This window comes from Triticum dicoccoides, chromosome 7B, assembly GCF_002162155.2.
Source record: "Triticum dicoccoides isolate Atlit2015 ecotype Zavitan chromosome 7B, WEW_v2.0, whole genome shotgun sequence".
NCBI lineage: Eukaryota > Viridiplantae > Streptophyta > Magnoliopsida > Poales > Poaceae > Triticum > Triticum dicoccoides.
Genome location: NC_041393.1, coordinates 81,744,620 through 81,816,708, shown reverse-complemented (window position 1 = coordinate 81,816,708; position 72,089 = coordinate 81,744,620). Strand labels below are relative to the sequence as shown.

The window sequence follows — 72,089 nt, the reverse complement described above, 5'->3', positions numbered from 1 at the left end:
GCTAAACCCTACAAGCTAGCCTATGGTTATGATTGTTGTCGTCCTACGGACTAAACCCTCCGGTTTATGTAGACACTGGAGGGGGTTAGGGTTACACATAGTCGGTTGCAGAGAAGGAAATCTACATATCCGAATTGCCAAGCTTGCCTTCCACGCAAAGGAGAGTCTCACCCGGACACGGGACGAAGTCTCCAATCTTGCATCTTCATAGTCCAACAGTCCGACACAAGTACATAGTCCGGCTGTCCGAGTACCCCCTAATCTGGGACTCCCTTAGGCACACCGAAAGATCTAGTAGTAAAAAGGTTCATGTGATAGAAGAGATTAATGTTTTGAGTGGAAAGATGGATGAACTTATGAAATTGTTTGCTAATAAGAGTGTTTCCTCTGATCCTAATGATATGCCTTTATCCACTTTGATTGAGAATCATAATGAATCTATGGATGTGAATTTTATTTGTAGGAACAATTTTGGTAACAACGTTTATAGAGGAAACTTTAATCCCAGACAGTTCCCTAGTAATTCCTCTAATAATTATGGTAATTCCTATAGCAACTCTTATGGAAATTTTAATAAGTTGCCCTCTGATTTTGAGATTAGTGTTAAAGAGTTTATGGCTTCTCAAAAGAATTTCAATGCTTTGCTTGAAGAAAAATTTCCTAAGATTGATGAGTTGGCTAGGAACATGGATATAATTTCTCTTGATGTTGATTCTTTGAAACTTAGATCTATTCCACCTAAGCATGATATCAATGAGTCCCTCAAAGCCATGAGAATTTCCATTGATGAGTGCAAAGAAAGAACCGCTAGAATGCGTGGAAAAAAATATTGCTTTGTAAAAGCAAGTTCTTCTAGTTTTCATGATAATAGGGATGAAGATCTAAAACTGATTGATGTGTCTCCTATTAAATCTTTGTTTTGAAATATGAATCTTGATAATGATAGGACTGGAGATGAGTCAACTTTAGTTAAGAGGCGTCCCAATGATTCAGAGTTTTTAGATCCTGATGCAAAAATTGGTAAAAGTGGGATTGAAGAGGTCAAAACTTTACATAGCAATGAACCCACCATTTTGGATTTCAAGGAATTTAATTATGATAATTGTTCTTTAATAGATTGTATTTCCTTGTTGCAATCCGTGTTAAATTCTCCTCATGCTTATAGTCAAAATAAAGCTTTTACTAAACATATCATTGATACTTTAATGCAATCTTATGAAGAAAAACTTGAATTAGAAGTTTATATCCCTAGAAAACTTTATGATGAGTGGGAACCTACTATTAAAATTAAAATTAAAGATCAGGAAATTATATCCACGATTCACATAGAGCTAGTGTTTCCACGATTCCAAAAACTTTGTGTGATGTGTTAGGTTTCTGTGAATTTGATGATTGCTCTTTAAACTTGCACCTTGCAGATTCCACCATTAAAAAACCTATGGGAAGGATTAATGATGTTATTATTGTTGCAAATAGTAATTATGTGCCCGTATATTTTATTGTTCTTGATATAGAATGCAATCCTTCATGTCCTATTTTTCTTGGTAGACCTTTCCTTAGAACGATTGGTGCAATTATTGATATGAAAGAAGGAAATATTAGATTCCAATTTCCATTAAGGAAAGTCGTGGAACACTTTCCTAGGAAGAAAATCAAATTACCTTATGAATCTATTATGATATCCACCTATGAGTTGAATACCACAGATGGCAATGCTTAGATCTATTCTCGCTTTTATGCCTAGCTAGGGGCGTTAAACGATAGCGCTTGTTGGGAGGCAACCCAATTTTATTTTTATTCTTTGATTTTTGTTCCTGTTTAGTAATAAATAATTCATCTAGCCTCTGGGTTAGATGTGGTTTTATGTTTTAGTTAGTGTTTGTTCCAAGTAAAACCTATAGGATCTTCTTGGGTGATAGTTAACTTGATCTTCCTGAAAAACAAAAACTTTTGCACGCACGAGAATAATTTTCATAAATCACAGAAATGTGATTTTCAGTAGATTATTTTTGCATAATATTAATAAACAAATTATCTAGGACTTCCTATTTTGGTAGAATTGTTGGGGGTTCCAGAAGTATTCGAAAGTTACAGATTGCTACAGACTGTTCTGTTTTTGAAAGATTCTGTTTTTCATGTGTTGTTTGCTTATTTTGATGAACCTATGGCTAGTATTGGGGGGTATGAACCATAGAGAAGTTGGAATACAGTAGGTTTAACACCAATATAAATGAATAATGAGTTCATTACAGTACCTTAAAGTGGTGGTTTGTTTTATTTCGCTAACGGAGCTCATGAGATTTTCTGTTGAGTTTGTGTTGTGAAGTTTTCAAGTTTTTGGGTAAAGATTTGATGGATTATGGAATAAGGAGTGGCAAGAGCCTAAGATTGGGGATGCCCAAGGCACCCCAAGGTAAAATTCAAGGACAACCAAAAGCCTAAGCTTGGGGATGCCCCGGAAGGCATCCCCTCTTTCGTCTTCGTCCATCGGTAAATACTTGATGCTATATTTTTATTCACCACATGATATGTGTTTTGCTTGAAGTGTCATGTATGATTTGAGTCTTTGCTTTTTAGTTTACCACAATCATACTTTCTGTACACACATTTTGGGAGAGACACACATGAATCAGAATTTATTAGAATACTCTATGTGCTTCACTTATATCTTTTGAGCTAGATAATTTTGCTCTAGTACTTCACTTATATCTTTTTTAGAGCATGACTGTGGTTTTATTTTATAAAAATTATTGATCTCTCATGCTTCAGTTATATTATTTTGAGAGTCCTTTAGAACAGCATGGTAATTGCTTTGATTAAAAATTCAGTCCTAATATGATGAACATCCAAGATAGGTATAACAAAAACTATCATATAAAGTGCATTGAATACTATGAGAAGTTTGATAGTTGATGATTGTTTTGAGATATGAGGATGGTAATATTAGGGTCATGCTAGTTGAGTAGTTGTGAATTTGAGGAATACTTGTGTTAAAAGTTTGTGATTCCCGTAGCATGCACGTATGGTGAACCATTATGTGATGAAGTTGGAGCATGATTTATTGATTGATTGTCTTCCTTATGTGTGGAGGTCAGGATCGCGCGATGGTTAACTCCTACCAACCCTTCCCCTAGGAGCATGCATGTATTACTTTGTTTTGATAACTTGTAGATTTTTGCAATAAGTATGTGAGTTCTTCATGACTAATGTTGAGTCCATGGATTATACGCACTCTCAGCTTCCACCATTTCTAGCCTCTCTTGTGCCGCGCAACTTTCGCCGGTATCATACACCCACCATATACCTTCCTCAAAAAAGCCACCATACCTACCTATTATGGCATTTCCATAGCCATTCCGAGATATATTGTCATGCAACTTTCCACCGTTATGTTTATTATGACACGCTCCACCATTGTCATATTGCTTTGCATGATCATGTAGTTGACATCGTATTTGTGGCAAAGCCACCATTCATAATTATTTCATACATGTCACTCTTGATTCATTATCCCGGTACATCGCCAGAGGCATCCACATAGAGTCATATTTTGTTCTAAGATTCTTGAGTTGTAAGTAGATAAAAGTGTGATGATCTTCATTATTAGAGCATTACCCCATGTGAGGAAAGTATGATGGAAGCAATGATTCCCTCACAAGTTGGGATGAGTCTCCAGACTTTATGAAAAAAAGAGAGGCCAAAGAAGTCCAAATAAAAAAAGAGGCCAAAGAAGCCCACCAAAAAATGAGAGAAAAAGATAAAAGGGACAATGTTACTATCCTTTTACCACACTTGTGCTTCAAAGTAGCACCATGATCTTCATGATAGAGAGTCTCCTATGTTGTCACCTTCATATGCTAGTGGGAATTTTTCATTATAGAACTTGGCTTGTATATTCCAATGATGGGCTTCCTCAAATTGCCCTAGGTCTTTGTGAGCAAGCAAGTTGGATGCACACCCACTTAGTTTGTTTTGATGAGCTTTCATACACTTATAGCTCTAGTGCATATGTTGCATGACAATCCCTACTCACTCACATTGATATATATTAATGGGCATCTCCATAGCCCGTTGATACGCCTAGTTGATGTGAGACTATCTTCTCCTTTTTTGTCTTCTCCACAACCACCATCCTATTCCACCTATAGTGCTATGTCCATGGCTCATGCTCATGTATTGCGTGAAGATTGAAAAAGTTTGAGGATACTAAAGTATGAAACAATTGCTTGGCTAAAACCGGGGTTGTGCATGATTTAAATATTTTTTGTGATGAAGATAGAGCATAGCCAGACTATATGATTTTGTAGGGATAGCTTTCTTTGGCCATGTTATTTTGAGAAGACATGATTACTTTGTTAGTATGCTTGAAGTATTATTACTTTTATGTCAATATTAAACTTTTGTCTTGAATCTTTCAGATCTGAACATTCACGCCACAATAAAGAAAATTACATTGAGAATTATGCTAGGTAGCATTCCACATCAAAAATTATGTTCTTATCATTTACCTACTCGAGGACGAGCAGGAATTAGAGAGAGGTAAGGAGGGGGGCGCCACCCCCTCCCCTTGTCCAATTAGGACTACGGCAAGGGGGGGCGCGCCACCTCCTGGTCGGCCCTCTCTCTTCTCCACTAAGGCCCATGAGGCCCAATAGTTTCCTGGGGGAGGGGGTTCCAGTAACCCCCAGTACTCCGGTTTTATCCTAAACTTCTCCGGAACACTTCAGGTGTCCGAACATAACCGTCCAATATATCAACCTTTATGTCTCGACCATTTAGAGACTCCTCGTCATGTCCGTGATCACATCCGGGACTCCGAACAACCTTCGGTACATCAAATAACATAAACTCATAATACCAATCGTCATCGAACGTTAAGTGTGCGAACCCTACGGGTTCGAGAACTATGTAGACATGACCGAGACTCATCTTCGGTCAATAACCAATAGTGGAACCTGGATGCTCATATTGGTTTCTACATATTCTACGAAGATCTTTATCGGTCAAACGGCATAACAACATATGTTGTTCCTTTTGTCATCGATATGTTACTTGCCCAAGATTCGATCGTTGGTATCATCATACCTAGTTCAATATTGTTATCGGCAAGTCTCTTTACTCGTTCTGTAATACTTCATCCTGCAACTAAGTTATTAGTCACAATGCTTCCAAGGCTTATAGTGATGAGTATTACCGAGAGGGCCCAGAGATACCTCTCTGAAACACGGAGTGACAAATCCTAACCTCGATCTATTCCAACCCAACAAACACCTTCAGAGACACTTGTAGAGCACCTTTATAATAACCCATTTACGTTGTGACGTTTGGTAGCACACAAAGTGTTCCTCCGGTATTCGGGAGTTGCATAATCTCATAGTCTGAGGAACTTGTATAAGTCATGAAGAAAGCAGTAGCAATGAAACTCTGACGGTCATAATGCTAAGCTAACGGATGGGTCATGTACATCATAGCATTCTCCTAATGATGTGATCCCATTCATCAAATGACAACACATGTCTATGGTTAGGAAACATAACCATCTTTGATTAACAAGCTAGTCAAGTAGAGACATACTAGGGACAATATGTTCTGTCTATGTATTCACACATGTACTAAGTTTCCGGTTTACAATTCTAGCATGAATAATAAACATTTATCATGAAATAAGGAAATAAATAATAACTTTATTATTGCCTCTAGGGCATATTTCCTTCAGTCTCCCACTTGTACTAGAGTCAATAATCTAGATTACATAGTAATGATTCTACACCCATGGAGCTTTGGTGATCATGTTTTGCTCGTGGAAGAGGCTTAGTCAACGGGTCTGCCACATTCAGATCCATATGTATCTTGCATATCTTTATGTCCCCTTCCAACACTTTATGACGTATGGAATTGAAGCGTCTCTTGATGTTCTTGGTTTTCTTGTGAAATCTGGATTCCTTTTCCAAGGCAATCGTACCAGTATCAAAAGATTTTCATTGGACCCGATGCACTAGGTATGACACCTAGATCGGATATGAACTCCTTCATCCAAACTCCTTCATTTGCAGCAATGTACTCCGCTTCACACGTAGATCCCGCCACGACGCTTTGCTTGGAACTGCACCAACTGACAACTCCTCCATTCAATAAAAATACGTATCCGGTTTGCGACTTAGAGTCATCCGCATCAGTGTCAAAGCTTTCATCGACGTAACCGTTTACGACGAGCTCTTTTTCACCTCCATAAACGAGAAACATATCCTTAGTACTTTTCAGGTATTTCAAGATGTTCTTGACCGCTGTTCAGTGCTCCACTCCGGGATTACTTTGGTACCTCCCTGATACGTCCATATTGCATCATGCTTTTATATCAATATTTATTGCATTATGGGCTTTTATTACACATTATGTCTCAATACTTATGGCTATTCTCTCTTATTTTACAAGGTTTACCATGAAGAGGGGAATGCCGGTAGCTGGAATTCTGGCTGGAAAAGGAGCAAATATTGGAAACCTATTCTACACAGCTCCAAAAATCTTGAAACTCCACAGAAGTCATTTTTGGAATTAATAAGAATTATTGAGCGAAGAAAACACCAGAGGGGGCCCACACCCTGGCCAGGAGGGTGGGGGCGCGCCCACCCCTACGGGCGCGCCCCCTGTCTCCTGGGCCCCCTGGTGGCCCTCCGGTGCCCATCTTCTGCTATATGAAGGCTTTTACCCTGGAAAAAATCATAAGCAAGCTTACGGGACCAAACTCCGCCACCACGAGGTGGAACCAATCTAGGGCTCCGGCGGAGCTATTCTGCCGGGGAAACTTCCCTCCGGGAGGGGGAAATCATCACCATCATCATCACCAACGATCCTCTCATCTGGAGGGGGTCAATCTCCATCAACATCTTCACCAACACCATCTCCTCTCAAAACCCTAGTTCATCTCTTGTATCCAATCTTGTATCAAAACCACAAAATGGTACCTGTGGGTTGCTAGTAGTGTTGATTACTCCTTGTAGTTGATGCTAATTGGTTTACTTAGTGGAAGATCATATGTTCAGATCCTTAATGCATATTAATACTATTCTGATTATGAACATGAATATGCTTTATGAGTAGTTATGTTTGTTCCTGAGGACATGGGTGAAGTCTTGCTATTAGTAGTCATGTGAATTTGGTGTTCGTTCGATATTTTGATGAGATGTATGTTGTCTATCCTCTAGTGGTGTTATGTGAACGTCGACTACATGACACTTCACCATTATTTGAGCCTAGAGGAAGGCATTGGGAAGTAATAAGTAGATGATGGGTTGCTAGAGTGACAGAAGCTTAAACCCTAGTTTATGCGTTGCTTCGTAAGGGGTTGATTTGGATCCATATGTCTAATGTTGTGGTTAGGTATACCTTAATACTTCTTTTGTAGTTGCGGATGCTTGCAATAGGGGTTAATCATAAGTGGGATGCTTGTCCAAGTAAGGGCAGTACCCAAGCACCGGTCCACCAACATATCAAATTATCAAAGTACCGAACGCGAATCATATGAGCGTGATGAAAACTAGCTTGACGATAATTGCCATGTGTCCTCGGGAGCGCTTTTCTCATTATAAGAAATTGTCCAGGCTTGTCCTTTGCTACAAAAAGGATTGGGCCACCTAGCTGCACTTTATTTACTTTCATTGCTTGTTACCCGTTACAAATTATCTTATCACAAAACTATCTGTTACCTACAATTTCAGTGCTTGCAGAGAAACCCTTACTGAAAACCGCTTGTCATTTCCTTCTGCTCCTTGTTGGGTTTGACACTCTTACTTATGAAAGGACTACGATAGAACCCCTATACTTGTGGGTCATCAAGACTCTTTTCTGGCGCCGTTGCCGAGGAGTGAAGCGCCTTTGGTGAGTGGAACTTGGTAAGGAAACATTTATATAGTGTGCTGAAATTTTCTGTCACTTGTTACTGTGGAAACTAATCCTTTGAGGGGCTTGTTTGGGGTATCTTCACCCTGACCAGTAGAGCAAAGAGTTGCTCCTCAACCTACTGAACCTACTAAAAATATTTACTTTGAGATTCCTTCGGGTATGATAGAGAACCTGCTAGCTAATCCCTTTGCAGGAGATGGAACATTGCATCCCGATTTACACCTTATCTTTGTGGATGAAGTTTGTGGATTATTTAAGCTTGCAGGTATTCCCGATGATGTTATCAAAAGGAAGGTCTTCCCTTTATCTTTGAAGGGAGATGCATTGACATGGTATAGGCTATGTGATGATACGGGATCTTGGAATTATAAACGATTGAAGTTGGAATTTCACCAGAAATTCTATCCTATGCATCTTGTTCATCGTGATCATAATTACATATATAATTTCTGGCCTCGCGAAGGAGAAAGCATCGCTCAAGCTTGGGGGAGGCTTGAGTCAATGTTATATTCATGCCCCAATCATGAGCTCTCAAGAGAAATGATTATTCAAAACTTTTATGCTCGGCTTTCTCTCAATGATCGCACCATGCTTGATACTTCATGTGTTGGTTCTTATATGCTGAAGACTACTAAATTCAAGTGGGACTTATTGGAAAGAATTAAACGCAACTCTGAAGATTGGGGTTCCGACGATGGTAAGGAGTCAGGTATAACACCTAAGTTTGATTGTGTTAAATATTTTATGGAAACCGATGCTTTTCGTGGATTTAGCGATAAGTATGGACTTGACTCTGAGATAGTAGCTACTTTTTGTGAATCTTTTGCTACTCACGTTGATCTCCCTAAGGAGAAGTGGTTCAAATATAATCCGCCCATTGAAGTAAAAGTAGTTGCACCTATTACAGTTGAAGAAAAGACTGTCACTTATAATGATCCAATTGTTCCTACTACTTATGTTGGGAAACCTCCTTTTCTTGTTAGGATAAAGTATCATGCTAAAACTTCAACTGTTGTTTGTAAGAGTAATACTAGAACTTATACACCTCCTGAGCAAATCAGAGTTGAACCTAGTATTGCTATGGTTAAAGATCTCTTGGATGATAATTTAGATGGGCATGTTATTTACTTCCGTGAATAGGCTGCTAATATTGCTAGACCAGATGCTAAGATACATAGACCTGTTGTAGGCATGCCTGTTATTTCTGTTAAAATAGGAGATCATTGTTATCATGGCTTATGTGATATGGGTGCTAGTGCTAGTGCAATACCCTATGACTTATATAAAGAAATTATGCATGATATTGCACCCGCTGAAATAGAAGATATTGATGTTACTATTAAGCCTGCCAATAGGGACAACAATAAGCCGGTAGGGATAGTTAGAGATGTTGAAGTCTTGTGTGGGAAAGTTAAATATCCTGCTGATTTTCTTGTTCTTAGTTCCCCACAAGATGACTTTTGTCTCATTATATTTGGTAGTCCCTTCTTGAATACTATTAATGCTAGGATTGATTGTGAAAAGGATACTGTTACAATTGGCTTAGGGGATATGTCTCATGAGTTTAATTTTGCTAAGTTTCGTAGACAACCCGTGATAAAGAATCACCTAGTAAGGATGAGATTATTGGTCTTGCTTCTATTGCCGTGCCTCCTACTGATCCATTAGAACAATATTTTCTAGATCATGAAAATGATATGTTTATGAATGAAAGAAGGGAAATAGATGAAGTGTTCCTTCAACAGGGTCCTATTCTGAAACACAACTTACCTGTTGAAATCCTAGGGGATCCCCCTCGACCCAAGGGTGATCCCGTGTTTGAGCCATTACCTGATAATCTTAAGTATGCTTATCTTGATGAAAAGAAAATATATCATGTTATTATTAGTGCTAACCTTTCAGAGCAAGAAGAAGAAAGATTATTGAAAACTCTGAAAAAGCACTGTTCTACTATTGGATATACTCTGGATAATCTTAAGGGCATTAGTCCCACTCTATGCCAACACAAAATTAAAGTGGAGAAAGATGCCAAACCAGTTAGAGATCCTCAACAACGGTTAAATCCTAAGATGAAAGAAGTGGTAAGAAAGGAGATACTAAAGCTCCTTGAGGTAGGTATAATTTATCCCGTTGCTGATAGTGATTGGGTAAGTCTTGTCCATTGCGTTCCTAAGAAGGGAGGTATTATTGTCGTTCCTAATGATAAAGATGAATTGATCCCGCAAAGAATTATTACAGGTTATAGGATGGTAATTGATTTCCGTAAATTAAATAAAGCTACTAAGATCATTACCCTTTACCTTTTATTGATCAAATGCTAGAAAGACTATCCAAACATACACATTTCTACTTTCTAGATGGTTATTTTGGTTTCTCTCAAATACCTGTGTCAGTGGAGGATCAATCAAAAACTACTTTTACTTTCCCTTTCGGTACTTTTGCTTATAGACATATGCCTTTTGGTTTATGTAATGCACCTTCTACCTTTCAAAGATGCATGATGGCTATATTCTCTGACTTTTGTGAAAAAATTTGTGAGGCATTCATGGATGACTTCTCCGTTTATGGATCCTCTTTTGATGATTGCTTGAGCAACCTTGATCGGGTTTTGCAAAGATGTGAAGACACTAGTCTTGTATTGAATTGGGAAAAGTGCCACTTTATTGTTAATGAAGGCATTGTCTTGGGGCATAAGATTTCCGAGAGAGGTATTGAAGTTGATAAAGCTAAAATTGATGCTATCGAAAAGATGCCATGTCCCAAGGACATAAAAGGTATCATAAGTTTCCTTGGTCATGCCGGTTTTTATAGGAGGTTCATTAAGGACTTTTCTAAAATCTCTAGGCCTCTGACTAATTTATTGCAAAAAGATATTCCTTTTGTATTTGATGATGATTGTGTAGAAGCATTTGAAATACTTAAGAAAGCTTTGATCACTGCACCTATTGTTCAGCCACCTGATTGGAAAGTACCCTTTCAAATTATGTGTGATGCTAGTGATTATGTTGTAGGTGCTATTCTAGGGCAAAGAGTTGATAAGAAATTGAATGTTATCCAGTATGCTAGAAAAACTCTTGATACTGCCCAGAGAAATTATGCTACTACTGAAAAAGAATTCTTAGCAGTTGTATTTGCGTGTGGTAAGTTCAGACCTTATATTGTTGATTCCAAAGTTACTATTCACATTGATCATGCTGCTATTAAATATCTTATGGAAAAGAAAGATGCTAAGCCTAGACTTATTAGATGGGTTCTCCTGCTTCAAGAATTTGATTTGCATATTATTGATAGAAAGGGAGCTGAGAACCCCGTTGCAGACAACTTGTCTAGGTTAGAGAATGTTCTTGATGACCCACTACCTATTGATGATAGCTTTCCTGATGAACAATTAGCGGTCGTTAGTGCTTCTCGTACTGCTCCTTGGTATGATGATTATGCTAATTACATTGTTGCTAAATTTATACCACCTAGTTTCACATACCAGCAAAATAAAAAAGTTCTTTTATGATTTAAGACATTACTTCTCGGATGACCCACATCTTTATAAAGAAGGAGTAGATGGTATTATAGACGTTGTGTACCCGAGCATGAACAGGAACAGATCCTACGCAAGTGTCACTCTGAATCATATGGAGGACACCACATTGGAGATAGAACTGCACATAAGGTATTGCAATTCGGTTTTTATTGGCCTACCCTCTTCAAAGATGCTCGTAAGTTTGTCTTGTCTTGTGATGAATGCCAAAGAATTGGTAATATTAGTAGACGTCAAGAAATGCCTATGAATTATTCTCTTGTTATTGAACCATTTGATGTTTGGGGCTTTGATTATATGGGACCTTTTCCTGCCTCTAATGGATATACACATATTTTAGTTGTTGTTGATTACGTTACTAAGTGGGTAGAAGCTATTCCAACTAGTAGTGCTGATCATAACACTTCTATTAAAATACTTAAAGAAGTTACTTTTCCGAGGTTTGGAGTCCCTAGATATCTTATGACTGATGGTGGTTCACATTTTATTCATGGTGCTTTCCGTAAGATGCTAGCTAAGTATGATGTTAATCATAGAATCGCATCTCCTTATAACCCGCAGTCTAGTGGTCAAGTAGAGTTGAGCAATAGAGAGCTCAAATTAATTTTGCAAAAGACTGTGAATAGATCTATAAATAATTGGTCCAAGAAACTTGATGATGCATTATGGGCCTATAGAACTGCATATATAAATCCTATGGGTATGTCTCCGTATAAGATGGTTTATGGAAAAGCATGTCACTTACCTCTAGAACTTGAACATAAAGCATATTGGGCTATCAAAGAGCTCAACTGTGACTTCAAACTTGCCGGCGAGAAGAGGTTATTTGACATTAGCTCACTTGATGAATGGAGAACTCAAGCCTATGAGAATGCCAAGCTATTCAAAGAAAAAGTTAAACGATGGCATGACAAAAGGATACAAAAGCGTGAGTTTAACGTAGGTGATTATGTGTTATTATTCAACTCTTGTTTAAGATTTTTTGCAGGAAAACTTCTCTCTAAATGGGAAGGTCCTTACGTTATCGAGGAGGTCTATCGTTCAGATGCCATAAAAATCAACAACTTCGAAGGCACAAGTCCGAGGGTGGTGAACGGTCAAAGAATCAAACATTATATCGCAGGTAATCCTATCAATGTTAAAACTAATATTGTTGAGACCGTAACCCCTGAGGAATACATAAGGGACACTTTCCAGAACGTTTTAGACTCCGAAAAGGAATAGGAATGTGGTACGGTAAGTAAACCGACTCCAAAATAGTTCTAATGGCAATTTTCCTCCGTTTTGGAATATTTAAGAATTTTGGAAAGCAAGAAGTAATCCGGGAAGGACACGAGGCCTCCACGAGGGTGGAGGGTGCGCCCACCCTTACTGGGCGCACTCCCCTATCTCATGGCCACCTCATGTGCCTCCCGGACTCCGTTTTCTTGCACGTTACGTATTTTGGTCGGTAAAAATTCATTATATAATCTCCCGAAGGTTTTGACCACCGTATCACGCAAATATCCTCTATTTTTGTTTCGAGCTGTTTTTCTGACAGATCTAAAGCACCATGACATCTCCAAGCGCTCCCAAGGACAAGTTTTTCGAGAGGGTTATCAACCCCTATCTCGCGGAGGTGCTGCAACACCCTCAAACGATTGAGATGCGTGAGGGGGTGCTGCACATTCGCGATGTGGAGGGACCAAGGCGTACCGGAAGCGTGGAGACAAAGCTCGAAGCCATGGAGCAACAAGTTTTCAAGTGCCAAGGGATGGTGGAGCATGGACTCAACGCCAACCAGATGATGATCACGGAGTTCACCAACAACCATAAGTTGGATGCCAAGATCATTGGGGAGACCATCTTTAAGCTTCAAGAGAAAATCGAGCACCTCCAAGCCCAGATCTATGACCTGCAAAACCAAAACTGTGAGTATGAATATAGATTCAAGAGGATGAGTTTGGCTAAAGATTTGAGGATCCCGGAGACTCGATCATCCTTCTATGATGGTGAGCCTATGCCTTGGAAGATGGACGACAAGCCTACATCATCAACAACTCCTACTTCACCACCTCCGAGGACATAATCACATGGGTATGGGCACTCCCCTTGGCAACTGCCAAGCTTGGGGGAGGTGCCCCGGTATCGTATCACCATCACACTCCTATCTTTACCGTTTTACTTACTTCAATCCTTTTAGTAATATCTTGATCTAATAGATTGAAGTTTTGGTATTAAGTAGTTTTGAGTTTTGCTTTGTGATCTCTTTATGTAATCGAGTCCGTGAGCTATCTATAATAAAGATTAGTGTTGAGTCAAGGGCTTTGCTATCTTGCTATGATCTTGAGAAAGTAGAAAGAATAAAAAGAACAAAAGAGTTCATATTGATCTTATGGATAGTAATGACTTCACATATAAAAAGTATGAGGCATAAAAGTTGTTGAGAGTTGACAAACATAGTTTTGGTCATCGTTACAATTAATAGGAAGTAATAGGGAGAGAGAGGTTTTCACATATAAATATACTATCTTGGACATCTTTTATGATTGTGAGCACTCATTAAGTATGACATGATAAAAGAGTAGATGTTGGACAAGGAAGACAAGGTAATGGTTTATGTTTTCTCACATCTTAGTTAAAGTATATTCTCATTGATCTTCCCAACATGTTGAGCTTGCCTTTCCCCCTCATGCTAGCCAAAATTACTCGCACCAAGTAGAGATACTACTTGTGCTTACAAATATCCTTAAACCCAGTTTTGCCATGAGAGTCCACCATACCTACCTATGGATTGAGTAAGATCCTTCAAGTAAGTTGTCATGTTGCAAGCAATAAAAATTGCTCTAAATATGTATGACTTATTAGTGCAGAGAAAATAAGCTTTATATGATCGTGTGATATGGAAGTAATAAAAGCGACGAACTTCATAATAAAGGTTCATATCACAAGTGGCAATATAAAGTGAAGTTCTTTTGCATTAAGATTTTGTGCATACAACACTAAAAGCACATGACAACCTCTGCTTCCATCTGCGAAGGGCCTATCTTTTACTTTATGTTTTTACTTTATGCTTGAGTCAAGGTGATCTTCACCTTTCCGTTTTTCATTTTATCCTTTGGCAAGCGCCTCGTGTTTGAAAGATCCTGATATATATATCCAACTGGATGTAAGTTAGCATGAATTATTATTGTTGACATCACCCAAAGGTGAATGCGTTGGGAGGCAACACAATAAGCCCCTATCTTTCTCAGTGTCCGGTTGAAACTCCATAACCACAAGTATTGTGTGAGTGTTAGCAATTATAGAAGACTATATGATGGTTGAGTATGTGGACTTGCTGAAAAGCTCTATTCTTGACTCTTTCTGATGTTACGATAAATTGCAATTGCTTCAATGACTGAGATTATAGTTTGTTAGTTGCCAATGAAGTTTATGAACCATACTTGACATTGTGAATCGATTGTTACTTGAGCATAAGAAATCATATGACAAAATTTATATATGTTGCTGTTATAAGAATGATCATGATGCCCTCATGTCCGTATTTTATTTTTTATCGACACCTCTATCTCTAAACATGTGGACAAATTTTTCGATTTCGGCTTCCGCTTGAGGACAAGCGAGGTCTAAGCTTTGGGGAGTTGATACGTCCATTTTGCATCATGCTTTTATATCAATATTTATTGCATTATGGGCTGTTATTACACATTATGTCTCAATACTTATGACTATTCTCTCTTATTTTACAAGGTTTACCATGAAGAGGGGGAATGCCGGCAGCTGGCATTCTGGCTGGAAAAGGAGCAAATATTGGAAACCTATTCTACACAGCTCCAAAAATCCTGAAACTCCATGGAAGTCATTTTTGGAATTAATAAGAATTATTGAGCAAAGAAAACACCAGAGGGGGCCCACACCCTAGCCAGGAGGGTGGGGGGCGTGCTCACCCCTACTGGGCGCGCCCCTGTCTCCTGGGCCCCCTGGTGGCCCTCCGGTGCCCATCTTCTGCTATATGAAGGCTTTTACCCTGGAAAAAATCATAAGCAAGCTTACAAGACGAAACTCCGCCGCCATGAGGCAGAACCTTTGCGGAACCAATCTAGGGCTCCAGCGGAGCTGTTCTGCCGGGGAAACTTCCCTCCGGGAGGGGGAAATCATCACCATCACCATCACCAATGATCCTCTCATCGGGAGGGGGTCAATCTCCATCAACATCTTCACCAGCACCATCTCCTCTCAAAACCCTAGTTCAGCTCTTGTACCCAATCTTGTATCAAAACCACAAATTGGTACTTGTGGGTTGCTAGTAGTGTTGATTACTCCTTGTAGTTGATGCTAATTGGTTTACTTGGTGGAAGATCATATATTCAGATCCTTAATGCATATTAATACTCTTATGATTATGAACATGATTATGCTTTGTGAGTAGTTACGTTTGTTCCTGGGGACATGGTGAAGTCTTGCTATTAGTAGTCATGTGAATTTGGTATCCGTTCGATATTTTGATGAGATGTATGTTGTCTCTCCTCTAGTGGTGTTATGTGAACATCGACTACATGACACTTCACCATTATTTGGGCCTAGAGGAACGCATTGGGAAGTAATAAGTAGATGATGGGTTGCTAGAGTGACAGAAGCTTACACCCTAGTTTATGCGTTGCTTCGTAACACTACTAGGGAAAACTTTATACACAGAATCTTACCAGTAGCGCGTGTTAAAATGAGGCGCTACTGCTAAGGCTAAAAGGGCGCTACTATTACCCACTTAGCAGTAGCGTGGCAGGAGCAGAACGCGCTACTACTATAATTTTCCACACCGTTCCCGACGTGCTAGGTATAGTAGTAGCGCCCTTCTAGAAACAACGCTACTACTACGGATTTTAGCAGCATCGCGTTTTCGCTCCCCACGCTATTGTTAAAGCTATTTTCACCTAACCCCCCGTGCGGCCTGATTCCCTCTCCTCTTCTTCCTCCCCCAATTCCCCACTCTATCTTCTCCCCCTCGTCGCCTCCGCCGGAGCCCCTCCCCTCACCCTCGCCGGAGGCCCTGCCCTTGCTCTCCACCGGAGTCTGCCCCTCGACGTCATCGCGCGCCTGTGCCTCCTCCTCCTCGACCTCGACCTTGCCGGAGCCCCTGCCCCCGCTCTCCGTCGCCGTCTCCCTCGACCCGCCTCGTCGCCATCTCCCCCGACCCCGCCTCGCCGAGCCTCGGTGCCGCCATCTCCCCCGACCCCATCTCTCTCCCCACCCTCTGTAAGCACTCTCCCCTTCCCTCTTCTCTGCTTAGTATGAACCCTAGCTATTCAATGCTAATTAGTATGAACCCTAGGCTATTTTTAGTGCTAGTTAGTTAATTACAATTAGTATTAACCCTATCTAATTAGGTAGTACGAACCCTAGTTAAAAATGGATACTTATATGGTAATTAGGGCAGTAGTTCCTAGGTACTAATTAGTTAGTAAGAACCAGGTACTAATTAGGTGCTAGTTTATTTTTATTTATAGTAAGTTTATTTTTAGTAAGAACTAATTGAATTAATAGAACTAGTTAGTAAGAACTTGTTGCTATTTTTTAGTTAAAGCATTTTTTCCCGCATCGACGTGGATGATGCCTATCCCGCATCCTTGTCGACGAGTCGGCGGAGGACGACACCTGCTTGACCAGATGGGCCATGTCCGGGACTGGGCTCTGCCGGGGTGGTACTGGGAGGCGCTACCTACCGGGGGGCGCAGGTTGGTGAGGAGCCAGCCTGTCGTTGACCCAAACCTTCTTTGGTAGCGGTCGCGTGGGCCAGTGATGGTCAAGAGGCTCGAGGACCCCGCGGAGGTGGTGTGTCAACGTGTTAGTGAGGAGGACGCGCACGTCCGTCGTTACTTGTTTGCATTGGAGCACAGGTTCTCCAATACCTGGCAGGTTCTCCAGGGATCTCACTAGAGCTATGATCCCGTGATGGTTCCTTCTCTGTGGGTGTCCACCGCCCGCGCCGATACCCGTCGTGTGCTAGGGTTTTAGTTGTATTAGTGATGTTATATGTATGACACTATTCGGGATGTATTAGTGATAATATTCAATGATGTACGGACACATGAGATGATTTACTTTTGCTTATTGAATGCATGCTAATTTGAGTCCTATAAGATATTTTGAAAGGTATATCTTGTGTTGCTCAAATAGGATATGTGCTTGCCCAAGTGGCCGGTCATGTTTGCAGGTTACACCTCCGAGTGGCCTATGTTTTGCCGGAGTGTTGATTCATTTCCGTTCCGGCAAATTTCAGGCGCTCGATATGTCCTATTTCAGCAAAGGTCATGCCGGATTTTTCCGTGAATTTTGGCATGACTTGTGCCAGAATATGTAGGAAATATCGAGTGCCCCGGATTTGTGTGTTGAGTATCCTGGTACTTGTCTTCGATCGATTTTCAATTAATGTTTTCACTATGAACATAGGTAATGTCTGACGACAAAAAGGATTTCGGTATTTGCAAATACTGCAAAGACGAGCGCGGCCTGTGCGACGAAATCTTCCTAGATGATGATAGGCGCTTCAGCATCAAGCTAGACGAGAACTTCGAAGTGGATACAGTAAGTCACAACGACAAGTCTTTTTTCGTAATTAAGCATGACATCTGCTTCATTTGCTTCAACTTATAATATTTTTTTTACTATTCTACTAGCGTATCCCCTGCCATGCAAGAGTTTTTGTATTGGATAAGATAGGTTTCAGTTCTATGACAACTACTATGGAGGTAAAGAGAGTTTATTTGAAGACCGAGCATGGTTATATTTTCCATGCAAAATTATACAACAAAGACGACTACACCCATTTTGGATGCAAAACATGGCGAGCATTATGCAAGACTTATGCATTTGAGCCTGATATGGATATCACCTTTGATATTCGTCCGGAAGATGGTATTGAAGGTAATACCGACATCTGGGTCGATGTGCAGACGCCTCCAGTTCTACCAAAATGTGAGTTTCTCAACCATATTTATGTATTTGATATTGTTTATTCAAAAATAGTTGACAACTAATTTCTATTGACTGCTTATTTCCAATCAAGCAAACATGTCCAGCACTTGGTAGACAGGACCTACTACTGTCCCGGGGCTAAAGTAAACTGCGAGGAGATAAGTCATTATGTTTCATGGCTTGAGGATCTTCATACTGTCAAGACAATTTTTTTTTTTGGACTTGCAAATCTTAGTACTCAAAACGTGCAACCAATAGTGTTCGTATTGAACTACAGTCACATCTATTTAGGAAAGATGGTAAGATTTTTACTATTTGTACTTAGTGCATCTTTCGCATACATTATTTTTTAAGCTAAACTTCATTGCTAAGTATGTTACTATACGATGTTCTTCAACAAGGACTCCCGCTGAATGTTGTGCCTCATTGGATCAAGACTAAAGGTCAGATGAGAATTGTTAGCTTACGACCAAGATATCCTATAATGCACTTTAGTGCATTCAGGATTTCTAATAGCAAGGAATGCTTAACAGTGAAAGATTGGAGCAAAATTGTGAACGATCGCAGAGAAGTACTAGGGGACAGCAATCAGAAGCGCAGCCCACGATTAGGAGACAGGTTCATCTGCATGCTCCAACTTGATGAAGAACGAGTGCTACACATGTTTTATGTTATTTTACCTGAGAGAGAGTAGCAGGAGTGATTAGCTAGTGTTGGTGGCAATGACTGATGATTTTTATTAGCTAGTGTTGCTGGTGATTAGATAGCTACCGCAGTTAGTGTTGGTGGTGATTAGCTAGCTAGAATGAGTTTGAAGATGATGATGTGCTACACTATGACTATGATGATTAAATAACTAATGTTGATGTTATGACTATGATGATGATTAAATAGCTTGTGCTGGCGGATTAGATTCAAGTGGAGGCAACATGCGGTGCATATCGAAAGTACTACTAGTCCAAACTAGATCAAGTTTGGTTTAGTAGTATACTTTTGACATGCACCACATATTGCCTCCACTTGAACCTAATACACCTTCATTTGACACACTGTTATGGACATAATGATGTAAACCTCATAACTGGTATTGTACCAATATTTGTACGATGGCGCATAAATACACTAAAAATAAAAAAATAAAAAAAGAATACTAGTAGTGATGGACAGAAAACACGCTGCCACTAGTTACATTAGCAGTAGCGTGGGAGTGAACAAACGCTGCAGCTATTTGTCCTAGCAGTAGCGCATGCAGGCACGCGTTACTGCTAAGCAATAGCTGTAGCGCCTTATTAGTAGCGCGCCCACCCGCGCTACTAGTGAGCACAAAACCCGCGCTACTGCTAGGATTTTCCCTAGTAGTGTAAGGGGCTGATTTGGATCCATATGTCTAATGTTGTGGTTAGGTTTACCTTAATACTTCTTTTGTAGTTGTGGATGCTTGCAATAGGGGTTAATCATAAGTGGGATGCTTGTCCAAGTAAGGGCAGTACCCAAGCACCGGTCCACCCACATATCAAATTATCAAAGTACCGAACATGAATCATATGAGCGTGATGAAAACTAGCTTGACGATAATTCCCATGTGTCCTCGGGAGCGCTTTTCTCATTAGAAGAAATTGTCCAGGCTTGTCCTTTGCTACAAAAAGGATTGGGCCACCTTGCTGCACTTTATTTACTTTCATTGCTTGTTACCCATTACAAATTATCTTATCACAAAACTATCTGTTACCTACAATTTCAGTGCTTGCAGAGAAACCCTTACTGAAAACCGCTTGTCATTTCCTTCTGCTCCTCCTTGGGTTCGACACTCTTATCGAAAGGACTACGATAGATCCCTTATACTTGTGGGTCATCAGACACCTTGATCTTCATCGTAGCACCGTTGTCGTCTCGCCAACAATTGTTACTATGACTATCTCTACCGCTTAGTGATAAAGTAAAACAATTACATGGCGATTGCATTGCATACAATAAAGCAACAACCATATGGCTCCTGCCAGTTGCCGATAACTTTGTTACAAAACATGATCATCTCATACAACAATTTATATCACATCATGCTTGACCATATCACATCACAGCAAGCCCTGCAAAAACAAGTTAGACGTCCTGTACTTTGTTGTTGCAAGTTTTACGTGGCTGCTACGGGCTTCTAGTAAGAACCGTTCTTACCTACGCATCAAGACCACAATGATTTTTTGTCAAGTGTGTTGTTTTAACCATCAACAAGGACCGGGCTTAGCCACACTCGATTCAACTAAAGTTGAAGAAATAGACACCCGCCAGCCACCTATGTGCATAAGCACGTCGGTAGAACTAGTCTCATGAACGCGGTCATGTAATGTCGGTCTGTGCCGCTTCATCCAACAATACTGCCGAATCAAAGTATGACATGCTGGTAAGCAGTATGACTATTATTGCCCTCAACTTTTTGTGTTCTACTCGTGCATATAACATCTACGTATAGAGGTGGCTCGGCTGCCACTGTTGGGGAACGCAGTAATTTCAAAAAAATTCCTATGATCACACAAGATCTATCTAGGTGATGCATAGCAATGGGGGAGAGTGTGTCCATGTACCCTCATAGACCGAAAGTGGATGCGTTATGTAACGCGGTTGATGTAGTCGAACGTCTTCACGATCCAACCGATCAAGTACCGAAAGCATGGCACCTCTACGATCTGCACACGTTCAGCTCGGTGACGTCCCTCGAACTCTAGATCCAGCTGAGACCGAGGGAGAGTTCTGTCAGCGCGATGGCCTGGTGACGGTGATGATGAAGTTACCGGCGCAGGGCTTCGCCTAAGCACTACGACGATATGACCGAGGTGGAAATCTGTGGATGGGGGCATCGCACACGGCTAAAAGATCAAATTGATCAACTTGTGTGTCTATGGGGTGCCCCCCTCCCCCGTATATAAAGGAGGGAGGGAGGAGGAGGCCGACCAGGGGAGGAGGCGTGCTAAGGGGGGGGGGGCAATCCTACTCCAAGTAGGTTTCGCCCCCCCCCCCCTATCCTTCCTATTCCAACAAGGAGAAGGGGGAGGAGGAGGAGGAGAGAAGGAAGGAGGGGGCGCCGCCCCCTCCCCTTGTCCAATTCAGACTAGGGCAAGGGGGGTGCTCTTGGCCGGCCCTCTCTCTTCTCCACTAAGGCCCATGAGGCCCAATAGTTTCCCGGGGGGTTCCGGTAACCCCCGGTACTCCGGTTTTATCCAAAACTTCTCTGGAACACTTCCGGTGTCCGAACATAGCCGTCCAATATATCAATCTTTATGTCTCGACCATTTCGAGACTCCTCATCATGTCCGTGATCACATCCGGGACTCCGAACAACCTTCGGTACATCAAATCACATAAACTCATAATACCAATCATCATCGAACGTTAAGCGTGCGGACCCTACGGGTTCGACAAATATGTAGACATGACCGAGACTCATCTCCGGTCAATAACCAATAGGGGAACCTGGATGCTCATATTGGTTCCTACATATTCTACGAAGATCTTTATCGGTCAAACCACATAACAACATATGTTGTTCCTTTTGTCATCGGTATGTTACTTGCCCGAGATTCGATCGTCGGTATCATCATACCTAGTTCAATATCGTTACCAGCAAGTCTCTTTACTCGTTTCGTAACACTTCATCCCGTAATTAACTTATTGTCACAATGCTTGCAAGGCTTATAGTGATAAGTATTACCGAGAGGGCCTAGAGATACCTCTCTGAAACACGAAGTGACAAATCCTAATATCGATCTATGCCAACCCAACAAACACCTTCGGAGACACCTGTAGAGCACCTTTATAGTCACCCATTTACATTGTGACGTTTGGTAGCACACAAAGTGTTCCTCCGGTATTCGGGAGTTGCATAATCTCATAGTCTGAGGAACTTGTATAAGTCATGAAGAAAGCAGTAGCAATGAAACTCTGACGATCATAATGCTAAGCTAACGGATGGGTCATGTCCATCACATAATTCTCCTAATGATGTGACCCCGTTCATCAAATGACAACACATGTCTATGGTTAGGAAACATAACCATCTTTGATTAACGAGCTAGTCAATTAGAGGCATACTAGGGACAATATGTTTTGTCTATGTATTCACACATGTACTAAGTTTCCGGTTAATACAATTCTAGCATGAATAATAAACATTTATCATGAAATAAGGAAATAAATAATAACTTTATTATTGCCTCTAGGGCATATTTCCTTCACACTGCCCTCCCATTGTTCTTCCAAAATGCAACGCCCGCTCAATGCTTCGTCCTTCCTCTCCCACACACCATCGCCCCGCCAGGCTCGCCGGTCGTCACTAATAGATGAACAAAACTATTGCTTGTATTATGTTTAGTACAGGGTACATGGCTATATATTGGTACAAACCAACTTAGACTAGGTATTACAAACCGACTTGGACTAGGAAACTTGTGATCCAAGGAATAGTCTAACATCCCCCTGCAGTATCAACGGGAGGCTCGATGATGTTGAGACTGGAACGTATGTCTTGAAATGGCTTAGTAGCAAGTCCTTTGGTGAAGATGTCAGCAATTGAGCCGTAGTGGGAACATGGAGCACCCGAACTTGTCCAAGAGCCACCTTCTCTCAAACAAAATGAATATCAATCTCAATGTGTTTGGTTCGGAGATGCTGAACAAGATTCCCAGACATGTAAACAGCTGAAATATTATCACAATATACAATAGTAGCCTGCTCAATCGCTCGGTGTAGTTCTGAGAGCAACTGATGAACCCAAATAGTATCAACGACAACATGTGCCACAACATGGTACTCAGCTTCAGCGGACGAGCGAGAGACTGTAACCTGTCTTTTTAAGGAACAATAAATCAAATTGTTACCAAGAAAAACACAAAAACCGGATGTGGATCGTCGAGTGTTTGGACAACCAGCCCAGTCTGCATCAGAGTATGTGGTGAGAGAATGAGGAGTGGACTTATTGATGTGAAGACCATGATCAAGAGTACCTTTCAAATACCTAAGAACATGTTTGACATGATTAAAATGTGGAAGCCGTGGATCATGCATATGGAGACATGCTTGTTGAATAGCAAAGGAAATTTCAGGACGAGTGATAGTGAGATATTGAAGAGCCCCGGTTAGACTATGGTACAAAGTAGGATCATGGAAAGGTTCACCATCAGCTAATAGTTTGAAATTGGTATCAACAGGGGAGCGAGAGGACTGGCAGTCAAGCATACCAGCACGATTAAGAAGATCAAGAGTATACTGACGTTGGAAAAAAAAGGCCAAAAGAATCACGAAGAACCGCAATGCCCAAAAAGTTATGAAGAGTACCAAGATCAATCATAGAATTCAGAACGAAGAAGGGTAAAAATGTGATCTAAAAAGGTTTGAAAAGATGTGGAGAGAATGATGTCATCTACATAAAGAATGAGGTAGGCAGTTTTAGAATTGTGGTGGTACACAAAGAGAGAAGTGTCAAAAAGTGAAGAAGTGAAACCTATCGTTTGGATGAAAGAAGAGAAACGTTGGAACTAGGCTCGTGGAGCTTGTTTGAGACCATAAAGAGATTTCTGGAGAATAAAAACATGATTTGGATAGGAAGGATTTTCAAAACCAAGAGGTTGCTGACAATAGACGGTCTCTTGAAGAGAACCATGGAGGAAAGCATTTTTTACATCTAGTTTATGGATGGGCCATGCAGAGGAAACAACGATGCCAAGGACGGTACAAATGGTGCTGGGCTTGACAACAGGAGAGAAATTTTCATCATAATCAATGCCATGTTGTTGAGAGTAACCGCGACAGACCCAGCGGGCTTTATAGCGGGAGAGGCTCCCGTCAGAATGGAAATTTTGGCGAAAGACCCATCTGCCAGAAACGATATTTGTATTGGAAGGGCGAGGAACTAACTGCCAAGTATTGTTTTTAGTTAAAGCACCGTATTCTTCTTGCATGGCAGCAGCCCAATTCGGATCAAGAAGAGCAGTTTTGTAAGTTCTGGGAATGGAAGAGAGAGGTGTGTTAGCATGTAGGTTAAGGAGATCTGTGGGCTGATGAAAACCTAATTTGGCGTGAGTACGCATGCCATGATCATTGACAGGGGCGACGGTAGGAACAGCTTTAGCTGGTAGGCTGGAAACTGGGTTTCTGGTGTAGGAGAAGATGCAGATGGTGGGTGGGGTGGTGGCGGGGTGGGTGGTGTTGGGATGTGTGGTTGCGGGTTGGGTGTTGGGATGTGCGGTTTGCGGGTTGGGTGGTGGCGGGTTGTTTGGTTGCGCGTTGGGTGGTGTCGGGGTGTTTGATGGTGGGTTGGGTGGTGCTGCCGGGACAATAGGTGCGGCAGGTTGGGCTACTGTGATAGGAGTGTAGAGGTGGAATGGACGGGGAGAAGAGGTGGCGGCGGAGGTAGGAATGATTGATGGTGTGTTGGTGCATTGAGCAAAAGGAAAAATATGTTCGGCGAATGTAACGTGGTGAGACACGTGTATCCATCCAGTGTGTAAGTCAAGACAATGGTAACCTTTGTGTTCGTCGGAAAAACCAAGGACACATGGGATAGATCGTGCAGAAAGTTTGTTTTTAGAGGTGGCATAGGCATTTGGAAAGCAAAGACAGCCAAAAACACGGACCTCGGAGTAATTGGGATGGCAAAGGAAAAAGAGTAATAGGGAGTGATATTTGGATTGTTTTTGGAGGGGCGAATATTGAGAAGAAAGGTGGCCCTGTGGAGTGCTTCTACCCAGAATTTTGATGGCATGGAGGACTGAACGAGAAGTGTACGAACAATGTCATTGATGGTGCGAAGAGAACGCTCGGCTTTACCATTTTGAGGAGAAGTGTAGGGACAAGAGAAACGAAGAAGGATGCCATGTTTTAAAAAGAAGGTGCGATTTTGAATGTTGTCAAACTCATGGCCGTTGTCACACTGAATGAAACGAATAGGAAGGAAGAAGTGGACAGAAACATAACGCTGAAAATGTAGAAAAAGAGGGTAAACATCGGACTTGTTGCGGAGAGGAAAGGTCCATACAAAGTGAGTAAAATCGCCTAGCATGACAAGATAGTATTTAAAACCAGAAACACTTGCAATGGGTGATGTCCATAAATCACAATGTATTAATTCAAAAGGATAAGTACAAGAAGAGCTAGAGGAGCTAAAGGAAAGACGCACATGTTTGCCTAACTGACAAGACTCGTAAAATGAAGAATTGTGGGAATCAGGATTATATGGTATGGAAAACTCACTAAGCATAGATGCTAAAACAACAGGGTTGGGATGACCTAGACGATGATGCCAAAGGTCGACGAAGGCCACCATGGATGTAGGAGGAGCGGCGGCATGGACACCATGAAGAGAGTAGAGTTCACCGGAGCTATTAAAGTGGGTGATCTCGGCCTTGGTCTGGTAGTCCTTTACAGACAAACCAAAAGGGTCAAACTCAACAGAAACTAGATTGTGCGAGTAAATTGGCGACAGGTTTTTAATAAGAGCGGGTGCAACAAGAACGTCTTGAAGAAGAAGTGGTTTAGTGGGAGAGGGAAGTTGAGCCTGGCCTACACAGTTTATGGGAATAGATGAACCATCACCAAGAGTAATGGAACGAAATAGAGAAGGAGTGCAAGAAGAAATGAATTTACTTGATGCAGACATATGACTAGAGGCACCAGAATCAAAAATCCAATTAGTACCTGACTTTCCTTGGGCAGCAAAGTTGTTCATGGCCTGGAGAAAGGCGGCTTGATCCCAGCTCGGCGGTGCGGGTGAGGTTGGTGTGGGTAGCAGCGCCGGCTGATATGCCGGTGAAGGCTGGAGAGCCAACGAGGGCATGCAGTAGAGACTTCCGTCAGCAGGAGAGGGCGAGGGAGCACCGTAAGGAGCATATGATGGAGCGGATGTGTTCGCCGGCTATAGAGCGGTAAGCAACCCAGGGGCACCAGTATGCGGACGAAGGCCGGGTTGCCAAGCACCGGTGTAGGTAGGTGGAGCGCCAAGGGGGGACGGGGCAGACCAGGGCATAGGCCATGCCTGGACAAGCCCGGTCCATGGATCATGCGGAGGACGCCAGGATGGAGCCGTCGCTGGAGCACTCGGAGCCGGCGCAGGGTTTGAAGGTGGCGGTGTCGAAGGAGGCGCCGAGCGCATCGAGGGCGGCCTATAGATGGGGTTTTTGCCGCGGTAGTTGTGACTGGGGTGCCAGCCTGGAGGTGGCTGCACGGATGGCGTCGGGGGCGGCATGGCGGCAGGAGTTGGCATGTGAGGCACTGATGGAGACGGCGCCCAGAGCTCGAAGTAGCCGGGCGGCGACAACGGTGGTGGGTGGGTGGAGCCATACCCTAAACTCTAGGATCGAAACCATGATAGATGAATAAAACTATTGCTTGTATTATGTTTAGTACCAGGTACATGTCTATATATATTGGTACAAACCAATTTAGACTAGGTATTACAAATCGACTTGGACTAGGAAAGTTGTGATCCAAGGAATAGTCTATCAGTCACCCACAACCGCAGCTTCTTGTCGCACCTCGCTGCTTCATTGCAGCACAACGGCACTGCGTAAAGGGCGTTGATGGCCGCACCATCACAAACGTCGCTTGCAGCACCGGCGGTGCTGCGACAATGGGGAATTGCAGCAGAGGTGGTCCTCATCGTCACGCGGTTCCCTCCGGCTTGCAATCATGCCGTGGTTGCTGAAGCAGTGACGATGTTGCATGCCGGAGTGACACATAGTGCAGTTTTTTAAGTATATTTTAATTTTTTTTTGAAAGAGTGACCCATAGTGCATTTTACTCTTCAATCAATAAAAAATATAAAAAAAACTCTCTAATCAATTAAAAAAAAGGCTTGAACCTGCAACATGCTTTTATTCCTCCCTTGAAGCTCAACCGATCAAATTCAGACACTACACAAAACACAAAAGCGACTGTGTTGCCTGACAAACGACCGAGCTCGGGTACCACTAGCTACTACTCTAGAAGGAGAACTTGAACACCATGTCATGCCTGTACACCTTCCCCGGCCGGACGATCTGCGACGGGAAGCTCGGGCGGTTCACGGCGTCGGGGAACCCCTGTGTCTCCAGGCAGAGCGCGCCGTAGTGGCCGTAGACCTTGCCACCCTTCCCCCTCACCCCGCTGAGCCCGTTGGCCGTGTAGAACTGCAGCCCGGGCTGGTCCGCCCACAGCTCCATCACCCTGCCGGACGCGCCGTCTCGGACGACCGCCACCGGGCGCAGGCCTCCGCCGTCCACAACATAGTTGATGTCGTACCCATTGACGCCGCGGCTGAGTAGGCCGCCGATGCGCGAGCCCACGGCGGCCGGCGTGCGAAAGTCGTACGGCGTGCCGGCCACGGGCGCCAGGCGGCCCGTCGGGATGAGCGCGGCGTCCACGGGCGTGTATCGGGACGCGAAGAGGCGGACCTCCTCGCCGAGGACGCTGCCGCTACCGTGGCCGCCGAGGTTCCAGTAGGCATGGTGCGCCAGGTTCACCGGGGTGGCCTTGCCCCATGCCGTCGCGTTCATGCGCACGCTCAACACGTGCGGGCTCGAGAGTTGGTACGTCACGTGCACGTCCACGTCGCCTGGAAACCCTGTTCAAGTTCAGCTACTTCATTAAAATCGGTTATGTTTTGAAATAAAATGAGAAGCGAAGAGCTCCTCAATTTGATGAAAAAGAAAATTGCACAAAAGGTGTGGCTATGTAACTGAGGTTTAACCAAGTCTCAATAAAGTGACAAATATATGTAAAAAAAAGAAAAAACTGAAAGAAAAAAATTGCACGGATCGCAGCATAAGATCTCATGGATATAGCATCAACCGAGACTTAATGAAGTCTCGGTCGACTGAGATTTAGCAAAACTGTTGCACAAATACACAACTACAGGGAGTGAGGTAACACCAAACCCCAACTCTAGGGGATTTTAACAGAAAATCAAAACTCCAGGACTAATCAGTAAAAACACGAATTAATCAGTTCTATCTTACCAAAACTGTCCGAATTTCAAATGGTTGGGCTAAATTGGCTGAAAAGTTCCCATGTTGACCATTTAACATGTTTTTCAGATGATTTTTTTAAACTTTGGATTCTTTAACAAAATTTGACCGATTCTTACAAAAGAATTGTCCAAATTTTAAATGGTTGGCCTAAATTGGCTGAGCATCTTCCAGATTGATCATTTAAGACTGAACCCACGTGTCATAATTCTCCTTAACTGACTAACGATAACAGAATTGCGTTTTTCTGTACCCGGTTAGACCCGGAGTTGTGGTTTTCTGTTAAAATCCTCTGGAGTTGCGGTCCTGTGTTATCTCAGCCCCAAAACTTGTGTATTTATGCAATTTCCTCTCGATGAAAATATCAGAAAATTGTAAGGGCTCCAAATTATTCCTTGCCTTGCTCTCCGTCGAAGCTATGGTAGTAGAAAGTGATGAAGGGGGAGCCGCTGCCGGCGACGTGCTGCTCTACCGTCCATATGACCTTGTTGAATCCCCGGTAACCACCTAGAGAACCATAGCAGAAAGATGATCGGTCGCAGCTCTTAGGAACCAGGAGAGAAAAAATTCTCTTGGACCTACCGTGCAGCGTGTTATTGCCATCATTAGGAACCAGGCGGTAGGCCTTCCCGTCCAGCGTGAACCGGGCGTTGGCGATCCTGTTGGCGACGCGGCCGATCAACCCTCCGAAGTAGGCGGTGCCATTCTGCACATGCACAGTACGCACAATCGAGATGCAAAAGCAGAAACAAACTTTGTCGGCGGCTAAAGAAGAAGAATTAAACCAAGTTGTGTTAAGAAAAGAAACAAGAGGCGTTTATGCATGATCTTACCATGTATTCAGCGACCGTATCGTAGCCCAGGATCACAATCCCCCAAGTTTCCTACGGTGCAAGGGAAGAAGAGTGAGATCCCAGATCACTTGCAGAAGCAACGGATGAGAACCACGACCTTTTGGAAGGAAGGAAGAAGCGTGTCATTCGTATATATCATTACCTCTCGAGTCGGGGAGAATCACGGACATGAGGGTGGCGCCCCAGTTGGTGACCTTGATGGAGAAATCCCCCTTGTTGAGCTCGTACACACTGACGGTCTTCCTCTCCGCTGCCGCATCGGCGCGGCCGGACAGGCCGAGCGCCAGAAACCACGAGGCGAGGACGGCGACGAACAGGGCTCTCGCCATTTTCATTGCAAGGTGTATCTATTTTCCACAGAGTGTCTGTCACCTTAGCAGCCAAGAAGAGCTGGAAGAAGGGGCCACTACTGCTTGATGGTTATAGTACATGCGTGCGTGAAGGCAGGCAGATATAAAGTGGCCACATCATTGATCCTTGGTATGCGTGACCGCCGAGTGTTCTTCTGTCAGAGGCTAGCCACTGAGCTCCTCGTGACGCGCAAATTAGCCCTACGCTAGCTTCTTCTTCTCCGTCGCCTAGCCGTGCTGTGCAGCCATACTTTGATTGGAACCAACGGACGAAGCTGGTCTGGATTGTACTAGCTCATGTCTCTCATTTTGCCACATTGGCACCGGCTGGCAACGGTGCGCGCCCATGCGGCATTCACAGACGGAACAGACAAAGGATGTGAACGACGACCAAATACGTGAGGCCATCAGGCAAAGCATGTGACCGTCGGTAGCAATGCACGCACAAGCTGCACCAACAAACCTGCTGCCTCAGTCCAAGCTGCATACCCACACGTTTTTGTTGGATGCAGGCGGCTACCTGCTGCCTCAGCGAAGACAAACCTCCACAGCAAACTCTCAAGCAAATGGTTTTCTTTTTCTTTTGAAACCTGAAGGATACCAAGCCAATACTCCGGAATCTCCTTTTCCATCCCCAAGGGCGCCAAAGGAACTCTTCTATGGAACTCCTAACCTTCAAATTCATCCACAAGTCCTGTGCTCCAAACGACCCCTGAGGTTCACCCTACTCGGAGGTCCTTCCAGTCAGCGACAATCCGTCAATCCCTTAACACCGAGAGAAGAGGCAGCCTCGTGCAAATGTGATCATTTGTCTCGGAATCCATGTCGCAAAGCTTGCAAGCTTGATCATGGGGCCAACCTCGCGCTGCCAGGCCGTCTGCCATCAAAGCCCTCTTATATATGGAGGATGAGCCAAGTAAAAACTTTCTAGTTAGGCTCCGTCTTCGCTTGCCAGATATTGTTAGCCACGAAAACATGTTGGGGCACTGTCAATGAGGACTTCTATCGCCTTTGCTCAAAGTTTTGCACTAGTGAACTAAATCTCGAGAGCACCAGTTAATACGGGCTACTTTGATACAAAAACAAAATGCCTCACCTGAGACAGCTAATGATTACCGGCCCATCACCTGCCTAAAATTGATCACATAACTTCTGGTTAGCAGGTTATCTTGAGAATTATTCACCAGAATCGATTTGGTTTACTCTGACGCCGTACTAACCACGACTGTCTAGCTTGGGGCTTCAAAGACATCCATCACTGTCAAGCTTCTCAACCCGCCATTGTTGATCCAGAGAATCCAAATACAACAGTCTAACCAGAGTAAGGAACAGAAAAAAAAATGGTTTATGGATAAAGCTCAATCCAAACAAGAATTAAAAAAAACACTAGAGGTGCATGAGTTAGAATCATAAGCTACAAATTTGAAGGGTACTAACCTGGTATTAACTACAAACATACCGACTTAGTTAACTAAGTTCTCTACTAGGTTTGTAAAGCTGCACATTGTTTGATATCATCAATCGAAGACCATGCAAGTTTCATACTTGAAAGGAAACTAAGCCTTCTTTATACCCATTGTATATGTTGTAACACACATTGAAAAGCCAAACCAGAAGGAGATAACAGATAAATCTTCCAAATGTATAAAAACAGGGAAACTCAATATTTAAGATTGGTGGATAGAAAGTTGCATATTGAAGATATAGTTACAGGAAAATAAACATTTCAAACATAGATAATATATTTGTCTCACATTTGTCCCCATACGAGAAGCTAAAAGAGTGACATCAACAATTATTACATGAAAGCAAATAGGGCAGTTACAAATTCTTCATGGCTACGCAAGACTAATCCAACACACATCTTCAAGAATTGGGATATACCCGACAACTGATGTTTACTAAGACACTAGAGCCATGCCAAGTATTGCAAGCCTTTAGTGACCATCTGATGTCCATTCCGCAAAAGACGGAGTGTAAGGTAGACCTTCCAAGAAATCTCCAGTGGCACAGATAGCATGCACTTCCTGATTATCCATATCATATGACAATGCCTTCTTATTGTCAGTAAGGAAAATCAAATCACATTCTGGATGAATTGCAAACATCGAGTAGTACTCATCGTTTTTGCAACAATCCCTTCCAAACAGTTCAAAGCAGTTAATGGTACACTTTAGGGTCCACTGTCCACTATCATAATTCTCAAGAACCCAAATAGAGAGTTGGCAACCATCTTGATTCTGTTCCCAAACATGCAGGCGTCCCTGTGACTGCCCAATGGAAGCACCGCCATAGTTGTTTGGCATGCCAGGTGGCATTTCAATTTCCCCCCAAGCATTCCTTTTCATGTCCACTGTGACTATTGACGAAGATCAAGTAGGGAAATGCATAATGCCATTTAGGAAGGTGCTTTCTGAATCACTAACCCAATATGCACTGCTATCATTGTGCTGACTCTGCATGGAAGTTCACCCTCCAGTTTCCGATGAGTAGATCATGGCCGCGGACAGGCCATATTCATAATATGTGTCCAGGGGCACAAACACCACAAAGCGGGACGGGGTGACCGGGTCAAAGCTCAAGAAGTATTTGTCTAGGCTGAAACGTGAAAGGTCGTCAGGCAATTTTATAGGAGGCAACACAGTCCACTGCTGAGTAGCAGGATTGCAGACAACATAATCAAACTCCTTAGCCTCGGGCCATTTGAAACATTGCCCGGGCTTTGGATTCGGGACGAAATTCCAACTGCGTTGCCTAGGATAGCACGATTTCCAACATTTGCAAAGGAGAAGGCTGGTGCTGCATTGTTGGATACTGAAAAATTTGTAGCTGCCGCGTAAGAAACGGAGATTGGAGTCGAAGATGGGAGGATCTTTCCCGGACAAATTGTGGAAACGCCACCCGAGATTGAAGTGGAAGAAGCCAGACAAGGTCTGCGGCGACCTCTTGCGGACGTCGGGGGCAGAGCAGAGGGCGAACCATTGTTTGGACACGCACTTGAAGTGGAAGAGCGAGATGTAGGGCACCCGCGACAGGATCTCGATGAGAACGTCCTCCGGGAAGCTCGCCGGGGTCTCCTCCTCGCCCTGCTGCCCATCCTCCCGCCTGATCTTCTTGTTCTAATAAAGATGTGGTAAAGACATTTCATTTAGGTCACGGATCGATTTCACGGATCAAAGAATACAAGAGGCGAGGAACGAACCTCAGAGGCGACGGGGGTGACGGCCAGGCCAGGCAGCAACGGCGTCAGCGGCGACGGCGAACGGGATGGGGGCCCCTCGTCGCGGCACCCGTGGCCAGTCGCCGGTGGGAGGTCCTGCTCCCCGAATCTTTGTTCGCCCGTTGCTCCTCCTCCTCCCCCTGGAGGCATTGCGGGTCGGCTCGTCGAGCGTGGTTGCCGGCAGGTCGTCTGGTGGAGCGAGGGTTTGGCAAGGGGAATGGAGCAAAGGAGCGGCGGCGGCGTTGGACTTGTGTCCTCACTGCTTGTTTTTTTTTCTGGGCTCGATTGTGAGAAGAAAGAGTCGTGGACTTGCTTTGGTCGGCCCAATTGAGCCCGTCATATGGAGACTCTTATTTGGGCAGATGCTTACAAATCCCTAAAAAAGAAGAGGTAAAAAAAAGATGCTATTTACGAATATCATGTTATGTTGTTGGCAAACTCGGATGATCAAAACAGAGTCATGAAAGCCACAAACTCTTCAATTCTTGAGCCGCCTTTGAGCGTAATATATTCCGATCACGACGTCCCCTTGATACCAAACTAAAATTTTAATCTCTCTGAGGTCCTACAAGTGAAAGGAGTCAATCAATGACGTGGCGTAATTGTACATGATACTAGCTAATTGTCCGTGCATTGCAACGGGGCATGCACATTCTACTAGTTCAACGTCAGTCGTGTCCGACATAAATATTACACCCATCATATTCTAGATTTTGATAAGATTTGATTTGAGCATGAGTAGGAAATACAAAAATAATAATTTTGTTGAGGTTTTGGAAAGATTTGATTTAATTTGGGTATGAGTAAGGGAAGACAAGATTTATTATTTATTTAGTTGAGGTTTTGGTATATTTAATTTGATTCGATTGGGTTAACGTAGGGTGTCGGAATGAGGGGTCAAGGTATACCTGGCCATCCGTCGGGCCGATCCGGCCTACTAAAGCCCGACGCAGAAACCCTAGGCCCGAGCCTGGCCCAAGAAGGCCGTCGGGCCTAAAAATCAGGCCCAAGCCCAGTCCATCATGCAAAGAGCCTATCGGGCCTTGGGTCAGGCGTCTTTGTTAAACTGCAAATACGTTGGGCCTGAGCCCGGCCCAGCTTGACCATCAGGCTCAAAATCTAGGCCCAGGCCCAACCCATGGAGGTCGGATCAGGCCGGGACAGGTCGGGTCGTCCAAGCCGGGCTGCCCATGGCCAAGTGTAGGTAACGGAAGGGGGAGTTGGACGTACGAATGCATCCTTAACTCCGCTTTAATAATAGAGATTGTAGATGGTGACGGTGATGATAGATGGAGGAGGGCAATTCACACCATGAAAAAGAAGAGGGACGAAATCTACACTTATGGGGACCGATATGGCTACAATAGTAAGTCAAGTCATGTTGCCCCATGCCATGCGATATTAGAACTAGTGTCGACCCATTTGACTGTTATGAGGGATCAATTTACGTGGTATTGGGTCACGCAAGTGAGAGGCCAAATTCGCCTGAATCGGAGAGCTGAGGGTGATCGGTTGTGTGTCAGGAAAATAGGTGGACCGCATACGTTGGTAGATCATGGTTATAGGATTCTCAGATTATGTGCTATTGGAACTCTGCTTGATAGCTCTGCCCTTCTGATAATCATGAACTAGAAGCTGTCTTTTCTTTCAGCTCCAGTAGTAGTTTGATTCTCTCATCTGGATCATGTACTTCATGAAACCACTAACCATATGCAAAATCTTCCCAGCTCGTAATTGCTCAGGTGCACTATATACATGCACTGCTAGTGCCAGACTCAATTGGTAGCATCAGTATCCAGTAGCTGGCAATTTTCCTGATATAGACTATAGAGACATAGCGATGACTATTTTGCAAAATAAGAGAAGGATTATTTTGCAAAATGAGAACTCATCGACAATTTTAGATACACATCTCCCAGCACCATTTCATTAGGAGAACCGGCACATGAAAGATCAAAGCAACAACATACACGTTCTTCCAGTGAAGGGAATATCCTCCATTATTTACAGGTACAGCTGCACACATATGCTATTGTCTCAGATCATTTAGTCGCAGCAGCTCAATTTGAATCATATGCGCAACACCTCAACTCTGACTGATCTCAAGAGATATTAGTCTCCCAGTATCTCCTAAAATTCAGATGTATATATAGCCCACCCACGCTTTTGTTCTTAAACTTCATTGGCGGGTAGAAGGTTTCCAGCCCCCATTCAGGAGGATGGAGCTTCATAGCCAGGCAATGCAAAGAAGTTCAGAACTTCAGATGCAACATAATTCCAGTAGTAGACTAGCAGTAAGCACTGAAGTGTCTGGCGGTCTGCAGCGAGGACTGGGCATACGCCAGAAATGGGAGGGTACAAGCCACACCACCATGGATACAGCTCAATCGTACACTTCATTTAACTACTAGCATATGACAGTAGGCTTGTACAACTGCAGACTGTCTGGTACCATCAATGGAAGACTATGCAAATTTCATAAAGGAAACTAAGCTTTCTTCATACCCTCTGTAAGTCTGTACATGTTGTTACTTAGTACTTACATGGAAAAGCCAATCCAGATGGAATTGCATAAAAACAAGGAAAGATCAATTTTTAGCATTGGTGGATAGCAAATTCTATACTAAAGATATGCTTCCAGGAAATTAGACATCCCAAACACAGAATATACTATGTCATATTTGCTCCATGCGAGGAGAAAAAAGAGTGACATCGATAATTATTACATCAAAACAAATAGATTAAGTGACTAGGTTCATTCTTATAACTAAACATTCTAATCGGAGGGTCAGTAACAAATTCTTCATGGCTAACCAACATTGCTCAAAGAACCAGAAGAACATGCACCAATAAGTGCATTCAGGACTTGTCCAACACACATCTTCAATTAGAATATTTGGCATATACCCAACAATTGGTGTTTAACAAGAGACTGGAGCCATGCTAAATGTGTAAACCTTTACTAACCATCTGTTGTCCATTCCGCAAAACAGGGAGTGTAGGGTAGACCTTCCGAAAATTCTACAGAAGTGCATATAACATGCACTTTCTGATTATCCATGTTGTATGATAGTACCTTCTCCGTACCATCAGTCAGGAAAATCAAATTACATTCTGGATGAATTGCAAACATTGAGTAGGACTTACCGTTTTCGAGGCGATCCCTTCCAAACAGTTCAAAACAATTAACTACCCACTTCAGGGTCCACTGACCACTATCATAATTCTCAAGAACCCAAATAGAGAGCTGACCATCATATCGATTCTTTATATGCCAAGCATACAAGTGTCCCTTAGACGGCCCAATGAAAGCACGGACATAGTTGTTTATCATGCCAGGTGGCATTTTAATTTTCCTCCAAGCATTCCTTTTCATGTCCAGTGTGACTATCGACTCATAAGCAGGGAAATGCAGAGTGCCATTCAACAAGGTGCTTTGCCTGCTTCCAAAATTACTAACCGAATCTACACCAACATCATCACGCTGACTCTGCATGGAAGTCCATCCTCCAGTGTCCGATGAGTAGATCATTTCCATGGACATGCCGTAATTAGTGTTCAGGTGCGCAAACACAACGAAGCGGGACAGGGTGGCCGGGTCAAAACCCAAAATGTACTTGCCTGGGTGGGAACATGAAAGGTGGCCGGGCAGTTCTATAGGAGGCAACACAGTCCACTCCCGAGTAGCAGGATTGCAGACAACATAATCGAATTCCGCAACCTCGGGCCATCGGATAAACATCCATGGATCTAGATCTAGGCGATAACTCCAACCGCAGTCCTTAGGAGGGCGTGATTTCCAGCATCGGCAGAGGAGAAGGCTGGTGCTGCATTGTGTGACAGAGAAATGTTTATATGTGCTGCCCAAGAAAGGGAGATCGTCGAGGTCGACCATAGGAGCACCTTTCCCAGACAAATTCTGGAAACGCCAACCAGGGCGCAATGTCTTCCAACCGTGATCGAAGTAGAAGAAGCCGGACAAGGTCTGCGGCGACCTCTTGCGGATGTCGGAATCGGAGCAGAGGGCGAGCCACTCTTTGGACACGCACTTGAAGCGGCACAGCGACCTGTAGGGTACCCGTGACAGGATGTCGATGAGAATGTCCTCCGGGAAGCTCGCCGCGGGCTGCTCCTCCTCCTCCCCCTGCCCATGCTTTTGTTTCTTCTTCTGCAAATTTGTGTTGAATGATGTTATGTTTCGTTGCTAACTTGGGTTGGTTAGGCTTCCATAGTATGCTAGGGTTGGGGTTATGTGTGTTTGATGTTGGTGTTAGGGTTATGTGTGTTTGATGTTGGTGTTAGGGTTATGCTATGGTTATGGTTGTTATGTGGGGGTTAGGGTTATTAATTCATATATATGTTAGGGCATATGTGTGCAAATATTTTTCTTAAGTATTTACTTGATATATGTGTGTTTTTGATTATTGTAGGGATGGGGAGAACATGTGTTTATGTTCATCATGTGGATAAAGAGGCCTTTTTGAAAGGCAATGTTGAGACGGACCCGGATGAGCTTGACATGGTGTTTGAGAGTAGTCCTAGCTATGCGGAGCTTTTGGAACAAGTGAGGAAAGATTTGAATTGGATGGACCCAAGTGACGTTGTTGAGTTCGAGGGAAGGCATAATGTTGGTTTTGGAATGCACATCCGTTGGAAGACAATGCGTGTGAACTCCGAGCAACATTGGGTTGCATACAAGGAGACGGTTGCCGAATCTCTAGACAAGGCTCTTGAGTTATTTGCCTCCAAGAAGGTTGAGTCTACTTTGAATTTAGACTTGAACCGGAACCCCTCCCCGTTGGTTGCTAGCACTCCCCCACCCATGAACCAAGATCAAATGAGTGAACCTCAATTCACGCAACAAGATTGGCCAACATTGAGCCCGACTCCAAATAACCAAAATGAAGGTTTTGAAGAGGAGAATGATGAGTACGAGGAGGATGACAACGAAGTTGACCTCCATGACAACAATGTGGGTGATCTCGACCAATATCATGTGCAAGAGACAATGGACCAATCCATCCCTTTTCCCCGTGCATATGCATCGGACTCGGATGACGATGGTCCCGATGAAGAAGTTGATGAGGAGGGGTTCACGCCGAAGGAGGCCGAAGCATTCAAGAAGGTATTCGGGCGGGATCACAAGACACCATTGTTCAAGGATCTTAGTCTCGCGGATGAAGCCGTTGTGGATGGTGGCAAATGCATATCTCTTGGAGCTAGGCCAAGTTCTCACCGTGATTTGGAAGACGGCAAGAACGGGATATATCCCGGTTGTGAGTTTCAATCCTTCTTAGAATTGAAGATGTGGCTCGACAACTACTCGGTTACACATTATCGTCCACATAAAGTGGCCAACTCAGACGTGAATGTGCGTTACACGGTCAAATGTGAAGTGCCAACATGTCCATGGATTGTGCGTGCAAGGGCATGGAAAGGAGGTCCCACTTGGCGCATAGTGAGTTGTCTACCAACTCACATGTGTCGGCACAAGAATGCGGATGGCAAGCTTGTGTACCAACAACACAGACAACTCACGTCCGAGTTCATTGCTTACAGGCTGTCCAACCAAATATCCACACTTCCAATAATGAGCATCAAGAGTGTCATTGACCTTGTGAAAGCCATCTTTCATTACAAGGTGAAGTACGGCAAGGCATGGAAGGCGAAGCAAGCCGCATTCAAGATGTTGTATGGCAATTGGGAGGAAGCATACAACCGACTCCCTAGGTTGTTGTTAGCTATGGCCGCCACAAACCCAGGCATGGTTCACGTGGTTGAGCCTCATGGGCACCAAACATTGATTCATAACGGGAGGACCGTCCGAGTATTTGGCCGTGCATTTTGGGCCTTTGAGCAATGCGTGAGGGCTTTTGAGTATTGTCGGCCCGTCATCGCCATTGATGTCACGTTCTTGACCGGACAATACAAGGGCACTTTATTGGTTGCAATAGCAAGTGATGCCAATAACCGGGTGTTGCCTTTGGCTTTCGCTTTGGTTGAGGTGGAGAACAATGATAACTGGGAGTGGTTCTTGCGTCAACTAAGAACAAGGGTATTACCGGCTGAAAGGGAAATTTGTGTCATATCGGATCGCCATCCTGGAATTCTAAATGCGGTGGTGGTTGACATTCCCGGACATACAAAGTTGCATCATTGATGGTGCATGAGGCACTTTTGTGCAAACTTTTATAGGGCATGTGGTATGAAGGAGTTGGCCGATGATCTTCAGGATTGTTGTCTCGCTTTCACCAACAAGCGGTTTTCCACATTGTTCAATGCATTGCTCAGACACAAGAAACTTGACCCCGGCGGTCAGGAGTTTCTCAATAGGAACATTGCCGAAAGGAATATGTGGGCACGTGCTTTCGATGAAGATGGCCGGAGGTACGGTCAAATGACAAGCAATATGGCAGAATGCTTCAATAAGGTGCTCAAGGGTGTACGTGCATTACCCGTGACGGCAATAGTTCAATACACATTTGACAAGATGAATGAATACTTTTTAAAGGACTCAATGGAGACTGATAAGCAGATTGCTGGTGAGAACAAGGGTAAGCACAAGTACAATTTCCCACCAAAGGTTGAAGAATGGTTGGAATTTCAATCACGAAAGGCAGACTCCAAAGAAGTTGTACTATATGACGACAACGAGTGGAAGTATGAGGTGAAAGAGCCCGGAGGAACCACAAACGATGGCCGCCAACACGGAGGCCGGGCTTTCAAGGTCTCCCTAACACGGTGTGATTGCAGCTGCATGAGGCCGTCTTTGCTTCATCTCCCATGCTCGCACTTGTTAAATGCATCCCGGGTTAGGAATGTTGACGTCAATCACCCTCTTACCGTGAGGGAGTCCGAGTTCTCAATCATGACGGTAAAGAATACATGGACTCCACGGTTCCAGCCATACTTGGACCAATCACAATGGCCGGAGTATCATGGAGTTCAACTATGGCCGGACCCGGAATTGAAGGTCGTTAGACGGGGAAGACGTAAGACAAAGCGTCTTAGAGGTGACATGGACGGATGGGGCCGTGGTGGCGGTGGAGAATACGGCACCGGCCAATTCCAAGAGCCTCGTGAGCACTCCCGTTGTGGGGGCTGCAGTAATGGGGGACACAACACATGAACTTGTCCCAAACCAAGAAAGAGATCAAAGAAAAATGGGCAACGACGGTTCGAAGAATCGTTTCAAAGAGGCTTGGAGGAAGAGTGTCATCAAAAGGAGAGGATGGAGTGGAAGAAACGAGAGGAGGAGAGGGCACGCCAAGCGAAACTTGCTCGTGAGGAGGAGAGGGCAAGAAAGCTTGCAAAGGCTCGCGAGGCGCAAGAGGAGGACTCGGCACGTGACAAGAAGGGGAAATGGCCTCGCTCTACTCAGTAGGGACTTCGCTTCGGTGCACTCGTCATCAACTATCTTCTAATGAATGTGTCGTGAAGTTGTGAGGGCATGTGAGATGTTGAACTATCTTCTAGTGAATGTGATATGTACCTTGAGGAATGCTCATAGTGAACCATCATCATTGCCAGTTCCAACCGGTGTCTTCTCCAGAATAGACTGGCTCTCATCAGCTGCTTTCTTGATCTCGGTGCGCTGCGGATGAGAAAGAATGAATGTGTTAGCCATTCAAACATGTGTAATACGGTCAACGGGAAAGTAAAGAGGGGAACACTTTACCACATAGTTAATCACCGGAATAGCAGGGACTCCTTGCCCTTGCCTGACATCGCTGTTGTACTTCCCCTTTGCTAGATCCTCAAAGTTTACGAGTTCTTCAAGAATATCCTCATTATATGCCGGCGGGCATATCTCAACTCGAGTAGTTCCAATAAACCATCGTACGTAGTTATCAAAAGCAAGTGAGTTGTGCTCTCGAAGCGGGGCGCGTGCAGTGCTACGAGCTTGCTCCACACAAAGCTGGAAGCGGGTAACATACGCATAATGATGCTTGTTCCAGTCCTTTATCTTCCGCTGCCTTCTCCTGTCCAACCTGCGTGGTATAAAACCAAACATTAGCGTAATCAAAAGGAGTCCCGATGATTAGACAATACGCAGGCATGGTCTCTTACCTATGAAGTGCTTTGTCCGTGTCCACCCAATCCGGCGGGTGAGGCTGGAAAAGACCAAACTGACGATACACGCGATGCGGCAAATGAAACTCAACCACCCAATTGCATATCAGTGGGCACCACATAAGCCAGAGATCCTTATCCCGCAAGCACATCGGGTTGAGGCAGAACTCCGCGGTGTACCCCAAGCTCTCACCCGCGCCATATGGCTGCCATTCCACCTATGAAACATGGCAACAATGCAAATTTGATGACTATTTTTCAAGCAAGCATGAGAAAGGACTAAAGTAATGACCTCCTTACCTGCTCAGGCGTAATCGTGTCCAACTCGGCAATGTACTTTTGGTACATGAGATTGACATCGTTCGTCATCTCGGAAACGATATCCCACTTGTAAGCCCACGTGGGGCGCCGTAATTCGTCATGTTCATCTGCATACCAAGGATCAAACCTGACGCTCTTCGGGCGTCCAACAGGCAGACGCTCCCAGCTCCATACAGAAAGTAGAAGCAGATTACCACCAATGCCCGCACTAGGTGTGATCCTGCAACACGCATCGTCCAGCTACATATGAAAGAAAAACAATGTTAACTTGACAGCAAGCTTGCATTGCTAATGAAGAAATGAGTTGATCACAAAACAGACCAACTGCCTGTCGGTACAAGTAGGCAAGAGTCGCTGAACCCTAGCTCCATTTGCTATCAAAGACGGTCAACGCCTTCAACCACATCCATGGAGCGTTCTTGCCAGTGGAGTCAGGAAACAAAGTCCTCGACACAACGTACCACATACACACGAGCATGTGTCTGGATCACATCATTAGTGGCATCCGGAGGGCGCGTCGCAAAGTTATTTTGAATCCACGTGAAAGCAGCTCCGGCTACTTTGCTTTCCCTCTTCTTCTTCTCTTCTCCCTCCTCTACATCATCCTCAGCCTCGGTAGGAGCCATACCGATAAGAGCAATCATCTGCTCGCGCCACCCATCAGAATCGGTGCTCATACAGAGCGGCCTCCCATCGATAGCAAGACCGGTGATCAACGAGACATCCTCGAGCATCACGGTCATCTCCCCGGTCCGAAGATGGAAACTATGGGTCTCTGGTCTCCACCGATCAACAAGAGCGGACACCAGTGGAGCGTTCAGATTCGGCGTGGACCGGTTGACCAACAGAATCCACGGGAGTAGTCCTGCCTGCTTGATGTACGGTGTGTACCGCTCATCATAAGGCATGGCAGGACCAGAGACCCCGTGATACCGAATCTTCATAGGTTCAAGCTTCTGCAAAAAACAAGTAATGACAAATCTTAGGGCATGTAAATTTGAACTAAAGGCAAATTTGCAAAATATTTAGATTACTCATTATTACCTTATCCTTCTCGCGCATCATGTAGGCCCGGTGTTGCACGTCATAGACATCGTCCAGAAGCCAAACCATCCTTACAATTTCAAACAATAAACATATAAGAGTTCATCTTCATCTCAAATATCGGTATACACTAAACATATAACATGTGTTCAACTACAAGAATCTCAACATCTCCTTCTCACACAATGAATATGTCATATGTGTTCAAATAAACTAAACATCTAATATTTCAATAAACACAACATCTAATATTTGAAATAAACTCAACATCTAATATTTGAAATAAACTCAACATCTAATATATATCTAAACAAACTTCTCATATATGTCTACAAAAATCAACATCTCATAGTTATCTATAAAAATAGGCATCTCATATATATCTAAAAAAACTAAACAATCTAGGGTTTCACTAACAAGAATCATATATTGTGAACTAATAAATAACACTATGGTACTACCAATATGAATACACATCCTAAATCGAGCAAACCAAACAAATCAAGGGTTCCATCAAATCTTGGACAAATCTCTAAAATGGCAACAAATTTACGGAGCAAAAGAAAGAGAACGGAAGAGTTTACCTAGTAGGATGGATTGGGGATCGAATCCACGGATCAAATCTTGAGATCTGAGAGGGATGTGGGGGGGGGGATTAGATGGGGGGGCCGCCGCTGCTCTCTGTCCAGAGAGCGAAGAGATGAAGAACTGCCTGGTTGGGCTGGGGCAGCCACGCTTAAGTCACTGTGCAGCGCCTAAGGGCTAGGCGCTACACGTCAAAGTGTGGCGCCTAGCCCTTAGGCGCTGCACAGGTGCGTGTGGGGCCGCAACTGGACCAGGGCTGCCACGATGGCAGGAGTTGCGACGCCTAAAGGAAGGGCGCTGCACAGTAGGGTGCGGCGCCCAGCTGTCGGGCGCCACACCAAAGGGTCAGCAGAGTGAAATTTTTTCATGACCAGGTCAGTTTGTGATTTGATTTGGGTCTCAGGTCAAATATGTGATTTCTGCCTCTGTAACTATAAGATCTTGCCTAAAAAATTAATAAAAAAAATCTTTTAGATCACTACTTTATTTCTCAAAAAAGTTGATACTTTAGTGAGCTAAAAGATCTTATATCACATTACAGAGGGAGTAATTCGGAGAAGTTAAGTTCTGAGACCGGTCCTATATGTGGAACTTATCATGGAAGCTTCTTGTTAAAATAATAATCCCTTGCGATGAGTTCTTCTTGCACCTATATTTGGTCCTTTGCAACTGTGGTTCCGACCATATTGTTCTTTTTTGATCCCATTTCTCGGACGACTTAAACTACTTGTCTTTTGCAGGTCTTTTCACCTGTCCAACCTCTATCCTGTTCTACCTTCAAGTATTACCCTGTGGTACCTCGAGAATATCACGGAACTACATAACTTCTTATGAGTTCTTTATAAACTATTAATTCTCGCTGATTCCAATTTCCACGGGTTCTGAGTTGTTGGACACTCGAGAACATCGATAACTGGATCGAGTCTACACTTTCCTTTCCATTGTTTTGTTACCCTTTCTTGTAACCTAACATATCTAAGGAGTGATAATTCCCTGCTTAGGTAAACACCTCGGTGTACAAACTTTGCCAGCAAGACCTTGTTACTATTGTTGATGACATTTCGGTAGCCACCGATGGACGAGAACTTTGCCTATTGGTCCGCCTTGTCTTAACGAGCAGGAAGATGGTTCTCTTTGTCCCTCGCCCTTGGTATCAACGTTGTTGCCAACATTACTGACATGTTGTCCTTTGACCTTCCTTGCTATCATGACCGTGCAAATGTTAGTACCCTTCCTGCTTTTAACCCACATGGTGGGCCCATAATCCACAGTTCCACAGGATCGAAACCTGACTCTCTTGGACATCCCTATTTTCCAAAAATTGTTCCTCGCGCTTGGCTTCGTATGTACATCATGAGCCACCCACCTAGTGATCTATTCTGTTATCAGACGCAATACTTTCCCATTGCCCTGAACCCCTTTCACCCTCTGTTTCAGGCAACAAATGTTTGCCTACTCGGTTGAAGCTTCTTATTGCACCTTCTTACCTTGCTCTCGATGACTTTCTTAAATTTCAACTCGAGAGAGGCCTCTATGCCACATTCACTGAGATAGCCCCCAGGTACCTATCTTCTGTTGAGCTCCGTCCTTCTCGAGTCTTTCCCCCTTACTTCACCCCTTAAATCTCGGGACGAGATTTCTTGTAGTGCAGGAGAATTGTGATGTCCGGATAATTAAGCTATAGTAATTCCCTGCTAATGATGCCACGTCATCATGATTACTGTTTATAAACTTGCGTTGATTAAATCCCCTTCAAATTCAAAATTCTAAATCAAGTCAAACGGCAAAAGTTTTCAAACGTTCAAAACTAAAGTGTTCGTGATATTGTATAAATTCCCCTGACCTATGTCAAGTTGAACCAACTCGAATTGACTCACAAATAAATTCATAGGAATTCAATAAGTGGCCCAAAGGCTTCTAAATTGGCCTTTTTAATTAAAGCAAACCTTCTCAACCTTTGCCTCAAAAACTTTTTGCAACCCTAGGATATTGTATATCATTTTTGTGCAAAGTTTGAGCTTCGAAAAAAATCAATCACTATTTAATCTAAATAAGAACACTAACAATTTTATTAAAATAAAATAAAATGGATCCCCCCTCCCGCTGAACCGACCGGCCCAGCTAGCAAACTGGCTGGCCCAGTCAACCAGCCCCCCACTGGTCTCCTTCTCCCTCTGTTCCCGTGGCGCGATCGCTACACGGGTGAGGTCGACCTCGACCACCTCATCGGCCTCGCCAAGAGGATAAGGCCACAGCCCCCCTCGACCCCTCGTCGCCCAGGCCCCCTCTCGCCTCCCATATCCCCCTTGCTTCCTCTCCCTTTTCCAGCGCCGGGGAGAAGCGCCCGAAGCCGCCACCGTCTCCGAGCATCGCCATGGCCCGTCGAAGACGCGGCCACTGGCCTCGTCGCACCCCATTGCCGTGCCCATCCGCACCATGGGCCTTGTCTTCTTTGTCTGCAGAACCAGGTCGGCGCTGGGGAGCCTCAACAACACCGGCTGCGCCCGTTCCCCTCGCTGGTGCTTGCCTCAGCTACCTCATCGATCTGCCAGCTCTGGTCCTCCCCGCGCCCACACGAGCTCGCCATCGTCTACCTCGCTGTGAGCGCCCACGCCGATTCCCCCTTCCCTCTACTATTTTTCCTCTCCCTGTTGGTCGTCATCCCGTGCACGCCCGCGCGAGTCCGCGCCCGGGCCCCATCCCCGCCTTCATGCCCGAGCACCTGAGGAGCTCGCGGTCGCCGTGCCCGCTACCTTCGCCCGCGCGTCCTTACGCCCGGCGATCCCGCGCTGCTCCCAGTCCCGCACCACTCATAGCCCTGTTATCCGCGCTCGCCTCTGTGGCTCGCCGCCCTGCCCGCTTTGTCGCGCGGCCCTGCCTCCGCCGCTGCTCCGCTGTTACGCTGCAGCCGTGCCAGCCCGCGCCTGCTGATAACCCACAAGTGTAGGGGATCACAACAGTTTTCGATAAGTAAGAGTGTCGAACCCAACGAGGAGCTAAAGGTAGAATAAATATTCCCTCAAGTTCTATCAACCACCGATACAACTCTACGCACGCTTGACGTTCGCTTTACCTAGAACAAGTATGAAACTAGAAGTACTTTGTAGGTGTTGTTGGATAGACTTGCAAGATAATAAAGAGCATGTAAATAAAAAGTAGGGGCTGTTTAGAATAAGAAGCAATAAAGTAAATATTAGTAGAGAGCTTTTTATTACGAGAAAGTTATTTGTCCAAGGCAATCAATAACTAGACCGGTAATCACTATTGCAATTTTATTTGAGGGAGAGGCATAAGCTAACATACTTTCTCTTCTTGGATCATATGCACTTATGATTGGAACTCTAGCAAGCATCCGCAACTACTAAAGATCATTAAGGTAAAACCCAACTATAGCATTAAAGTATCAAGTCCCCTTTATCCCATACGCAAACAACCTACTTACTCGGGTCTGTGCTTCTGTTGACTCACGCCACCCACCATAAGCAAATCATGAACATATTGCAAACCCTACAGCGGGGATCCCTCACGCTTGCGCGACACAGAGAGCACCATAGGACAACACCAATAATAAAACATGCAACTCAAACCAATCACGATCATCAATTAACCCATAGGACAAAACGGATCTACTCAAACATCATAGGATAGCCATACATCATTAGGAAATAATATATAGCGTTGAGCACCATGTTTAAGTAGAGATTACAACGGGTAAGAGAGGGTTTACACCGCTGCATAGAGGGGGAAGAGTTGGTGATGAAGGCGGAGAAGTTGTTGGTGAAGATCGCGGTGATGATGATGGCCCCCGGCGGAGTTCCGGCGCCACCGAAAGCAAGGGGGAGAGAGCCCCCCTTCTTCTTCTTCTTCTTCTTCGACCTTCTCCCTAGATGGGAGAAGGGTTTCCTCTCTGGTCCTTGGCTCCCATGGCGTGGGAGGGGCGAGAGCCCCTCCGAGATTGGATCTATCTCTCTATCTCTCTTTGTTTCTGCGTTCCTAGATCCTTCCCCTTCACCGTTTCTTTTATATCCGGAGATCCGTAACTCCGATTGGGGTGAATCTTTCACCCAGATTTTTCTCATAAAATTAGCTTTCTTGCAGAGAAAGAAGAGCATCAACCGCCTTACGGGTGGCCCACGAGGGTGCCAGGCGCACCCAGGGGGGAGGACGCCCCCCCTGTCTCGTGGACACCTCGGGCATCGTTTCGCGTTGATTCTTCCTCCGAAAAATCCCAAATATTCCAAAATAATTCTTCGTCTGTTTTTATCCCGTTTGGATTCCGTTTGATATTGGGTTTCTGCAAAACATAAAACATGCAACAAATAGGAACTGGCACTGGGCACTGGATCAATATGTTAGTCCCAAAAATAGTATAAAAAGTTGCCAAAAGTATATGAAAGTTGAATATATTGGCATGGAACAATCAAAAATTATAGATACGACGGAGACGTATCAGCATCCCCAAGCTTAATTCCTGCTCGTCCTCGAGTAGGTAAATGATAAAAAAGATAATTTTTGATGTGGAATTCTACCTAGCATAATCTTGATCATATGTCTAATCATGGCATGAATATTAAGATATGAGTGATTCAAAGCAATAGTCTATCATTTGACATAAAAACAATAATACTTCGAGCGTACCAATATCATGTCTTTTCAAAACAACATGGCCAAAGCAAGCTTATCCCTACAAAATCATATAGTTTAGCCATGCTTCATTTTCGTCACACAAAATGCTCCCATCATGCACAACCCCGATGACAAGCCGAGCAATTGGTTCATACTTTTTAACGCGCTTCAGCTTTTTCAACCCTCACGCAATACATGAGCGCAAGCCATGGATATAGCACTATAGGTGGAATAGAATATGATGGTGGGGGTTATGTGGAGAAGACAAAAAAGGAAAAAGTCTCACATCGACGCGGCTAATCAACGGGCTATGGAGATGCCCATCAATTGATGTCAATGCGAGGAGTAGGGATTGCCATGCAACGGATGCACTAGAGCTATAAGTGTATGAAAGCTCAAACTGAAAACTAAGTGGGTGTGCATCCAACTTGCTTGCTCATGAATACCTAGGGCATTTGAGGAAGCCCATCGTTGGAATATACAAGCCAAGTTCTATAATGAAAATTCCCACTAGTATATGAAAGTGACAATATAGGAGACTCACTATATGAAGAACATGGTGCTAATTTGAAGCACAAGTGTGGAAAAAGGATAGTAACATTGCCCCTTTTCTTTTTCTCTTTTTTTCTTTTTTCTTTTTTTTGGTGGGCTTTGATACGTCTCCAATGTATCTATAATTTTTGATTGTTCCATGCTATTATATTACCCTTTTGGATGTTTATGGGCTTTATTTTACACATTTGTATCATTTTTGGGACTAACCTACTAACCGGAGGCCCAGCCCATATTGTTGTTTTATTGCATGTTTCAGTATCTCGAGGAAAAGGAATATCAAACGGAGTCCAAACGGAATGAAACCTTCGGCAGCGTTACTTTTGGGAAGAATATGATCCTGGAGACTTGGAGATCAAGTCAGAAGATCCTCGAGGAATCCACGAGATAGGAGGGCACGCCCCCTATCTCGTGGGCCCCTCGAGCACCTCCCGACCGAGTTCTTTCGCCTATATATGCCTACGTACCCTAAAACCATCAAAAATCAAGATAGATCGGGAGTTCCGCCGCCGCAAGCCTCTGTAGCCACCAAAAACCTCTCGGGAGCCCGTTCCGGCACCCCGCCAGAGGGGGAACCCATCACCGGTGGCCATCTTCATCATCCCTGTGCTCTCCATGACGAGGAGGGAGTAGTTCACCCTCGGGGCTGAGGGTATGTACCAGTAGCTATGTGTTTGATCTCTCTCTCTCGTGTTCTCTCTATGGCACGATCTTGATGTATCGCGAGCTTTGCTATTGTAGTTGGATCTTATGATGTTTCTCCCCCTCTACTCTCTTGTGATGAATTGAGTTTCCCCTTTTGAAGTTATCTTATCAGATTGAGTCTTTTATGAGAACACTTGATGTATGTCTTGCTGTGCTTATCTGTGGTGACAATGGGATTTCACGTGCCTCTTGATGTATGTTTTGGTGACCAACTTGCGGGTTCCGCCCATGAACCTATGCATAGGGGTTGGCACACGTTCTTGACTCTCCGGTAGAAACTTTGGGGCACTCTTTGAAGTACTTTGTGTTGGTTGGATGAATCTAAGATTGTGTGATGCATATCGTATAATCATGCCCATGGTTACTTGAGGTGACAATGGAGTATCTAGGTGACATTAGGGTTTTGGTTGATTTGTATCTTAAGGTGTTATTCTAGTACGAACTCTTTTATAGATCGATCCGAAAGAATAACTTTGAGGTGGTTTCGTACCCTACCATAATCTCTACGTTTGTTCTCCGCTATTAGTGGCTTTGGAGTGACTCTTTGTTGCATGTTGAGGGCTTGTTATATGATCTAGCTATGTTATTATTGTTGAGAGAACTTGCACTAGTGAAAGTATGAACCCTATGCCTTGTTTCCTATCATTGAAATACCTTTTACGCTCACTTTTATCATTAATTACCTTGCTGTTTTTATATTTTCAGATTACAAAAACCTTTATGTACCATCCATATTGCACTTGTATCACCATCTCTTCGCCGAACTAGTGTACCTATACAATTTACCATTGTATTGGGTGTGTTGGGGACACAAGATACTCTTTGTTATTTGGTTGCAGGGTTGCTTGAGAGAGACCATCTTCATCCTACGCCTCCTACGGATTGATAAACCTTAGGTCATCCACTTGAGGTAAATTTGCTACTGTCCTACAAACCTGTGCACTTGCAGGCCCAACAATGTCTACAAGAAGAAGGTTGTGTAGTAGAAATCAAGCTATTTTCTGGCGCCGTTGCCGGGGAGGCGAGTGCTTGAAGGTATATCTTTAGATCTTGTAATCGAGTCTTTTTGTTTCTTGTTTTATCACTAGTTTAGTTTATAAAATAAAACTACAAAAAAATGGAGTTAAGTTTGTCTCATACGCTTCGTCTTTTTAGTATCTTTCGTGAGAATGATGGAAAGGAAAATTGTGCTCAAGTGCTAGAAGAAGAATGCATTAGAATGTTTGGTACTAGATCTTTGAATGATGAGCATGATTGCAATGTTGTTAGTATGAATTCCTTGAATATCCATGATGCTAATGATATGCAAAGCTACAAGCTTGGGGAAGCTGCGTTTGATGAATATGATATATTTCGTCCCCAAGCTTTGATGAGCAAATTTATTTTGATGATAGCATGCCTCCTATTTATGATGATTATATTGATGAAAGTGGGTTTGGAAGAGTGTCAACTTTAGGAAGTGGTGATCCCACTATTTTGGAGGATGTTAAATCTTATTGTGATGAATATGAAAGTGGATTTGGAAGAGTGTCAACTTTATTTAGTGATGATTCCACTATTTCGGAAGAGGTTCCAATTGATTATGAGAACAAAGTTGCTATCTATGATGATTATTGTGATATATTGTATGCTATTAAGAATAATGATAACCATGAAACTTGTCATCATGATTTTAGTTTCCAATTGGATTATGCCTCACATGATAATTATTTTGTTGAGTTTTCTCCCACTACTATTCATGAGAAGAAATTTGCTTATGTGGAGAGTAGTAAATTTTCTATGCTTGTAGATCATGAAAAGAATGTTTTAGGTGCTGGTTATATAGTTGAATTCATTCATGATGCTACTGAAAATTATTATGAGATAGGAACTTATGCTTGTAGGAATTGCAATAATGTCAAGTTTCCTCTCTATGTGCTTAAATTTTTGAAGCTATGCTTGTTTTACCTTTCTATGCTAGTTGATTATTGTTCCCATAAGTTGTTTGATCACAAAATCCCTATGCATAGGAAGTGGGTTAGACTTAAATGTGCTAGTGATATTCTTCATGATGCTCTCTTTATGTTTCAATTCTTAGCTTTTATGTGAGCATCTTTGTCATCATCATGCCTAGCTAGAAAGGCATTAAAGAAAAGCGCTTGTTGGGAGACAACCCAATATTTATCCTTACTGTTTTTGTGTGTTCACATGATTATGCTACTTTAGTAATCATGTTTTATAGCTTTTGTTTCAATAAAGTGCCAAGTAAGACCTTTATGATAGCTTACGGTGATAGTTGTGTTGATCCTGCTGAAAATCAGAAACTTTTGCACCCAGTAAATTAGTTTTGTTAATTCACATAAACGTGATTCTGATCTGATTCTTTTTGATATGGATTGCTGCACAAATTGCTTAGGACTTCCTAATTTGGTAAGAGTTTTGGAGTTCCATAAGTATATGTTTGATACAGATTACTACAGACTGTTCTGTTTTTCACAGATTCTGTTTTCTATGTGTTGTTTGCTTATTTTGATGAATCTATGAGTATTATCGAAGGGTATGAACCATAGATAAGTTGAAGTATAGTAGATATTACACCAATATGAATTTAGAATGAGTTCATTACAGTACCTAAGTGGTGGTTTTTTCTTATACTAACGGAGCTTACGAGTTTTCTGTTGAGTTTTGTGTTGTGGAGTTTTCAAGTTTTGGGTAAAGATTCAATGGACTATGGAATAAGGAGTGGCAAGAGCCTAAGCTTGGGGATGCACAAGGAACCCCAAGGTAATATTCAAGAATAGCCAAAAGCCTAAGCTTGGGGATGCCACGGAAGGCATCCCCTCTTTCGTCTTTGTTCATCGATAACTTTACTTGGGGCTATATTTTTATTCACCACATGATATGTGTTTTGCTTGGAGCGTCATTTTATTTTGTTAGTTTTTGCTTGCTGTTATTTATATTAATGTTTTGCATCTTTAGTTTCAATAAAAATTTCAAGGATAGCCTTTGCCATGCTTATTTTGCTAGTATACATGTTGCTGTTTGAAAACAGAAAGTTTGCTGCTGTTGCAAAAATTCCCTAGAAAATTCAGAGAATGGTATACTGTTGAAACTTTTTGCATGATGAGATCTGATAAATTTACTACAGTGGGAATTTTATTTCATAATTTTTTGAGTTAGGGAAGTATTTATACTCTTGCATTCTTTACAGACTGTACTGTTTTGGCAGATTGCTGTTATGTTTGCATTGTTTGCGTATGTTTGCTTGCTTAATGATTCTATTTAAGGATAGGAGTATTAAATATGCAGAGACATTTAGTATGCAATGTTGAATAATAATTTTAGTGATTTGTTACAGTAGAAAATGATAAGATTTTGCATTGGTTTATACTAACCTATCTCACGAGTTCTTGTTGAGTTTGTTGTGGATGAAGCTTATGATAAAAAGAGAAACCATGATATGAGAGGAACTAAGGAGACACAAAAGTTCAAGCTTGGGGATGCCCAAGGCACCCCAATATAATATTTCAAGAAGTCTCAAGCATCTAAGCTTGGGGATGCCCCGGTAGGCATCCCACCTTTCTCCTTCAACAAATATCGGTTAGTATCGGTTGAGCCTAAGTTTTTGCTGTTGGGGAACGTTGCATAAAATAAAAAAATTCCTACGTTCACCAAGATCAATCTATGAGTTCATCCAGCAACGAGAGAGGGGAGTGCATCTACATACCCTTTGTAGATCGAGCGGAAGAGTTCAAGAGAACGGGGTTGAGGGAGTCGTACTTGTCGTGATCCAAATCACCGGAGATCCTAGCGCCGAACGGACGGCACCTCCGCATTCAACACACGTACGGTCAGCGTGACATCTCCTCCTTCTTGATCTAGCAAGGGGAAAGGAGAGGTTGATGAAGATCCAGTAGCACGACGGCGTGGTGGTGGATGCAGCAGGGTTCCGGCAGGGCTTCGCCAAGCGACTACGGGAGGAGGAGGTGTAGCAAGGGGGTAGGGAGGCGCCAGGTGTTGGGGTGTGGCTGCCCTCCCACCCCCCTCTTTATATAGGGACCCCAGGGGGGGCGGCGGCCAAGGGGGGAGACTTGCCCCCCAAGGCAAGTGGAGGCGCCCCCTCCCCTAGGGTTCCCAACCCTAGGCGTAGAGGGGGGCCCAGGGGGGGGCACCAGCCCACCAGGGGCTGGTTCCCCTCCCACTTCAGCCCATGGGGCGCTCCGAGATGGGTGGCCCCACCCTGTGGACCCCCAGGACCCTTCCGGTGGTCCCGGTACAATACCGGTGACCCCCAAAACTTTCCCAATGGCCGAAACTCGACTTCCCATATATAATTGTTTACCTCCGGACCATTCCGGAACTCCTCGTGACGTCCGGGATCTCATCCGGGACTCCGAAAAACTTTCGGTTTGCTGCATACTCATATTCATACAACCCTAGCGTCACCGAACCTTAAGTGTGTAGACCCTACGGGTTCGGGAGACATGTAGACATGACCGAGACGGCTCTCCGGTCAATAACCAACAGCGGGATCTGGATACCCATGTTGGCTCCCACATGCTCCTCGATGATCTCATCGGATGAACCACGATGTCGAGGATTTAAGCAACCCCGTATACAATTCCCTTTGTTAATCGGTACGTTACTTACCCGAGATTCGATCGTCGGTATCCCAATACCTCGTTCAATCTCCTTACCGGCAAGTCACTTTACTCGTACCGTAATGCATGATCCCGTGACCAGACACTTGGTCACTTTGAGCTCATTATGATGATGCATTACCGAGTGGGCCCAGAGATACCTCTCCGTCATACGGAGTGACAAATCCCAGTCTCGATCCGTGTCAACCGAACAGACACTTTGGAGATACCTGTAGTGCACCTTTATAGCCACCCAGTTACGTTGTGACGTTTGGTACACCCAAAGCACTCCTATGGTATCCGGGAGTTACACGATCTCATGGTTTAAGGAAAAGATACTTGACATTGGACAAGCTCTAGCAAACAAACTACAAGATCTTTGTGCTATGCTTAGGATTGGGTCTTGTCCATCACATCATTCTCCTAATGATGTGATCCCGTTATCAATGACATCCAATGTCCATAGTCAGGAAACCATGACTATCTGTTGATCAATGAGCTAGTCAACTAGAGGCTCACTAGGGACATATTGTGGTCTATGTATTCACACGTGTATTACGATTTCTGGAAAATACAATTATAGCATGAATAAAAGACAATTATCATGAACAAGGATATATAATAATAATCCTTTTTTTATTGCTTCTAGGGCATATTTCCAACAGTCTCCCACTTGCACTAGAGTCAATAATCTAGTTACATTGTGATGAATCGAAGACCCATAGAGTTCTGGTGTTGATCATGTTTTGCTCGCGGAAGAGGTTTAGTCAACGGATCTGCGACATTCAGATCCGTATGTACTTTGCAAATATCTATGTCTCCATCTTGAACATTTTCACGGATGGAGTTGAAACGACGTTTGATGTGCCTGGTCTTCTTGTGAAACCTGGGCTCCTTGGCAAGTGCAATAGCTCCAGTGTTGTAACAGAAGAGAGTGATTGGCCCCGACGCATTGGGTATGACTCCTAGGTCGGTGATGAACTCCTTCATCCACATTGCTTCATGTGCTGCCTCCGAGGCTGCCATGTACTCCACTTCACATGTAGATCCCGCCACGACACTCTGCTTGCAACTACACCAGCTTACTGCTCCACGATTCAACATATGCACATATCCGGTTTGTGACTTAGAGTCATCCAGATCTGTGTCGAAGCTAGCGTCGACATAACCCTTTACGACGAGCTCTTCGTCACCTCCATAAATGAGAAACATGTCCTTTGTCCTTTTCAGGTACTTCAGGATATTCTTGACCGCTGTCCAGTGTTCCTTGCCGGGATTACTTTGGTACCTTCCTACCAAACTTACGGCAAGGTTTACATCAGGTCTGGTACACAACATGGCATACATAATAGATCCTATGGCTGAGGCATAGGGGATGATACTCATCTCTTCTTTATCTTTTGCCGTGGTCGGGCATTGAGCCGAGCTCAATCTCACACCTTGCAATACAGGCAAGAACCCTTTCTTGGACTGATCCATTTTGAACTTCTTCAATATCTTCTCAAGGTATGTGCTTTGTGAAAGACCTATGAGGCGTCTCAATCTATCCCTATATATCTTGATGCCTAATATGTAAGCAGCTTCTCCAAGGTCCTTCATTGAAAAACACTTATTCAAGTAGGCCTTAATGCTGTCCAAAAGTTATATATCATTTCCCATCAAAAGTATGTCATCTACATATAATATGAGAAATGTTATAGAGCTCCCACTCACTTTCTTGTAAACGCAGGCTTCTCCATAAGTCTGCATAAACCCAAATGCTTTGATCATTTCATCAAAGCGAATGTTCCAACTCCGAGATGCTTGCACCAGCCCATAAATGGATCGCTGGAGCTTGCATACCTTGTTAGCATTCTTAGGATCGACAAAACCCTCCGGCTGCATCATATACAGTTCTTCCTTAAGATAGCCATTAAGGAATGCCGTTTTGATGTCCATCTGCCATATCTCATAATCATAGTATGCGGCAATTGCTAACATGATTCGGACGGACTTCAGCTTCGCTACGGGAGAGAAAGTCTCATCGTAGTCAACCCCTTGAACTTGCCGATAACCCTTAGCGACAAGTCGAGCTTTATAGATGGTAACATTACCATCCGCGTCCGTCTTCTTCTTAAAGATCCATTTGTTTTCTATCGCTCGCCGATCATCGGGCAAGTCTGTCAAAGTCCATACTTTGTTTTCATACATGGATTCTATCTCGGATTGCATGGCTTCAAGCCATTTGTTGGAATATGGGCCCGCCATCGCTTCTTCATAGTTCGAAGGTTCACCGTTGTCTAACAACATGATTTCCAGGACAGGGTTGCCATACCACTCTGGTGTGGAACGTGTCCTTGTGGACCTATGAAGTTCAGTAGCAACTTGATCCGAAGTACCTTGATCATCATCATTAATTTCCTCTCCAGTCGGTGTAGGCACCACAGGAACATTTTCCTGAGCTGCACTACTTTCCGGTTGAAGAGGTAGTACTTCATCGAGTTCTACTTTCCTCCCACTTACTTCTTTCGAGAGAAACTCTGTTTCCAGAAAGGATCCGTTCTTGGCAACAAAGATCTTGCCCTCGTATCTTAAGTAGAAGGTATACCCAATGGTTTCCTTAGGGTATCCTCTGAAGACGCATTTTTCTGACTTGGGTTTGAGCTTTTCAGGTTGAAGTTTCTTGACATAAGCATCGCATCCCCAAACTTTTAGAAACGACAGCTTAGGTTTCTTCCCAAACCATAATTCATACGGTGTCGTCTCAACGGATTTAGACGGAGCCCTATTTAAAGTGAATGTAGCTGTCTCTAGAGCGTATCCCCAAAGTGATAGCGGTAAATCGGTAAGAGACATCATAGATTGCACCATATCCAATAGAGTGCGATTACGACGTTCGGACACATTGTTACGTTGAGGTGTTCCAGGCGGCGTGAGTTGTGAAACGATTCCACATTTTCTTAAGTGCATACCAAATTCGTGACTTAAATATTCTCCTCCACGATCTGATCGTAAGAACTTTATTTTTCGGTCACGTTGATTCTCTACTTCATTCTGAAATTCCTTGAACTTTTCAAAGGTCTCAGACTTGTGTTTCATTAAGTAGACTGTAACGCCCCGGACACACCCGCCAGTGGTTGTTACTCCTGGCGAGATATAGACTGGCCCCACAGATCAATACTAGTCTTTTCTGCGCCCTTTGTCCTCACTCGTGCGCAACCGGGAGCAACTTCCCGGTCGGTCACCCATCTTGAAATTACTCCAAGCTGAGCACGCTTAACTTTGGAGTTCTGTCCGAATGGGCTTCCGGAAAAGAAGGAATTCCTTATTGATATGAGTAGTCTATCATCCCTAATAAGCCAGGCTATCACATACACCCCCACTCAGAGGAACCGACGTCCTCGTCGGGCCACAGGAACGTTCCCTCTTGGTACATACGTCTGTGCATCCAGTCCAGTACATGTGTCATGTCGTGTGCCACGGCGGGTCACAAACGTTATGAACAACATGACCACGCACCTGTCCGCAAACATCCGTGTAACCACAAGGGTCAGCTCTGATACCAACTTGGTATCGCCCCGGACACACCCGCCAGTGGTCGTTACTTCTGGCGAGATCTAGACTGGCTCCACAGATCAATACTAGTCTTTTCTGCGCCCTTTGTCCTCACTCGTGCGCACCCGGGAGCAATTTCCCGGTCGGTCACCCATCCTGAAATTACTCCAAGCTGAGCACGCTTAACTTTGGAGTTCTGTCCGAATGGGCTTCCGGAAAAGAAGGAATTCCTTATTGATATGAGTAGCCTATCATCCCTAATAAGCCAGGCTATCACATAGACATACCCATATCTACTTAAGTCATCAGTGAGAGTGAGAACATAACGATATCCTCCGCGAGCCTCAACGCTCATTGGACCACACACATCAGTATGTATGATTTCCAATAAGTTGGTTGCTCGCTCCATTGTTCCGAAGAACGGAGTCTTGGTCATTTTGCCCATGAGGCATGGTTCGCATGTGTGAAATGATTCATAATCGAGAGACTCTAAAAGTCCATCAGCATGGAGCTTCTTCATGCGCTTGACACCAATGTGACCAAGGCGGCAGTGCCACAAGTATGTGGGACTATCGTTATCAACTTTACATCTTTTGGAATTCACACTATGAATATGTGTAACATTATGTTCGAGATTCATTAAGAATAAACCATTGACCATCGGGGCATGACCATAAAACATATCTCTCATATAAGTAGAACAACCATTATTCTCGAATTTAAATGAGTAGCCATCTCGCATTAAACGAGATCCAGATACAATGTTCATGCTCAAACTTGGCACTAAATAACAATTATTGAGGTTTAAAACTAATCCCGTGGGTAAATGTAGAGGAAGCGTGCCGACGGCGATCACATCGACCTTGGAACCATTCCCGACGCGCATCGTCACCTCGTCCTTCGCCAGTCTCCGTTTATTCCGCAGCTCCTGCTGTGAGTTACAAATATGAGCAACGGCACCGGTATCAAATACCCAGGAGTTACTACGAGTACTGGTAAGGTACACATCAATTACATGTATATCGCATATACCTTTAGTGTTGTCGGCCTTCTTTTCCGCTAAGTATTTGGGGCAGTTCCGCTTCCAGTGACCCTTCCCTTTGAAATAAAAGCACTCTGTCTCAGGCTTGGGTCCATTCATTGACTTCTTCCCGGCAACTGGCTTACCGGGCGCGGCAACATCTTTGCCATCCTTCTTCAAGCTCTTCTTACCCTTGCCCTTCTTGAACTTGGTGGTTTTATTGACCATCAACACTTGATGTTCTTTCTTGATTTCTACCTCTGCCGACTTTAGCATTGAAAATACTTCAGGAATAGTTTTCACCATCCCCTGCATATTGCAGTTCATCACGAAGCTCTTGTAGCTCGGTGGGAGTGACTGAAGGATTCTTTCAATGACCGCCTCGTCTGGGAGGTTGATGTCCAGCTGGGACAGGCGGTTGTGCAACCCAGACATTTTGAGTATGTGCTCACTGACAGAACTATTTTCCTCCATCTTACAACTATAGAACTTGTCGGAGACATCATATCTCTCGACCCGGGCATGAGCTTGGAAAACCATTTTCAGCTCCTCGAACATCTCATATGCTCCGTGTTGCTCAAAACGCTTTTGGAGCCCCGGTTCTAAGCTGTAAAGCATGCCGCACTGAACGAGGGAGTAATCATCAACACGTGACTGCCAAGCGTTCATAACGTCTTGGTTCTCTGGGATGGGTGCTTCACCTAGTGGTCCTTCTAGGACATATGCTTTCTTGGCAGCTATGAGGATGATCCTCAGGTTCCGGACCCAGTCCGAATAGTTGCTGCCATCATCTTTCAGCTTGGTTTTCTCTAGGAACGCGTTGAAGTTCATGTTGACATGAGCGTTGGCCATTTGATCTACAAGACATATTTTGCAAAGATTTTAGACTAAGTTCATGATAATTAAGTTCATCTAATCAAAATTATATAATGAACTCCCACTCAGATTTGACATCCCTCTAGTCATCTAAGTGTTACATGATCCGAGTCGACTAGGCCGTGTCCGATCATCACGTGAGACGGACTAGTCATCATCGGTGAACATCTCCATGTTGATTGTATCTTCCATACGACTCATGTTTGACCTTTCGGTCTCTGTGTTCCGAGGCCATGTCTGTACATGCTAGGCTCGTCAAGTTAACCCTAAGTGTTTTTGCATGTGTAAAACTGTCTTACACCCGTTGTATGTGAACGTAAGAATCTATCACACCCGATCATCACGTGGTGCTTCGAAACGACGAACTTTAGCAACGGCGCACAGTTAGGGGGAACACTTTCTTGAAATTATTATAAGGGATCATCTTATTTACTACCGTTGTTCTAAGTAAACAAGATGCATAAACATAATAAACATCACATGCAATTATATAGTAGTGACATGATATGGCCAATATCATATAGCTCCTTTGATCTCCATCTTCGGGGCTCCATGATCATCTTCGTCACCGGCATGACACCATGATCTCCATCATCATGATCTCCATCATCGTGTCTCCATGAAGTTGCTCGCCAACTATTACTTCTACTACTATGGCTAACGGTTTAGCAATAAAGTAAAGTAATTACATGGCATTAAATCATTGACACGCAGGTCATACAATAATTAAGACAACTCCTATGGCTCCTGCCGGTTGTCATACTCATCGACATGCAAGTCGTGATTCCTATTACAAGAACATAATCTCATACATCACAATATATCATTCATCATTCATCACAACTTTTGGCCATATCACATCACAAAGCAATTGCTGCAAAAACAAGTTAGACGTCCTCTAATTGTTGTTGCATCTTTTACGTGGCGGCAATAGGGTTCTAGCAAGAATGTTTTCTTACCTAAGAATGACCACAACATGATTTGTCAACTTCTATTTACCCTTCATAAGGACCCTTTTCATCGAATCTGCTCCAACTAAGGTGGGAGAGACAGACACCCGCTAGCCACCTTATGCAACTAGTGCATGTCAGTCGGTGGAACCTGTCTCACGTAAGCGTACGTGTAAGGTCGGTCTGGGATGCTTCATCCCACAATACCACTGAAGCAAAATAAGACTAGTAGTGGCAAGAAAGTTGACAACATCTACGCCCACAACAGATTTGTGTTCTACTCGTGCAATAGAGAACTACTCATAGACCTAGCTCATGATGCCACTGTTGGGGAACGTTGCATAAAATAAAAAATTTCCTACGTTCGTCAAGATCAATCTATGAGTTCATCCAGAAACGAGAGAGGGGAGTGCATCTACATACCCTTTGTAGATCGAGCGGAAGTGTTCAAGAGAACGGGGTTGAGGGAGTCGTACTCGTCGTGATCCAAATCACCGGAGATCCTAGCGCCGAACGGATGGCACCTCCGCGTTCAACACACGTACGGTCAGCGTGACGTCTCCTCCTTCTTGATCCAGCAAGGGGAAAGGAGAGGTTGATGAAGATCCAGTAGCACGACGGCGTGGTGGTGGATGCAGCAGGGTTCCGGCAGGGCTTCGCCAAGCGACTACGGGAGGAGGAGGTGTAGCAAGGGGGGTAGGGAGGTGCCAGGTGTTGGGGTGCGGCTGACCTCCCACCCCCCTCTTTATATAGGGACCCCAGGGGGGGCGTCCCTAGGAGATGAGATCTCCTAGGGGGGCGGCGGCCAAGGGGGGAGACTTGCCCCCCAAGGCAAGTGGAGGCGCCCCCTCCCCTAGGGTTCCCAACCCTAGGCGTAGAGGGGGGCCCAGGGGGGGTGCACCAGCCCACCAGGGGCTGGTTCCCCTCCCACTTCAGCCCATGGGGCCCTCCGGGATGGGTGGCCCCACCCGGTGGACCCCCGGGACCCTTCCGGTGGTCCCGGTACAATACCGGTGACCCCCGAAACTTTCCCGATGGCCGAAACTCGACTTCCCATATATAATTCTTTACCTCCGGACCATTCCGGAACTCCTCGTGACGTCCAGGATCTCATCCGGGACTCCGAACAACTTTCGGTTTGCTGCATACTCATATTCATACAACCCTAGCGTCACCGAACCTTAAGTGTGTAGACCCTACGGGTTCGGGAGACATGTAGACATGACCGAGATGGCTCTCCGGTCAATAACCAACAGCGGGATCTGGATACCCATGTTGGCTCCCACATGCTCCTCGATGATCTCATCGGATGAACCACCATGTCGAGGATTTAGCAACCCCGCTATACAATTCCCTTTGTCAATCGGTACGTTACTTGTCCGAGATTCGAACGTCGGTATCCCAATACCTCGTTCAATCTCATTACCGGCAAGTCACTTTACTCATACCGTAATGCATGATCCTGTGACCAGACACTTGGTCACTTTGAGCTCATTATGATGATGCATTACCGAGTGGGCCCAGAGATACCTCTCCGTCATATGGAGTGACAAATCCCAGTCTCGATCCGTGTCAATCCAACAGACACTTTCGGAGATACCTGTAGTACACCTTTATAGCCACCCAGTTACGTTGTGACGTTTGGTACACCCAAAGCTCTCCTATGGTATCCGGGAGTTACACGATCTCATGGTCTAAGGAAAAGATACTTGACATTGGAAAAGCTCTAGCAAACAAACTATATGATCTTTGTGCTATGCTTAGGATTGGGTCTTGTCCATCACATCATTCTCCTAATGATGTGATCCCGTTATTAATGATATCCAATGTCCATAGGCGGGAAACCATGACTATCTGTTGATTAACGAGCTAGTCAACTAGAGGCTCACTAGGGACATATTGTGGTCTATGTATTCACACGTGTATTACGATTTCCGGATAATACAATTATAGCATGAATAAAAGACAATTATCATGAACAAGGAAATATAATAATAATCCTTTTATTATTGCCTCTAGGGCATATTTCCAACATTTGCTTCTTCACATGAGTTGTGCTATCCTTGCAATGTCATTTTATTTTGTTTTGCTTGCTGTTTGAATAAGATACCAAGATCTGAATTTCTTTAATGTTAGAGAGTCTTCACATAGTTGCACAATTATTCGACTACTCATTGATCTTCACTTATATCTTTTGTAGTAGTTTGTCATTTGCTCTAGTGCTTCACTTATATCTTTTAGAGCACGACGGTGGTTATATTTTGTAGAAATTGCGAGTCTCTCATGCTTCACTTATATTATTTTGAGAGTCTTTTAGAACAGCATGGTATTTGCTATGATCTTAAAAGTTGGTCCTAGAATGATGAGCATCCAAGTTGGGTATAATAAAAACTATCATAGAAAGTGAATTGGATGCTATGATCAACTTGATGCTTGATAATTGTTTTGAGATATGGAGGTAGTGATATTAAAGCCATGCTAGTTGGGTGATTATGAATTTAAAGAATGCTTATGTTGAAGTTTGTGATTCCCGTAACATGCACGTATGGTGAACCGCTTTGTGATGAAGTTGGAGCACAATTTTATTTATTGATTGTCTTCCTTATGAGTGCGGTCGGGAACGAGCGATGGTATTTTCCTACCAATCTACCCCCCTAGGAGCATGCGCGTAGTGCTTTGATTTTTGATGACTTCTAAATTTTTGCAACAAGTATATGAGTTCTTTTGATTAATGTTGAGTCCATGGATTATACGCACTCCTTCACCCTTCCACCATTGCTAGCCTCTCTTGTACCGTGCAACTTTCGCCGGTACCATATACCCACCATTTACCTTCCTCAAAACAGCCACTATACCTACCTATTATGGCATTTCCATAGCCATTCTGAGATATATTGCCAAGCAGGCCCAACATCACTTGCAAGCACTTGTAGGCCCAACAATGTATATGATGATGATGGAAGTTGCATGGCAATATATCTCGGAATGGATATGGAAATGCCATAATAGGTAGGTATGGTGGCTGTTTTGAGGAAGATATAAGGAGGCTTATGTGTGATAGAGCGTATCGTATCACGGGGTTTGGATACACCGGCGAAGTTTGCACCAACTCTCGAGGTGAGAAAGGGCAATGCACGGTACCGAAGAGGCTAGCAATGATGGAAGGGTGAGAGTGCGTATAATCCATGGACTCACAGCAGTCCTAAAGAACTCATATACTAATTGCAAAAGTTTATTAGCCCTCGAAGCAAAGTACTACTACGCATGCCCCTAGGGGGAAAGATTGGTAGGAAAATACCATTGCTCGTCCCCGACCGCCACTCATAAGGAAGACAATCAAAGAAACACCCCATGCTTCAAATTTGTCACACACCGGTTACCATACGTGCATGCTATGGGACTTGCAAACCTCAACACAAGTGTCTCTACAATCCACAACCACCCACTAGCATGACTCTAATATCACCATCTTTATATTGCAAAACTATTGCAAGGAATCAAACATATCATATTCAGCGATCTACAAGTTTATGTAGGATTTTATGACTAACCATGTGATTGATCGATTCCTGTCATCTCTCTAAATTGATATAAGTGAAGCAAGAGAGTTTAATTCTTTCTAAAAAATATATGCCCACGCTCTAACAAATATAAGTGAAGTAAAAGAGCATTCTACAAATGGCGGTTTTCTATGTGAAGAGAAACAGGCAATCCATACTTCAAATGATATAAGTGAAGCACATGAAGCATTCTATAAAGCCATACTCAAAAGATTTAAGTGAAGTGCAATGTGCATTCTATAAATCAACCAAGGACTATATCATACCAGCATGGTGCATAAAAGAAAAGTGAAAACTAAATACAAAAGACGCTCCAAGACCTGCACATATTGCATGAACAAAACTAATCCGAAAACATACCGATACTTGTTGAAGAAAGAGGGGATGCCTTCCGGGGCATCCCCAAGCTTAGACGCTTGAGTCTCATTGAATATTTACTTGGGGTGCCTCGGGCATCCCCAAGCTTGAGCTCTTGCCTCTCTTCCTTTTCCTCATATTGAGACATCCTCGATTAGACACTTCATCCACACAAAACTTCAACAGAAAACTCGGTAAGATCCGTTAGTATAATAAAGCAAATCACTACTCTAAGTACTATTGCAAACCAATTCATATTTTTTTTGCATTGTGTCTACTGTAATATAGCTTTTTCAAGGCTTAATCCACTGATATAAATTGATGGATTCATCAAAACAAGCAAACTATGCATCAAAAACAGAATCTGTCAAAAACAGGACAGTCTGTAGAAATCTGAACATTCACCATACTTCTGGTACCCCAAAAATTCTACCAAAATTAGGAAAACTAAACAAGTTCTACAGCAAGACAGTGCAAAAAGAATCAGAACCGTTTGGCATTCCAGGGAAAAAATGTAAAATCGCGCACTACAGCCAAAGTTTCTGTCATGCACCATACAAACCAACAAGCATTGTAAACATCCTAAAGGCAAACCTTGGCACATTATTTTTATAATACAATGGAATTGTACAAGGGGATAATTATTTTTGATGAAAAGTTTCTGTAATCAAGATTCACAAAGTTTCCGTGAGCATGAAAAAAGTTCAAGGCTAGCTCCCACTTCAACAATGCTTGTCTCTCTCACTTTCACTTTCCTTTTTGAAAAGTTTTAGGTTCCCCTCTTATTTTTTTTAAACTATATAAAAGCACTCAACAGAAATAAATGACTCTCTAAAACTTCCGGGTTGTCTCCCTGGCAGCGCTTTCTTTAAAGCCATTAAGCTAGGCACATAGTGCTCAAGCAATGGATCCACCCGGATCCCATGGTATATCAAAGACAATTTTAATTAACAATGATATGTAATTTAGTAGTGAGCACAAAGTAACATATATCATGCAACAACGAAGTCTAACTCTCTTCCTATGCATCGGCATGTCATAAAAGAACAATTCATGCACACATAGTAAAGGCCAATGCATAGTATAAGCAGTTCTTGCAATTCTATCGTGTTGGAAACATAAAGAGGCGGAGATGTAGTTCCTCTCTCATAATAATTGCAAGTAGGAGCAGCAAGCATATGCATATTATATTGATCAAAATCATCATGTGCAACGGTAAAAGGCAACCCATCAATATAATCCTTAGTAAGCACAAACTTCTCCGATATAGTGTAGTTGGGAGAATTCAAAAAGATAATAGAACTATCATGCGTGGGTGCAATAGAAACAATTTCATGTTTAACATAAGGAACTATAGCAAGTTCATCTCCATAAGCATAATTCGTATTGGCATCTTGGCCACAAGTATAGCAAGCATCATCAAAAAGGGATATTTCAAACGAATTAAAGGGATCATAAAAATCATCAGCAATCATCCTTCGGTAAGTACGAAGGGTTATTAAACAATGTATGAGTTGAAGAGTTACTCTCATTAGAAGGTGGGCACGGGTAGCTAATCCGCTCTTCCTCCTTTTGTTCTTCGCTCTCCTCATCATCTTTTTCATCCAATGAGCTCACAGTTTCATCAATTTCTTCTTCCATAGCTTCCTGCAAAATATTAGTCTCTTCTTGGACAGAGGAGACTTTCTCAATAAATGCATCAATATTGTAATTGTATTCATAATTCTTATAACAATATTTAAGTATAGAAAATTTTTCAGGTCTATAAACTGAATCATCAAAATCATCAAACTCTTTAAACATAGATTCAATCTCATAAGCACCCATAAAAGCAACAAATTCTTCTATTTGTTCCACACATCATAGTAATCATATACACCATTAGCATAAGAAGCTAAGGTTTTATTATCATTGAATTTGCATGAAAAGGGAAGGTGTGGAGCCTTCATCCTAGAGCAACAAGTATAATCATAACTCAAGCATAGTTGACGAGCATACCAACGTAACATAGAGATTTGATCCCATAATAGTTTCCCTTTTTGTGTCAAGCGATAATCCCTAAAGTATTCACGTTGATCCAACGTGTCTCCCATAACAAAGTTGAATGGGGTTTTCTCAGGATTATCAAAGTAGTACATAAATTCTGTCACATAACGAGCATCAAGGGTTTTAGGAGGTTCCCCATCTCCATGAATAGCAAGTACACCTAATTTTTTTTGGTATTTCGTGTTCCATCTCCATAACTAAAGATAGAGAACAACTAAGAACAACAAATAAAAATTACTTAGTGATAAAGCAAACAAGCACACACGAGAATATTCACCCCACGCTATGACTCCCCAGCAACGGCGCCAGAAAAAGGTCTTGATAACCCACAAGTGTAGGGGATCACAACAGTTTTCGATAAGTAAGAGTGTCGAACCCAATGAGGAGCTAAAGGTAGAATAAATATTCCTTCAAGTTCTATCGACCACCGATACAACTCTACGCACGCTTGACGTTCGCTTTACCTAGAACAAGTATGAAACTAGAAGTACTTTGTAGGTGTTGTTGGATAGACTTGCAAGATAATAAAGAGCATGTAAATAAAAAGTAGGGGCTGTTTAGAATAAGAAGCAATAAAGTAAGTATTAGCAGAGAGCTTTTTGTTACGAGAAAGTTATTTGTCCAAGGCAATCGATAACTAGACCGGTAATCACTATTGCAATTTTATTTGAGGTAGAGGCATAAGCTAACATACTTTCTCTTCTTGGATCATATGCACTTATGATGGAACTCTAGCAAGCATCCGCAACTACTAAAGATCATTAAGGTAAAACCCAACCATAGCATTAAAGTATCAAGTCCCCTTTATCCCGTACGCAAACAACCTACTTGTTGGAGAATGTAGCAGAAATTCAAAATTTTCCTACGTGTCACCAAGATCTATCTATGGAGAAACCAACAACGAGGGGAAGGAGAGTGCATCTACATACCCTTGTAGATCGCTAAGCGGAAGCGTTCAAGAGAACAGGGTTGAAGGAGTCGTACTCGTCGTGATCTAAATCACCGGAGATCCTAGTGCCGAACGGACGGCACCTCCGCGTTCAACACACATACAGCCCGGTGATGTCTCCCATGCCTTGATCCAGCAAGGAGAGAGGGAGAGGTTGAGGAAGACTCCATCCAGCAGTAGCACAAGGCGTGGTGGTGATGGAGGAGCGTGGAAATCCTGCAGGGCTTCGCCAAGCACTGCGGGAGAGGAGAAGGGAGAGAGGTAGGGCTGCGCCAGGGAGAGGTCAAACTCATCTGTTGGCAGCCCCAAAACCGTCAAGTATATATAGGGGGAGAGGAAGGGCTGCGCCCCCACCTAGGGTTCCACCCCTAGGGGCGGCGGCCAGCCCAAACCCATCTAGGGTGCGGCCAAGGGGGGGAGAGGGGAAACTTGCCCCCCAAGTTAGGTGGGTGCGCCCCCTCCCCCAAACCCTAGGCGCCTTGGGCCCTTGTGGGGGGGCGCACCAGCCCACCTGGGGCTGGTCCCCTCCCACACTTGGCCCATGCAGCCCTCCGGGGATGGTGGCCCCACTTGGTGGACCCCCGGGACCCTCCCGGTGGTCCCGGTACGTTACCGATAAAACCCGAAACTTTTCCGGTGACCAAAACAGGACTTCCCATATATAAATCTTTACCTCCGGACCATTCCAGAACTCCTCGTGACGTCCGGGATCTCATCCGGGACTCCAACAACATTCGGTAACCACATACAAACTTCCTTTATAACCCTAGCGTCATCGAACCTTAAGTGTGTAGACCCTACGGGTTCGGGAATCATGAAGACATGACCAGACGTTCTCCGGTCAATAACCAACAGCGGGATCTGGATACCCATGTTGGCTCCCACATGTTCCACGATGATCTCATCGGATGAACCACGATGTCAAGGACTCAATCGATCCCATATACAATTCCATTTGTCTAGCGGTATTGTACTTGCCCGAGATTCGATCGTCGGTATGCCGATACCTTGTTCAATCTCGTTACCGGTGAGTCTCTTTACTCGTTCTGTAACACATCATCTCGTGATCAACCCCTTTGTCACATTGTGCACATTATGATGATGTCCTACCGAGTGGGCCCAGAGATACCTCTCCGTTAACCGGAGTGACAAATCCCAGTCTCGATTCGTGCCAACCCAACAGACACTTTCGAAGATACCTGTAGTGCACCTTTATAGCCACCCAATTACGTTGTGACGTTTGGTACACCCAAAGCATTCCTACGGTATCCGGGAGTTGCACAATCTCATGGTCTAAGGAAATGATACTTGACATTAGAAAAGCTTTAGCATACGAACTACACGATCTTTTGTGCTAGGCTTAGGATTGGGTCTTGTCCATCACATCATTCTCCTAATGACGTGATCCCGTTATCAACGACATCTAATGTCCATGGTCAGGAAACCATAACCATCTATTGATCAACGAGCTAGTCAACTAGAGGCTTACTAGGGACATGGTGTTGTCTATGTACCCACACATGTATCTGAGTTTCCTATCAATACAATTATAGCGTGGATAATAAACGATTATCATGAACAAGGAAATATAATAATAACTAACTTATTATTGCCTCTAGGGCATATTTCAAACACTACTTACTCGGGTCTGTGCTTCTGTTCACTCACGCCACCCACCATAAGAAAATCATTAACATATTGCAAACCCTACAGCGGGGATCCCTCATGCTTGCGCAACATGGAGAGCACCATAGGACAGCACCAATAATAAAACATGCAACTCAAACCAATCACGATCATCAATTAACCCATAGGACAAAACGGGTCTACTCAAACATCATAGGATAGCCATACATCATTGGGAAATAATATATAGCGTTGAGCACCATGTTTAAGTAGAGAGTACAGAGGGTAAGAGAGGGGTTACACCCCTGCATAGAGGGGGGAAGAGTTGGTGATGAAGGCGGTGAAGTTGTTGGTGAAGATCGCGGTGATGATGATGGCCCCCGACAGAGTTCCGGCGCCACCGGAAGCAAGGGGGAGAGAGCCCCCCTTCTTCTTCTTCTTCCTTGACCTTCTCCCTAGATGGGAGAAGGGTTTCCCCTCTGGTCCTTGGCTCCCATGGCATGGGAGGGGCGAGAGCCCCTCCGAGATTGGATCTATCTCTCTGTCTCTCTTTGTTTTTGCGTTCCCAGATCCTTCCCCTTCACCATTTCTTTTATATCCGGAGATCCGTAACGCCGATTGGGGTGAATCTTCCGCCCAGATTTTTCTCATAAACTTAGCTTTCTTGCGGCAAAAGAAGAGCGTCAACCGCCTTACGGGTGGCCCACGAGGGTGCCAGGCGCGCCTAGGGGGGGAGGGCGCGCCCCTGTCTCATGGCCACCTCGGGCACCGTTTCACGTTGATTCTTCCTCCGGAAAATCCCAAATATTCAAAAATAATTCTCCGTCCGTTTATATCCTGTTTGGATTACGTTTGATATTGGGTTTCTGCAAAACATAAAACATGCAACAAACAGGAATTGGCACTGGGCACTCAATCAATATGTTAGTCTCAAAAATAGTATAAAAACTTGCCAAAAGTATATGAAAGTTGAATAATATTGGCATGGAACAATAAAAAATTATAGATACGACGGAGATGTATCACCTGCCTACGCCCCGTCCGCTGCCCCGATCCGCATCGCCTGCCCGCTGCTGCGCGCCCAGCTGCGCGCGCCTCGCTGCCGCCATCGCCGCGCGTTAGCGCACGCCCGCAACCCCCAGTGTCTGTGCGCCACCGCCCCCTGCGCTCGCCACTGCCACCAACCGCGGCCCTGGTCGGCCGGCGCCCCCAGGCTCCGTCCGCCGCACCCGGGTCAGCCTCGAGGGGCGCCCATGCCCGGCCCGCTATGCCAAACGCCCGAGTGGCTCGGTTGAGCCACTGGCCTATGGGCCCCAGCGCCCTATTTTTTATAAAAAGGATTAAAATAATAATATAAATAAATTAGTTAAATAATTAAAAACTTAATTAACTAGCTAAATAATATGTAATTAGTTAAATGTGTCAATGACACGAGGGCCCCACCCCCTATTGACCAGTCAAACGTTGACAGGTCAACTGGGTCCCCCTGGCCCACATGTCATCCTCTGTGTATACTCCTGTGTACATAGAGCTGGGTACATCTAGCATTTTGTTAATTATTTTCGAATTGAATTAAATTCCAGATTGCTAAAACTTTAGTAAATCATATAAAATAATCCGTAGCTCAGATGAAAAAGTTTTATACATGAAAGTTGCTCAGAACAACAAGACAAATACGAACACGCGGTCCGTTAATCCGCCACATGTCGCTATCATATCAAACGTCGAACCTTTCCCCTCCGGCTCATCTGTCTGACAGACGTTCGAAACCGGAAAAACTTTCCTGAATGTTTCCCCCTTCGCCAGTATCGCCTAGCACTGCGTTAGAACACCTCTAGCCCCGCTTATTGTCTTGTTATGCATATGTTTGCGCGTATTTACTGTTTCTTCCCCCTCTTCTCTCCGGTAGACCCTGAGACCGCTGCTAATGCCACTGTGATCGACTACGTCGACGACGACCCTTCTTCCCTTTTCAGCGGAGCTTCCAGGCAAGCCCCCCCTTTGATCATCCCGATATCACCCACTCCATTCTCTCATGCTTGCATTAGATTTTGCTACTGTATTTGATTGCTCCTATTCTGATGCATAGCCTGCTTTTGTACCTGTTGTTGTACCTTACCTGCTTACCCTAAATTGCTTAGTATAGGTTGGTTAGTGATCCATCAGTGACTCCCACCTTGTCCTTGTTGCCCCTGCTTCATCATCGACGACTCGATCTACGTGATCGATGACCGGAGCCCGACACCTCACATCACATCACGCTCCTTTTTGTTGCTTGACTCTGTAGAGTTGCCATCGAGTGCCGAGGGTGTTACCTCATATATCACTCCTGATGAGATCTCTGTAGTGTAGCTATTCGGTCGTGGTCATCGAGGGTGATTCCTCCTTAACCACTTCCGATACGACTCTGTCGTGCAACCCCTCAAGTGTGAACCTCGACGGTGGTTCCTCTTACGTTCACCTTGATGATTACATCGAGTGGAATCCACCGAGGGTGATTCCTCGGGTTTTCCCCTTGATGTTTGGACACACAGTTACTTTGACTTTACTTGAGACCTTGGTGAAAGTCGAGCGGGCCCGGAGAGCACCCGCAAGATAATTACGTGGCACGACCGGGCATTCCTGGCCCTTATCGTAATTCCACGAGACGAGGCGACAAGGTCAAATCGATCGTGAGTCTCTGCTCATCTCCGCAAGCTAATATGTAGCAACCAGACCTCAAACAGTCTAGTCTCTATGCATCAGTGTCATCCCTGGATCGGTAATGCTGACACACATAGTAGTTGAGGATTTATAACAGAGTTTCAATCACACACTTATTACATTGAATGTCTCAAAAGAGAACTTATAACAATAATATGGCTTAAGGCCATCTAAAGCGATAACAACGGAAGGCTTGGAAGATAAAGTGAGTCCATCAAACTCCAACGGCATAGCTGAGTGAGCGACAACGACCTATGGCACCTTATCATCGTTTGAAAAGTCTGCAACATGAAATGTTGCAGCCCGAAATGGGTCAGCACATGGAATATGCTGGCAATGTAACACATAGAGAAATTAATAGAATAAATGCTATCACTACATTCATATATGGATGGTGGAAAGCTCTATGGTTACGATTTTGCATAAAGCCAGTTTTTCCCTACAACAAAGGAATAAATTTTATTTAACTATCATGGTGGTTGATAAACATTGAGAAGGTTCCTCCAACTCAATCCCAATTAAGCATCATCATTAGACCCAACAAATTAATTTAGAGTGATGAGATCAACATGATAATCCAAGAACCAGATACTCAAGATGTCCATAACTGGGGACACGGCTAACCATGATTAATTTATACACTCTGTAGAGGTTTGCGCACTTTTCCCCACAAGACTCAAACACATCCATGATTGGAGATTCGTGACATATTCTTTCTGAAGCATTAACTCTCTACTCTGGGTAGACGGGTACCACCTACAACCCATTACATTTGCTAGCCTACCTCTTCAAGAGCTTCAGGCAACTTACTCAACTATGCTAGAGCCCATATTGGCTTGTGGCTGCACACGGAGGTTTCTAGCATGAATAATCTTATGATCCCTTTGAGCCTGGGTGGCGAACCGTAGGATGATCACACGGGTACTCCGGGATATCCTAGGACAACACCAGATTCTCCAGGTGCCATGACAACCACTGGGTACTCCAGGGTGCCTCAACCAATCCACCCAGATGTGTATTTAAGTAGCCACCTTAAGTTAACCATTAATTAACAATACTCACATCTGTCATGGATACACTCACCCAGTCCACGTCTACGAGCATAACATAGCAATATAAGCATAACGTAGATGTAACTCCC

General features: G+C 43.8%; 2 protein-coding genes and 1 pseudogene across 2 annotated transcripts; all 3 read right to left on the bottom strand.

The window, feature by feature from the left end:
• Positions 1-27,296: 27,296 nt before the first annotated feature.
• LOC119335304 lies at positions 27,297-29,566 on the bottom strand (annotated as a pseudogene).
• A 1,750-nt stretch (positions 29,567-31,316) lies between these two features.
• Positions 31,317-33,048, bottom strand: LOC119335326 (F-box protein At5g07610-like). The gene is made up of 2 exons (XM_037607460.1): positions 32,784-33,048; positions 31,317-32,700 (listed from the first exon to the last, which is right to left on the bottom strand). The coding sequence occupies exons 1-2, from the start codon at positions 32,949-32,951 to the stop codon at positions 32,050-32,052; spliced, it is 819 nt and encodes a 272-aa protein (XP_037463357.1). The 5' UTR covers positions 32,952-33,048; the 3' UTR covers positions 31,317-32,049.
• A 2,715-nt stretch (positions 33,049-35,763) lies between these two features.
• Positions 35,764-45,241, bottom strand: LOC119338660. Its single transcript, XM_037610937.1, has 3 exons — positions 44,955-45,241; positions 40,645-40,792; positions 35,764-36,969 (listed from the first exon to the last, which is right to left on the bottom strand). The coding sequence occupies exons 1-3, from the start codon at positions 45,239-45,241 to the stop codon at positions 35,764-35,766; spliced, it is 1,641 nt and encodes a 546-aa protein (XP_037466834.1).
• Between the last annotated feature and the right edge of the window lie 26,848 nt (positions 45,242-72,089).

Coding starts and splice junctions, on each gene's coding strand:
- LOC119338660 (XM_037610937.1), bottom strand. CDS start 45,241: ATGGGGTGCGACGAGGCCAGTGGCCGCGTCTTCGACGGGCCATGGCGA. Junction 40,793..44,954: donor CTGGTTGACTGGGCCAGCCA/GTTTGCTAGCTG, acceptor TATACCACGCAG/GTTGGACAGGAGAAGGCAGC. Junction 36,970..40,644: donor CACTTGCTTTTGATAACTAC/GTACGATGGTTT, acceptor ACAAATTTGCAG/AAGAAGAAACAAAAGCATGG.
- LOC119335326 (XM_037607460.1), bottom strand. CDS start 32,951: ATGCCTCCAGGGGGAGGAGGAGGAGCAACGGGCGAACAAAGATTCGGG. Junction 32,701..32,783: donor TCACCCCCGTCGCCTCTGAG/GTTCGTTCCTCG, acceptor CATCTTTATTAG/AACAAGAAGATCAGGCGGGA.